The following is a 72,089-nucleotide window of genomic DNA, read 5'->3' as shown; positions in this document are numbered from 1 at the left end:
AAGAATGGAAATTTAAAAGGTGTCTAAAAGAGGTAAATATTAATTTTCTTCTTAGTTTGACTCCTGTGCTGTCAGTCAAAGAACAAGATCCAACAGGATCTCTGGAAGCTAAAAGCACACAGCACTTTTCTAGGTCAGATTTTGTGTCACCTTATAAATCTCTCCCATACTGTTCTCACAGGTAAGGCTGCACTCCATAGACAGGCCTCCTTTGCTAAAAGCTCTCTTTCTGTGCTCAAACTGAAGAATAAGAATGTACAAGATGGAAGATCAGCATGGGAGACATCCTTTGCAGTGCTGAATCAGAGGTAGGAGATGTACTTTACCTGAGAAAAGTTTCTATTACAGAGGAAAGAAGTGATGGTGAATGTTGGGTGTGTTTGAGATTTTAAAGGGGAGATAAGGTATCTGTTGCTGTGTCTAAAATTGGAGGAAGAAAATATGTCCCAGCTTGGACTATGCTCAATAGAGGGAGAGACCAGATCCCAGTTCCCAACTTGGTCCAGCCTTATCGCCGTGGGACTGCAAACAAGTGTGCAAAAATACAAGTCTGGAAACACGATGCTCAGATCTGGGATAGCCTTTGAATTAAATGTGCTATGTGAGTTGGCAGAATTATTTAGGCTGGTACCCAATGCAGGATACTTGAGAGCCGTTAAATCCTCTCAGACAGAGAGCCTCTGTAAAAGGCAATCTATAAAACCAAATCTTACATTTGCTCATCATTAATATGCTGGAAAATAAAGGAAGGTATAACTATGCTCTGCAAATTTTCTTTCTTTTAGGAAGACCATGCCACATGGCATACATGCTCTGTCTGTGCTGCACATGATGTGAGAAATGGTGGCACGAGGGCTTAGAATGGAAGAAGAAAGGCAAAGTCCACATTAATGCAAAACAGAAAATAATTTAGCTTTATTTTATGAACTCATACATTTCTTAGAGGTCTGTATGGAGCTTTCATAGAGATTAATTTAGAGATCAGGCCTGGTGGCAAGTCCCAGGTTAATTCTGTAGCAGCTGCCAAATCCCTCAGTAAGGCATACTGTACAACAATGGCTACTCTAGACTCCAAAGAAATATTTTAGTAGCGCTTCTGGAGTGGCTAGTGTAGTGTATGAAAATGCCCATGTACCTGCCCGTATAGATCCAAATGCAACTCACATAAGCCCGGGTTACCCTAGAACAGATCTTATGACCAAATTTCCAAATAAAATGCAGAATATCACCAATTCTTCCTTCCTTAATTTTTAAAAATGGAATGAAGTTTTTAGAAGAGAGAGGGGAAAATTACAAGTGAAGTGATAATGTTGCATGATCCCTTAGCTAGACATCTGGAAATGTCAGCCCTTGAGACAATCTTGGAAGAGATATGTGATTCCTTTATCTTCTTTATCCACTAGTCTAGTTTGTGTAAATAGAGATGAAAACACAAACTCTGTCTTCGAAGACCCAGAAATATATCCAAACATTTTCAGTTGTCTTTCTTGTTTGGCAAGAGATGATAATATTGCATAAAATTGTCTTTCCAATCTGTGCTATTTGCAATGGAACTGATTTGTTTTTCCTTTTATTTTTAAAGCAGGGATTATTGAGGAACATTTTGATTTAGATGGTAAAATATTGGGACCCATTTTGTTTCCTCCTTTTCACTCCATAGCCTATAATTCCATAAAATTGTCACCAAATGGCCAAACCATCCAAGTACTCTGTGGATACAACTCTCCAAAATGCTCACGATTGAGATAAAGGGTAGAATTTTCCATTTCAGCTCTGTATAATAGATTTTATCATAACTTAGGTTGTAGTACAGTAGGCTTTTCATACTTCTAAAGCTCAGGGTTTAACTAATGATCCTTACTATGCACAGCGAGGGCAAAAATTTTATTAAAGAACAGTATGCCTTTCATACCAAAATAATCTTTCTATGACATGAACTCAGAGAACAAAAATAAAATGCTACCAAATTATTTTACTAATTCACACTTCTATCCCTAGCTTGATACCTCAAGTGTTGCATGTCGTCTCGGATCAATAATTCTGTGTTATTTAACAGTAGGTGTCAAAGAGATATTAAATAATGGCAGTACTTTAATGCATAATGTGAGATAACACATCACAGTTATGGCTTAGTTTTTGTATAAAGAAAGTGTAAGGTCCTTTTGGTATAGTTATGAAATCCAAAACAAACAGTGTCCAAAGCTTAATTTTGTTTGTGCATGCAAATATCTTACCTTACCTGGCACTGGCTAAAATAAGGTCTCAAATGTGACTTCAGTAAGATCCATTTTTGATCAAATTTGCCAATGCAGGATTCAGCTCTATTCATATTCCCAGATTGTCTTCATTCAGCATTGTGATATGAAGGAGTAAGAATATATGCCACAGTTCATACCGGGTCCTAGCTCTTGTGTTCACCACACTAGAGACTTTTGCACCGTGTGCGGCAAGTTAGTTCTAGATCACTTCACTCAGGTTGTTGTGGAAAGAGACACAAAAGCAAGGGAAGGCTGGAGACTCACTGCTACCCCTAACCAGGAGAAGGAGGGAGCATGACTACGGTTAAAAAACTTTCTTTTATTGAAAGAACTTAAGAAATGGGTGAATTTCACAAAGGTCCCCTTCAAAATCAGTGGGGATGTACTCTATTCCTCTTAGGAAACACTGTTTTTTCTCCACTGAGCAGCAAGGGAAGCCAGAGGAAGGCATGTGACCAGATGATCCTACCTTATGTAAATCTTTTAATAAGCTTCTAGTAGAGATATGTAAAGTAAACATTAAAATTAGGTCATAATACTACCCCATGTTGACATATTCTATGATATTCTTTCCCACTTTTCCCTTCTTTAAGGTAAAACAATATTTAGATCACTGTGTTTTCAAGGTCAAATAAATGTATCATTCTCCTGACAGAATTTACTGTGATTTAAAAATAAATAAACAAACAAACAACAACAACAAAAAAAACAGTGATGATAATATTAGCCTCAGGGGGTGTTATTCTTCATGTTTTTGGACCAGTCCCCAGGAAAACACTGCATCCAGTGCAGATGACAAATAGTGAAAAAGTAATGGAGTTTAAATTAAAAGAATGTCTTTCTTTGAGTTTAAAAATGGCGTCTTAGTCACAGGTCTGGTTCCTGTATTTGCATTTTGAATCATTTCTACTTGGTTTATTGACAAAAATAATATTTTGCTACATTTTATTTTCTCCAAAATTGGAAAAATATGAAAGATAGAGTTGTACATAAATTCTAGCTTTCCTTCTCAAATTTGGGATCTCATGGATTCTATTTTGTGTCATTATAATAAACAATAGCTGTGGAATTTTTTAAAGAAAATATAAGATTTATTCCTTCCCTGATTTTTATTGCCTGCCACATGTACAAGTGAGTAGCAGAACAGCAACAAAATTCACTTGAGATGCAAGCTTTGACAGTGGTAGTAGCATCCAGTAGTTTTCACAAAACTGATGTTACTTCAGTGGGATGCTGCAATTTCTTTAACATTATAGTAAATAAATAACTGAAAAAAAAATAATCCATGAAACACGCATGGAAGTTGATATGAAATATCAATATGAAATATCATATGCTTGGCCTGCTTTTCAGAAGATTATTTAAAATAAAGAACTTCAGTATTATGAGATAAAATTAAATGTCATTTATATCTCAGTAATACTCAGCTTTGGAAATCTTCTCTGTGTTTAACTTTAGCCACTCAGTTTCTCATTGTGAATGGAGTCTTATCATAGGTACTATGTTTCTTCCAGTTGTTCCTTCATAATGATAATGTATACAATTTTCGTTTTAAATTCTGCTTATGCTGCTGCAATGTACATCTTAATATGGCCTCGAGTGCCAGCATTAGTATGTGACAACTGTTTTTTTTTCAGATCGCAGTAAATGCATGTGTTAAGCTCATTACGGAGTGCATTTGAACTACCTTCTGAAGTATTGTTTAGCTTTTGAAGCAGTAAAGTTTCAGTTAAGTGTCAAAACAACAGCAGAAGTATGTATTTCTTAGAGATGTTAATCTAGGTCTGTGAGTGACAGCCCTGAACTCCAATAAGGTAAACCTTGGTTAAGGGCTCAAATTTCACCCACTTCAAAGAGAGATGAAAACATGAAAGAACAGAAGAAAGAATTTTGAGAGCAAAATTTGCTATACAATAAAGGACATTTATTCCTTACTCAGCTTGATAATGATTTTTATTTTTTAAAATTACTTATTTAAAAACATTTTAGGATGAAATGACAAGTGATATTTCCAGTTAAAAGGTTGGTACTTCTCCTTAAGCCATTTCATGCGTCATCCTGCTTTCATTTGCCCAGCCGCTAATATAAATGATGATCTGCTGAAGTGCATCTCTCTTGGCAATATCTGAAGCTGGCAAGGATTTCTGGACATTTACTTTATGAACAAGTACATTATTCTGTGCACCAGCACTTACTGCATTGCATTAAACAGTATTGCAGTGGAGTGACCTTCGGAGAGATTTAAGTAACAAATCTTTTGTTTCAGGAATTTAAGATTTGCAGTGACTGTTGCTTTTGTTTCATCAGGCCTGATAAGGTTCTTTAAAAGGTTTGAGATGAATTAAACTGATTGGAGAATGAGCAAGGGAATGAACAGTCTTCTGTTTTCTTTGCCCTGCACCATATCCAGGTTTACTAAAAATATCTGGAATTAAACTACACTCTCACTTAACAACAGAAATCCTTTGTCTTCAGTGTATCCAAGACATCACCAACACAAACTTCTCTGTTTTTAGAGCAAAATTTCGCTACTACCAATGGCACCAAGATAGGAACAAATTTCAGAATAACATCTTGTAAGTATGGTAGGGGGTAGTATTTTATCTAGAAAGTCTTTTAGTGGATAATTTACTAATGATCAGCTCTATTGTGCAGGCAGATGGCATAGTCAGATCCTGACTGGATTAAACAAGAAAGACACTTTTTGTATGTAGGTTGGAAAACCATTTTTTCACTCTTAATATTTGTGTCAATTAAGGACTGTTCTGTGAGAATTGAACCTTTCTCATGTCTTGAAGGTTAGCTGCACCTTGAGTACTGTGTTCAGTTTTGGGCCCCTCACTACAAGAAAACAGTGAAGCACTGTTTACAACTTCCTGAAGGGAGGCTGTGATGAGGAGGGGTTTGGCCTCTTCTCCTAGGCCACAAACAGGACCTGAGGAACAAGTTGTGATGGGGAGATTTACATTAGACATAAGGAAAAACATTTTCTCTCAAAGAGTCGTCAGGTAAATTGAATGGCCTGCTCAGAGAGTTGGTGAAGTCATGAGGCATCCGGATGAGATCCTACGAGATATGGTTTATATAACTATTGGTTATAGGTGGATGTTTAGACTAGATGATCTTGTAGGTCCTTTCCAACTTTGTGATTCTATGATTCTATCATTCTATGTTAAGGTATATGCTGGAGCAGTCTGTGTTTGCACATAAACTATAAACAAAGGTAATACAAAGTATTGTTTTGAATTCTTTTTACAGGTTTCCCTAGCTGCAAGTCCATCCTGTTCTGCTCTTACGTGGTCACATGTTTATCCCTATAATCTCGCAGAATTCTACTGAAAATTTGGAAATTTATTTTTAAAATATGAACATTGCTTGAAGCATTGTTTTGGAATGGACAAGGCTGCAAGAAAGATGCCCATAAAGTCTCATTTTCTATGTCACTATTCTTCCAACACCACAATTCCCTGATGACACAGTACAGTGATTATAAACACAGCAGTCAGAGCTTAATCATTCCCATCAACAGTGATTTTAACCATCCACAGACTTCCTTAAATGTACCATCTTTGAGCTTACACAGTGCAACTGAAAAGTGTTATGAGTGTTTTTTGAGAGATAAGGTCTTTGTCTCTAAAACAGGTTGATCAGCAACTTGTACCCTAGGATTTTACTATAGGAACCTGCATAGTCACTTTATAACTTCTGGCGTAATGCTTTTTCACTGCTGGAGAAAGTGCACAGGCATTAAAATAACAGTTAAAAGTAGATTAAGTAGTACATGAGTTGGCAGCTTAGCTAGCTGTATTTATTCACGTAAGCCCACAATGAATTATTGACCTAGCTTCATTTTGGAGGATGATTTTCTTGTAGAAGTTGAAACAGAGTACAGTTATTAAAGATCATGCTGAGCTCTGCAGAAGAGTAGGGGTATTTTCATGAATATTTTGGCTGTATGTTAACTTGGATGCTTCTATTCTGCCTTCTTATATTTCTGCTGCTGATTGATAGGAAATGTTCTAGATTTTAATCTTTTTTTTTTTTTTCTTTCTTTTTTTTTTTTCTCTTCCTTTTATTTCTTTTATTTCTATTGTGTTCTGTTGAAAGTATTTTATGTTGGCATAGATACAGCTGGCTTTGGCACAAAAAGCTGAAAATCAGTTCACAGTAACAGCGGTGGATCGTCAGGTTTGTGTTTGAGGCAAGTGGTCTACAGAAAATAAAGTGCTCATCTTCCTATTTATATCTGGAATTTGGACCTTGAAATAACTACCAACTAATATCTGGCTTTTTGACAGATACTTCTGCTATGATTTCTATCAGAATTGCTCCAAAAGTAATGCCTCCTATGTTTTTGGTCCATGGTGCCAGAGGCAGATGCTGGTGATATGGCAGTAAAGGTTGAAGCCTCCCACCAATATTCTGTTACATTTTGTTGTTGTGCAACAGATGGCAGCAGAGGGGCAGTCAGACAGAATGGTTTCTGACATGGATTTGCATATAAAGCAGATGCATTTCACTAAATTCCTTCATGCAGAAAAAAAAATTGCACCCACTGACATTCATCAATGCTTGGTGAATATTTACGGAGACCAAATAGCAAGTGTGAGCACAGTGAGGTGGTGGCTGGTGTGTTTCAGCAGTAGTGATAGAAATGTAAAAGGCAAGTCATCTCCTGGATGGGATTGCAGGAATTTATGAGTGTGTTAAGCAAGTTGTTCATTGCTGGCAAAAATGCAAAGCTAATGGTTCATCTGTTGAAAAGTAGTGCTTTTACCTGAGAATTTGCTCTAACATATAATGTTACTGTGCACTTTGTATCAATTGTAATTTCCAAGGAAATAAATAGGGGGCCTTACTTTCAGAGGGACCTGCATACTAGTATCTGACTTATGTGATTTAGTCTCATTGATTTTCAGTGTGAAACAATTGATTTAGATGTTTATTGTCAGATAATTGAAATTGCAAACAAAACTGAAAAAAAAAAAAAAAAAAAAAGAATAAATGTTAAAATATTTGGAACACATATTGAGATTACTCTTTTAAGACTGAAAAAGATATATTACCCCTTTTCCTCTGGAAACTTTCCACCACTCCCGTTGCCCAGAACTGTTTTGCACTTTTATGGTAAGGCAACACAATTCTGTTAGAAATATCTGCTTTATTACTGAAAGTTCCTCTCAGTTGACGTATAGTATGAACTTTGCTTGAATAAAGTTTCTGTCTTTAGAGCTAGTATATTGATGCAGAATGTGATCCATCATTTTTGTACATGTTGAAGAACTGGCAAAGTTGTCGTTCCAAGATGTAAAACATTTTTAAGATCAAATTTTCTGATTGGAGGTTATCTTTCCTGAAGACATCCGTTGAAATAGTTTGTAGTTCTTTACAATCTGGGATAAATCATAGCAAACTGATTTCTGTGCTGCCTAGTCTAAAATATCTCCTTAAGTATAAACACGTGAGAGTACTTCTACATTTGCCAATGACATATGTTTTATAATGGCACAAAATGAGTTATCTATCTATCTAGCCTTGGAGCTATGTTACATTTGGGAAACATGAATGGCTTTATCTTTCTTCACAAGAACAAGATAAGCAAATGGTATCTCAGCAGGTTCACAGCATCACTGATTCTTTAATTTCATAAGCAATTATCTTTTCTTTTTTTAGATCCAGGAAATTCTTACTCTATTATTTTTTATCAGAACAGAAGAGATGTTCAGTAAGACATAAGAAATGTGAAGTAGTAGTTTTGACTGTTGTAATCAAGGAAAATCAAACGTAGCACCATGTACAAATTGAATCCATTGCTATGTGGGGATTAAACTACTTTGGTTGCTTAGTACGCCAATATAAGTCTACACTTTCAGACTTAGGACCCCACGTATTGTTTTGGTTTAACCCAAGCAGGCTACACTGCAGCTCACACTGCACAGATGCTCAGTCACTCTCTCCAGGTGGAATGAGTGAGAGAACTGGAAAAGTAAAAGCTAGAGAATGAACAGTTTGAGATGAAGACAGTTTACCAAGTAAAGCAAAAGGTATACAAGCAAGCAAAGCAAAACAATATGTTCATCCATTACTTTCCATTGGCTAGCAGATGTTTAGCCAGTTACAGGAAAACAGGATTCGTTGCATCTGTTTTGCAGGAAGATAAATATTGTCACCATGAATGTTTCCCCTTTCCTCCTTCTTTACCCCAGCTTTTATTGCTGAGCATTATGTCACACTGTATGGGATATACTTTTGGTTTTGGTTAGTCTGGCTCATCTGTTCTGGCTGTGTTCCCTCCCAGTTACTTGTGCAGCCCAGGTTCCTCACTGACAGAGCAGTGTCAGAAGCTGGAAAGTCTCACTGTCTAAGCAACAACTAAAACATCACAGTGCTATCAGTGTTATTTTCATAAAAAATTCAAAATGTGGCATTCTACACACCTCTGTAAAGAAAATAAACTCTAGCAGAGCCACAGTCCTGACAGATGTGCCCTTTCATGTTTCTTTACATCACTGTTTTCTTCCGCACATGCTGTTTAGGCTATTGGAAGCCTAGGGCTTCACAACCTGATTTCAGGGGCCAAAAATCCCAACAGGAGATGAAATAAGGCTAGGAGGTTTTCAGTGCAGAAAGAAGCTATTCTCCACTTAGATTAATAATCATCTTGGATTAGGGTCATTAAGCAGTGTAAAACAGGTATTAGAAAATTAATTAGAAGAATTCATACAGTAGCCTTGCAAACACAGATGCCAAATGAAACCCTGATGTAATCAGTAGAACACGACTGCTTTCATATGAGTTGTGCCTTACCTTTATTGCAGTTGAACTTATCCACTTAAGTGAGGGCTTAGAGTAATTTTGTGAAATCATTCTCATTAACACAAACTCAAATTTTGATAAAACAGTAGCTTTAATTTTACTAAATTAAATAAATTCAACACCTGAATTGGTTATATTTTGTGAACTTTAACTCTGATCAAGAAAGGAATGTCATTTTCTTACCAAAGATCAGCATTGCTGTATACACAACATGAAAAAACCATTGAGAAGGGCATCAAAGAATAATATTGTGCTCTGTCTCTTGTTAATACAGTATGTGGAATTCCAATTTGCATTTGCATCACTTGGCAAACCCACTGTAAAAACAAACTCAATACCACCATTCCCCTATTTTAAAATATTTTGTCTAGTTGTATTACCAGAGATCTTTGTTAGAGATCTTAGCTTGAGGTCAAAGAGGCCATTGTATTGCCTATATTCATAAGACTGCAAATAATCTAACAGGACATAGAAGACTGACATGAGTTGAAGGTATCTCCTTTAGTCTTTGCCAGTTTTTTTCTAAATTGAATGCAGATGTGTTTAGAGGAATACTACTCACGACAGGGAGATCTGAAAATAAAGCACTAAGAGTTACCTTTCCAGTGACTATTTTTAATGCAAAGAGTGAGATAAGCAATCAAAATGCATATCTCTTTAAACCTTTTGGCCTCAAGGAACAAATCATCATGCATCATACAGTATAATTTTCCCAGAGTCTTCCTAGCCAGTGATTTACTGATTTCTCAGAAGTGCCATTGATCCTTCTGTCCTAATGAATGTTCACATCAAGATGTTGTGAACTTTCTAAGAGCTGGTGCGCCTCACATGCCTTGTGTAAAGTGGAACTAGGTTGTTCCTATTTTCCAAGCTGATCATGAGCCTGAGTCTCATTTCTCCTATCACTTTTAATACAAAACATGGAAACAGATGTGAAAGGTCTTAAAGATGAAAGAACTCTTAGTTTGAAAGCACTATTACATGTTGCTTGCTTTCCATATGGTACTTTCTACTTTTCTGTTGAAAGTAAGGACTTTACTCTATTGTTTTAGAAAACACTTTGTGAACCACGTTTGGTCCACTGACTGCATGTTTCAGCTTATATAGAAAATATGAAACAAATGAAAAATGTTGATTTACCCCGGACCAAAAGCAATTGGGGTTTCTGCACCAAAAATATCAATACTTCAGAATGATTTCCTGTGAGGCGCAAAAATTCCAGATGTAACCAATATCAAAAGTAGGTGTGATGCTAATGGCCTTCTCCTTCTTTTCATACCACTAAGTTTCAACTTGCTTAAAATGCCTGTAACAGCATATTTTAGCAGCAGACAAGATATAACCATACACGAGAAGAAAAATATGAAACTTTTTGTTTCTTCTGATGTAAAACTTTTGCATTAATTAGTATTATTATTTTCTTTTTTAACTTCGGAATGGCTGTTGAACTGTAGGGAAGCAAATGAAAGGAAATTGGAAGAGTACATAGAGCACAAGCTGTAGATGGCTACCTTTCAAACATCCACCTAGTGGGATTTCTCTTCTGAAAGGCTTTTAATTTTTTATTTTATCCTTATGCAAGAATGACTGAAATAGGGACTGTATCTCCTTATAAATGGACAAAAAATTAAAACATTTCTTTACTACTTTACTTTCTTTCCTTGGAAATTGATCAGATTCACTTTCAGAGTGAAGGAAAAACACTCAATTTACTTGACTCTGTTCTTTACTGTTGTATAACGTATTCTGTGAAATGTTAACTTTTCACATTTTTCATCTTATTTGTTGCATGCACACCAGGCTAAATTATAGTCACTGGAATCAGATGAAACCTGCAGAGTTGCTTTTTCTTCTGTGCTGTGAAAGCTGATGGCAAACTCATCAATCATAATTGTAGCCAGCTATTTTCTCACTGCAACTAGCAAATGCTATTCGTGTTTTAAATTTAGAATAGTTCAAATAAATGGCTTTTAACATAATTTGTCTACTTACAAAGTAAACTGTACCACAGTATGAAGAAAGAATTTTCACCAGTCTCTACTATAGCACTTGAAACACTTCTGGGAACCTTCAAAAGTCCAAATTTTCTGGGGGCCAAAACATGAAATCATGTGAGAAATCAGAGTAGATTCAAACAAGTACAAAGAGTTGACAAGTTTTTCCTGAAATGGGAAGAAGCATTCTATAGATACATAAATCTTTCCACTGGGTTCTAGTGTTATATATCACAGGGTTGAGATGAAGTTCAAAGTCAGACAAAGTCAATGTCTCTGACCTTCTTTTATCAAAACAAACACTAATGGTGAGTGTTGGTAACAGCTCAATAACAATGAATGTTTTTCTTAGAGAAGAGCAGAGTTTGGGACCCTGCTCTCCCTTCTTTTCTGAGAGTGAGATTGTTTCATTTCTGGAAGAGTGCACTTAAAAGCATCTCAGAAACTCAAAGATGCTATTATGTTAGGATGGTGATAGTAGCTCTGTGGACAAAAAGGACAAAGAAAAAACGATCTGGATCTCATCAGTCTTGCAGTTACTGAACACAAAAAACAAATTCTTGACTTGTTCTTCTACATCATGATGAAGAACTACTAAGAAGCAATCATTTAAGAGTGATTCCCAATCTATATTTTCTTTACCATGTGTTAAAAAAATGTATTCCTTTATTGTGATATTTTTCTTCCAAGTTTGTATAAAATTTTAAAGAAAGAATGTCAAAGAGTTTATCTAGTCCAACCTTATGCTGAAAGCATGGTTAGTTCTAAGCTCAGACCAGGTCGCTCAGAGTATTGCCTACCTGGATCTTGAGAGCTTATAAGGACAAAGATTATCTAAAAACTTCCATGCCGATCTGTCCTGTTGTTGGAATGTCCACTTGGGGGAAATGCTTTTTCATACATCCAGACTGTGCCTCACAATGCCAACCTTCTGCCTGGGTCATGGATGTCCACATCCTATCTCCAGTGCTCTTGCCTGGGTTAAGACTTCTGCTGTGCCAGAGGTAACTGGCCTAAATGGTGCTGGGGACTATGCCCTGTGGCTTTTACCAGTGCCACAAAGTTTTCAGTAAACAACCTCCTTCTGCTCAGCTGTCTACAAAAACCACTGTTGTAGGAGATGCACCAGAGGATCTGACAGTTAGAACCAGCACTAGCTGAATGGCTGCTTGATGCTGTTGAATCAGGAAACATTTGAAGATGTGGACAACTTTTTGACCAGGTATAGCTGAGAGGTATTTAGAAACTGCTAGAGTTAACAGAAGGAAATCTGGATTTCCTTTTTTTCACCAGTTTTCACCAGAATTGCTACCCATTCCCAGCAACATGAGTCACTCCACTGTTCCCAGGAAACTTCACACAAGTCCCTAAAAATCTTAGAAAATTTCCAGAAGATCTAAAGAATGAACATAGAAAGTATCTTGCAAACCATCATGTCTGTTAGCCTGTTTGTCATTATTTAGTTTCTTTCTTTTAAGTTAAAGTCACATTCTCCTACTAATGTTATTCTCCATATTGGGTCTCTGATCCTTATTTCAATTCAGTCTTGAATTAGGGATTCTACAAAACCTCAAAATTACATGTTTAACATAATATTTGAAGTTTCATCCCGTCTCTGAATTTTCATAAGAAACTGGTATCTTTTAAAAGACCATTTCACTTTTATTGTCTCCTAAGTACTTCTCATGTCTTTGGTTCAACTCTTTTCAAAATACAAAAAGAAAAACTAAAGAAACAAAGCAACAAGAACACTAAAACACAACAAAAGCAACCACAAAATTAACCTACCACATAATCCAAACTAATAAAACCATATTTTCTGATTAACTTATTATTATTATTATTTTAATTTGAAAGTTAATTTGTTAATCCATATGAAGAGATGAAATTATGCTTAAATTTTCTGCTGTTTTCTAGGGATTTTTTACTGCATTTCTGGGGAGTTCTTACTGCACTGAAATACTTAGTTTATTATCTACTAGACACTTAATAACTCACTGCTTCATTTCATTTTTTGAGAAACATGTTCTTCCTTCATTTCCTTAGATGGTGGTCTGTGGGAAGCTCATGTTAGAATGTTTTCCCTGTAATACTGAACAAGTTAGCAACAGAGAAGGGTCATGTAGGTGAGAAGTACCCTGATCTAAGCAGATCGCTGTCAAAACAATCAGTTAAAAATCTCAGTATTCACAAAATGCAACATTATTGAATTAAAATGTTTTCTGTTTAGTAAAAATAAATGAGGAAAAAAAAAAAAAAAAAAAAAAAAAGAAGGGCATTCAAAGTAACAGATTTAGACTCCTGCTTGAAGCTACAAGAAGTAAATTACATTGCCAGGAGTCACAAAAGAGGTCAGTAACTGATCCAGAAATTGATGTTATATTTTCTTCTTCCAGTACAGTGACCTGGTCATTAGACCATATTTCCTTCAAAGTAAATATTTAGAAACTCTTTCAGGTTTAAATTTAATTTCCTTAAGCAAAGTTCATTTGGGGGTATTCAGGTCAAACATCACTTAGAAGGTTCTTTTACTCACAGAAATCTCACATGGAGATAGATGAATGTTCTAAATGTCAGAAAAAAAGACTGCAGGATGTACACAGCAGTAATGCAAAACTGGTGCCAAGTTACTACACATCTTTTATTTAAAAAGGAAATATGAACAGTTGATAATTACATGGTTCTAAGGTTAGAACTTGGTTTGCAGTTGACAGATCTTGAACACCTATCCAAAATTTTATTTTTCTGGCTTTCCTGTTCTTCAAAGTTCTAAAAAGGATCCTTGAGTCCAGAAGTGGAACATAAGCCTCTGCAGTTGGTGTGTGAATTTTTGCCTTTTTTAGTACTGGTATACACTGGAATTTTCAACTGAATTTTCAATTATAACAATGTTTAACTGACCATATAAAGGACTATATTGTCAAGAAGATGTAAGAGAACACACACAAAGAATGCTTTCATCTAATCACAATGAATCCATAAGGCAAGCATTGCAATCACTGCACTGATGGCTTGAGAGGTTTTGTTTTATAATTTATCTACTGAAACAACTAAATCACTGATACACTCATTTGTTTTCATTATGCTGGCTATGATAAGAAGAACACTATAGCAATGTCCAGAGTAGTGAAATGTGGCACAATAACCAGAAGAATTTCTGGAAAATGTATGCCTAATATGACAAGTACACATAGCCTAGTAAATTCTTAACCCCTTTGCTTCTTGTCTCTATAGACAGAAGTTCCTGCTGATGTGCTAGTGAGAATACTGATTTTATCAGTGCATCACTGTGCTAATTACCTCATTTCCAAGAAATGTTATATTATGCCTGGCACAGCACTTCATCATTCATTCTACTCAGCAGTAATTTCTTGGCAAAGCAAAGTTTGTGATACATGTAATAAACATTTCCTCCTATTACATGCAATTGCTCATCATTTTCTACTAATTATTTTCTAGACTGTTGACATATTTCACTAATTAGCAGACTAACCTGGGCTGTGTAAATTGTTTCATGATCCTTCCATGTACCATTTCTTTTAGTCTTTTGTGCCATAGACTCCAGAACATATTAAATATATTAATACTTGTGCTTGAAAGAAGATATATTTTAAACTTGTTTGGAAATTCAGGAAAAATGTTTAATGCATAGTATCATAGAATCATAGAATCACAAGGCTGGAAAGAACCAACAAAATCATCTGGTCTAACCATCCTCCCATTACTGTTGCTACCACAAGCCACTAAACCATATCTTGTAGCTCCTCATCCAGATGCTGAAGTCGTTTCCAGTCGTTTGTAGTACTGCAGAATTAACTTGTAAAATATATTTGGCCCCTTGAACGCTGCCAGGGACGGCAACTCCACCATCTCCATGGGCAGCCATGGCCTTGCTGAACCTCATCCCATACACCTCAGCCCAGCGATCTAGCTTATCTGGATCCTTCTGAAGGGCATACCCTCAATGACACCACCTCCCAGACTGATGTCATCAGCAAACTTACTGAGGGTTGTCCATAATGTCATCCATACTGTTGTTATTGTCTGTACAGTTGTCCATACTGTTTTTATTCTATATTCTTCCTCTAAAGCCTCTTTTTCTAGGTAGAATTTGGACCTAATAATTGTTGATATGTTGGATGGAATTCAGTTCAAGATGAAGGCAATAACATTAGTGCTTACAGAATATCTGAGTGTTTAACTTTCCAGTGTAGTCAAGAAGGATTTGGTCAATGCAGTCAGTAATGTTGACAGAGTTACTCGAGTAACCTGACAAGTTACTTGTCTGGTACAATATGAATGTCCTCATGTGTATTTCAGGAAGGCACAGCTAACCAGGGTGTCTGAAATGAAACTGGAAGTCTGTGTTTGCGCAACAGAATATCAGCCTTTGTATGCCAAGTAAGTTTCTAGGCTTCACAGACAGGCTATCATCATTTTTCTAGGAGCTTAGATAGTTCTCTGGATGCATATAGCTATTGTTAGAATCTTAAACTGAGAACTACTATATAGGCCTGACTGTCTTCTGATATCACAAGACAACTGGTCTCTCTGCCATCCTTATTTTATTTTATTTTATTTTATTTTATTTTATTTTATTTTATTTTATTTTATTTTATTTTATTTTATTTTATTTTATTTTATTTATTTTATTTTATTTTTTCCTTTTTAGTTTGAGAAACAGTATGAAACTTGCCTTCTTTCTCAGGATGATTCAGAGCTCAGATCAAAGTAAAACTGCAGAACAGCCATCGTTTCAGAGTCATTATTTTGTTGAGGAATAAGGATAAAGACAGCGTGTTTCATAAACTTGAATTTTGTTCCCTTTGACTCATGCTTCTATACAGCCTGTATCCCAGGTGAAATCCAGATCTTATCCTAATATTTTTGTATTATATTTTTATTTTAATACATATGGATCAGAATCAGTGAAAAAGAACATATTTCCTAGTCAGCGCTTAAAATCTAGTCCATTTCCCTGAACTGAAAGAAAACTTTAGAAATTGACTTTTTGTATGTTTTTCACTTTCTTCTAAATTCATTCACATCCTCTATGAGAATGAGAATTCTCTCATTAAGTACAAGAATATTTCCCTGTCTGTTACTCAGACTGTTCATTAACCCTGATGTGGCTGCTTCTGCTGGCACATTCTGTTCTCAATTACGTTTAGAGGTATTTTGATATGTTTCATGGTCTCAGTAATTCTGTCTGGACTATAATAATCCTTTATCACTTGTTTGATTGTTCTCTTTTTTTTTTTGTTTTTTTTTTTTGTTTGTTTGTTTTTTTGTTTGTTTTTGAGAACAAGGTATTAAAATAGGTCTTTTCACATATGTTGCAAATGGTTCCATCCACATTTCATTTTTCCTCTTACAAGCTTGCAGACAACTTAAATCCTTCTTCTTCCTTACTTTATCCATTTTTCTTCTTGCTGTGGAACTTCTTGAAGATTTGACTTAGTAAGGCTTCATTATTTTTTGCTTATTTTTGCTATATGATAGTTCATTGATTCATCTCCTTCACAGGAAACCTGAATGCACACACGTGTGGTTGTCTTAGTTATCATGTGTGAGAGTCACCATTGCTCTTGCTCTACTTGTCACTCTTTCTTATTTGAGATCTTGTTAATATGACAGGCTTGGGTTAATGCATTCTCACATACTTTCATATTTGCAACAGTTTTTTTTTTGTTTTTTTTTTTTTGCTACTGTGCTTGTTAGTACTGCTCATAACATTTCTACATTTACATAAGTAGTTGTACTGATTATCTGTTAGACATGGAAACAAATAATTAGGCAATAACCACAAGCAATGGAAATAAAAGAAATCTCATAAGCTGGCCTGCTTTTAGGGAAGTACAGCTCAGTTTTACATCTGTGAATGTTAGGGCTGTTTTACAACGTTTGCTGGCACATCCTAATTATTCTGTGGCTAACACTGTACAGCCCTGTGTCACAACAACCTTTAAATTCTGCCATGGGGTGAGTATGAGGAAATAATGATAGCAATCAAAAAAGGGACTAATTAGTAAAATTTACCCTCTGAGCTTTCTGAGGCGCTAACTTGAAGTCTTCCCTTTGATAATTGCAGCTCACTGAAATCAAAGGACCTGTGGCAATTCAAAGAAGATGAGAATTGTTCCCATTGTTCTCAAACAATGGGATGAGAGTTCTTGACACTAGCAAAAGCAAATATGCGCTTCATTTCAGAAGAAAGAAAATTGCATGAAGTTAGTTGTCCAACATCTACTCTTGCAAAGACAGAAAATGTGTTAAAACTTCTTGTATAATCATGTAAATCATGCTACAGAGTAAGCAGCAGTTTTGGACAGCCTAAGTATAGTATAGTAATATAACTAATGATGATACTTTGTACTGATTTAACGCCTTTCATCACAAAGTACATTACCAAACACTAGTTACTTGAGGCTTAAAACATGTCTGTAAAAGGCTGTTATACCATTGTACAGATTGCACACAGAGATTAAATGGCTTGGGTTAGGCCACACAGTGAGCAAGCAGCAGAGCCAAAAGGAGAGCGTGAGTGCTGGCTCCCAGCCCTGTGCTCCAACTACTGGACTCCACTTCCTTCATACTGAATTCCCATATTGCTTCTCTGAAAGAGCTACTGAAATTTTCAAGCACATGATAATTTTTTGTGTAATATTGAACCAGTTCTCTTTTTCTCTCCTAGTTCTTGTATGACACTGCATTAACAGTATGATTATATTTTTACCTGTCTAGAAGTTGCCTGGGTCTCCTGGCTCTGGTGGCAGGTGACATCATGGTGCTCCTATTCCCTGTCTCCAGTACAAAAATCACTGCTTCATTCTGCTAGCTTCCGTTGTGGCCTCAGCGTTACACCCTGAGCTCTGCTATGTGAGTGGCTATACTATTCCGTGCTTAAATAATTCCAGCTATATGCTAGATAATGTGAAACACATGTCTCCCAGGCAATGGAGGAAGCTGTCGGTCCTGCTGCTGCTGCTGGTTTCCCACAGGCAGGCGGTCAGGTAACAAGGCACAACCTCCCGATTGCTTTGTGCTGCCACGAGTGCACATGTGTGCTCAGCGATGGATGGATGCAGCTGCCCTGTTGCACGCTGCCACCGCCGGGCCCGGCTCAATAAGGGACAGGGCAGGACAGGCATTGGTGTGGCATTCGTTCCCTTCCCTGGAAGCGGGACAACAGCACACTCTGCGCTGCAGGCTGCTCCTCATTTGCTTACAGAGCAGTAGAAAACAGTGTCGGCCAAAGCAGCTTTATGTTCATAAAACGAGGAAAAACTGAGAGAATCAAATTATTATTTTTTAAAACAGTCAGAAGTGCCGGAAGAAAACGGAGCCTTGCAAGTTGCCTCTGTACTATAGAAACGGGGGTGTGACTGAATATCTAAACCACCTACACTAGGGAGATGCCACCCAATCACTCTGTGCATGCTCTGCAGAACTCCTCCCCTCTGCCTCTGGCTCAGCGCAGACCTTCAGAGGAGCTGCCTGTTGTGGAGCATGCACTGTAACATATAAAAGCTGTTAGCAGTTCCTGTGGCCAGAAAGCTTCACAACTAGTAGAGTTTTGTTCTTTGGGAGTTTGTAATAAGAGACACTCCTTCACAAAGGTCCATATCATCCCATAGGAGAGTGTTATATATACTGGGAGAACAATAGACTGTATTCATTGTGGTATTATCCAAAGGTAAGCCATTCAGTTCAGTAAGCTTGCTTTGCATGCAGTTTTATTAATGCTCACCACACTTTGCTGTAGTTAAGATATGAATGCTGTTTCAATGCTTTTTGTTTGTTCTTTTGCCTCCTGGTTTATCTGTGTGACACTATGTCAGAACAATCCATCAGTACAGTACAGGCACAACCTGGATGGATGTTTTATTTTCAGTGCATAACATTTGTTAAGTTTTCTTGTAGTCTCCCTATTAAGGATTTATACTGTGGTTTATGGACTGTCATGATTTCAGGAACTGATTAGCTCTGATCATGTAATTCAGGGTATAATAATGTTTAATTTGCTGTTTGTAGCAGGAGGATATTATCACTTAATGATAATATGTTAGTGAAATTTGCTCAGTAGCACATATTCTGACTGGATTGTTTTTATGGCTGAGCTGACAGACAGAATCTTCTGACCACAGCCTGCCAGTTTGCTTTGTCCCACTATCCAGATGTATAGAATCACATCTTTGACATCTTCTCTTCTACAGATCTGTTTTCTGCTGCCCTGACTTAAAGCAGAGTACATCTGTGGCCTATCTTTCCCCTTTGGCCCCAAGATGACAGTAATAGCTGCAATCAGTTGTGCTTTTTTATTTTCCATTCTCTGTGAAACAAGTGCATTAGTGTTACCCAACTCCACTGACCTACTCCTGTCAAACAATAATTTCACTGACATTGAGACGGCTTTGGCAGCTCATCTGGACTCAGCAAAAATTCCCAAAGCCAGACGGAAGCGCTACATTTCACAGAATGACATGATTGCTATTCTTGATTATCATAATCAAGTCAGAGGCAAAGTCTTCCCACCTGCTTCCAACATGGAATATATGGTAAGTGAACTTTGCTAACTTCAGAATAAAACCAACTCTAAGACAGCAATTTCATTTTATTAAATTAATTAGGGAGATTGAATTAGGCAGACTAATGATTTTTAACTCTTACTGCTTACTGAATTGTTCTTTCCTTGCATCTTTTGAAGTTGAACTTACTTCAGCATTTAGGAAAAGCTAAGTACTGAACTCTGAACCTCTCCCTAGCCCTGCTGAATTTTCATTTCCATAAGTAGTTTACTTGAAGCTTCTGAGACTTCAAGCAATGAAGTTGTGAATTAACTGCTTGTTAGCTTCAAGAGTGGTATATGTTCATAACATATACATGGTCCAACATTGTCATGATGTGACATCACATGTGTTAAAAGTGGTAATGATTATCTGCTCCACTGCTTTGGTAGAGCACACTGGAAGTCACTGCCCTGATGTATGTGTAAAGGTACCTAATGAACGCTCCTAGTTTCTATCACAAACAGTACTTTCAGACACAACATGGTGAAACTACTCTTGCAATGCAATTCATCTTATGCAGTGTTTTTATCATGCTCTTGTATTTTACCTACTACATGTTGTTTGCATGAACCCAAGACTGATATTTTTCCATCAGATATAATGCTTATTTTAAATGTGTTTCTTCCACGTAGAATTCAGTGTGTTTGAAATGTTATGTTTGTGACAGGCACCTTTTCCCCTTATTGGCAAATAATACATTATGTAAAATATCTGTTCCTTCAGTTATGCTGGAAGTTACTCATCCACTGTGATTTCATACATGGCAGTAATAACTGAAGCATCATGTTTGCCATTTCATTTTCCAGCATTCAATGTATGCATACTCTGGAGCTCTAATGTTAAACATAGGTTGGCTAAGCAAAAGGTATTTTGCCTTCTAAGGTATTCACGCTGTCTTGAAAGCACAGACAAGTTGTGTCAGCACCATATCTGCCTAAAGCCATAGAGCACCTCAGATGACAATAGATGGTTAACAGGTTTGAGAAAATATAACACTATTGGCATGACATAATGACAGAATAGTAATAATAACAACTTCTTTTTAGCAGCTACTGACTAACAGTTTGAGCATATGTCTATCACAAATGTTACCTAAATCTGAATTTGTTCATATAATCTTTGCACATAATCCAAACAGCACCTTAAAATGCTGAACACACTCAAAACACTGCAGGATGAAGTTCTGCAACCTTATCATACTCTGAGTTTGAAGTTTTTTAAGTAGAAAGATTAGAGACAGAAAAAGTAGAGAGGTCAGAAGTCAAGCTCAGTCATCATTTTTATTGCTGAGCCCTCAGTTGACATTTCCTTTGATTCTGCATAAATAAACTTTGTTGTAATGTCTGAGGGAATGGCAGCCTACCATACCCTTCCTTGGCTTGTGTGTCTGAGAAATCTGCTCCTTCAGTTTGCTTAAGTGAAGACAGCACCCTGTTATACTCCCAAGAGTTTTATAAGTTCAGTGTTCTTAGCACACACAGTGAAAAAGAAATTTAAGCAGAAAGAAAGCTTCCTTGATTAAATCTATAGTTAATGCACACAAATGCAGAAAACTGCCAAGGTTTCACCCATTTTGGTTGGGTATTCTGTTGCAGCTCTGCTATGGTACTGTGCAAAGTTAGATACAGAATTGAGACTGAGTTTGTGCCACTTAGGTATTATTCTTTTCCTTGCCCTTTTTACTATTGCTTTTGCTGGTACCAGATATCCATGGGACGTTCTTGTGTTCCTGACACCATCAGCCCCATTGATGGTCACAAAGGAAAATTCAAAGGCTTCCTTTCATCTTTGGTTTCCCAGTAGTAGTTTGTTACTTCATGGAGCATCCTTCAGAGAACACCATCAATTTACCTAGGTAACGATCTAGAATGCAATTCCAATGTGGATCCCCAGGTGGCAGATAATCTTGGCCAGATTCTCTTTCAGAATGTGATCAGTATTTGTCTGCATCTTGTTACTTTACAGATTAAAAAGCCCAGTGACTGATATTATATGTAAGTATCTCTGCCATCTGGTTTGTAATGACAGCAGCTTTTGGCTGCTGGCTTTGTGGCTGCAAAAAAGTTTTGGTGGGTAGATCTTGGAGATGAAATCACAGAATCACAGAATTGTAGGGGTTGGAAGGGACCTCTAGAGATCATCGAGTCCAACCCCCCTGCCAAAGCAGGCTCCCTACACCATGTCACACAGGTAGGCGTCCAGGCGGGTCTTAAATATCTCCAGAGAAGGAGACTCCACCACCTCCCTGGGCAGCCTGTTCCAGTGCTCCGTCACCCTCACTGTAAAGAAGTTCTTCCGCACATTCGTGCGGAACTTCCTATGCTGTACTTTCATCCCATTACCCCTAGTCCTATCCCCACACATGGCATTATAAGACTACCAAGCCTGGTGTGCCTTCTTAGTAAAGCCTGCTAGAACATGCTAACGTCATTCTCTAGTCTCCTATTTCAGTGTATGGCACAGTTTCTGTTAGGTCTTATGAGAACATAAGATTTGTTCTGTTCAATTAAAACAGACTGTGTAACTCGGTACTAATTTCTATAAGTAATAAGCATATTATCATTACGCAGACAACATGTGCTGTGCTGAATGATCGTCACAGTGTGTGTTCTTGTCCTGAACACTACAGAAAAGTGAAGTGACAGTGATGAAAGTGGCCCTTCCCATTCAACTAACAGTGATGAAAAAGGATGTCATGTTTTAGAGGGCTGAAAGTACCTGTAAATGCAGTAGATTCTGGAAACTTCTTTTAAGTATACTGAAGTTGAGATGGACTATGCAGTCCAGAAACACATACAGAGATGTTTTCTGTACTTTTCTTTGATCAAAGTCATAGCATATTTTGGTTTCTTCAGTTTTCTTAATTGTTAGGAACTCTTCTTTCCGATTGATTCACATTCCCACTTTTACATATCTCTGTTTTCTTTTTCTCTTCATTGATAAGAGCATAGGATTTAGCAGCATAGTTATAGATAGTTTGAAGTCCTTGGGCATTATTCTGTCTGCCCATATTGTGTTGAATGTTTGTGTGCTATGGGAAATTTGATGAGAGGCCACAAAAAGTGGCTTTAAGTGCACCCATTAGACAAGACAAGTTTGGGTGAACATGGCAGTAACAGAAGTGAGGGAGCGTTTCACCTCTCTGTGGGAGAGATGGATGTGAATGCTGTTCCAGCATGCTCCTGTATGCAGTTACTGACGTAAGTAACCAACTGGAGAGTCAAAAGTAATTATGGGAAACATTCTTCAATTGTTGGTCCCTAGTGAAAGAAGCAGGCGTGTTTTAAGTCTGGATGTTCAAGCAGCCTGGTCTAGTGGTTGGTGGCCCTGCCCCTGACAGGTGTGTTGAAACCAGATGATCTTTGAGGTCTTTTACAACCCAAGATGCCAAGATGTTGTATGATTCTATGGTTTTAGGCACTATGGGTCAATAAAATTTTGGGTAATATTTCTCTTGGGATGTTACCACTCATTGAGTCATATTTTTATGTAAGTCCTCCTTTTATTTCTGATACAGGTAGTGCTGTGTCTTCAGTTTGAAGTTTTTCAGCAAGAGCAAGACTAGGTGAATGGGGAAAATAAAGAAAGCAAAGAAGGAAACATGGACTTCCAAACCAATAATGTTAATTACATCTGATTTTTAGTATTATTCTTTCTATATTCTTCATTTCTCATCATCCTTAGTATGTAATTCCGCAGTCTTTTCTTGGGCTCTTAAGGCTGATGCCACACATGCAGAAAGAAGGCCAACACAATCCTTTTGATCAGGCATATGTCAGAGAACAGTCATCCACTCAGTTTTACATAGTTTTTCTGGAGGAAGAAGAAACATTCCATAAAAACCATGGTTCAGAAAAGCAAGGTATAGAATTGTCTCCAGTTCTTTTGTGTGAATGGTATGTCAATCATGAAATCCAGGGGAAGTCTGTGGACAAGCGATCACTTTCTCTGAATGCCGGCTCTATGGTATAGAGATCTGTGTTGCCTTCCTGGAACATTTCTGGTGCTTAGTAGGCCAGTGAAGATTTACAGTATGTTGTCAGATGAAATTTGAGTTTTATAAAATGTATCATTTAATATGCATTGCTACTATCTGTAGACTCTGTAGACATACAGTAAAGAAATATTTGTGCCTGTGAGAATCAAATAGTATTTGATTCTTTACATTCATTACCACTTGAGACCAGTATTTTGATGTAATCCAAGTCCCTGTATGCATACAAAACCAGCTGTGAATGGATACTTGTACATATGCATGCTTCTTTCGCATGCACCATGCAGGAGCAGTGATTCTGATAAAACTCCCCTTAAGATGGGAAAATCTAGTCTATGTAAGAGTAATTTAAGGTGAGCTGAAAGCCATACTGAAAGACAAGCTGAGAGTAGTTCACTGCTCACTTGGAGAGCCTTCATCTGAGATTCTGCAGGGATGAGTCCCAAGCCCAGTACTGATCAACACAGTCATTAACACACCACCAGTAGCATGCCAGAACTACAATAGATGGGGCCAGATAATACACTCACATACATGAAGATAGATGTTTGTGGAATGCTGTCTGAAGATTTTTAAGGATTAGAGAAATATTCTAGGTAAACTTGAGCCTGCTTCTGTCTAGAAGATGGTCTGGTAGGGTTTCGGATCGTATTTATTTGTTCAGTGAATGTTTTGGGGAAAAACATGCCCCTTAGTGAATGTGTCATTTTGTAGTACTTAAAGTAGTAACAGATTCCCAGACCAGCCAGAAACAAATCAGTTGTTTCATGGCAACATAAGACAGTTTCTCATGAACTGGTGGCAGAGGAGTTGGAAGGGAATGGAGAATCTGAGTTCATTCATGTTGTCGTCCATTTTATCACATTATTTCATATGGGATTTACAAAGGAAATTAGAAGTTCCAAAAGAAACTCCTACAGTCCTGTGGTCTAAGACAAAGTCACAGGGGAAATCTGATTACTCAGTAATGCTCAGGAGTGATTCTCTTTGTTGAATGATGAATTTGGAGACTTTGCTTCTTGTCCACAAAGATTTGCAAACAATACTCGAAAGTCACTTCTGAGAAGCAAGGAAATAGTCCACTTAATGGTCATCAACAGAAATAGCTTCATAGCTATTTCACTCTTAAATGTGAAAGTTTTCACAAAATTTTGTTGCTGTCACATTGATCTTAAAAAATGTTCCATCAGTTTTCTGTAGGTAATGGGTAAGACAAACAAAAGAAGTATTTTCTAACTACTTCACATTTTCCAAAGTTTTAATACCTGAACACATTTCATTTGGACTTAGAAAAAGCGAATTAATTTGTTTTCATCTGAAATTCAAATGCATTTCTGATAAATAAAGTTCTCAATTTGTTTGTCTATTTTTTATATTGTCAGTTCCTACAAACCATTCTAAGTCTTGAAGGACATTTTGTTCTTGAGTTGTTTGCCCTGGCTCAATTACATTGTCCCACTGAAACCATTCATGTCTATGAGGACTGCAGGACTAGTTCCTTCAAGATTTATGTCTATTGAGTTGGATAGAATCTCTTAATTCATATAGTTTATCCCCACCCCCTTGCAGGGCTTCCTTCTGCATTAAATACATATGGTTTTCATCTTGTCTACTCCTGAACACATATAGTGATGCTGTCTCAGTCACATCTCTTGGCAAATATTTTACCTTAGGAATAGAAATGATTTCCAAATGTCTAACCTAAGTACTTCCCTCTAAAATTCAGATAATTAATCTTTTACATTATATTTCTTTCCAGTATAATTTCTTTCCTTGCTTCATTTCAAACATTACTCTTTATAAATTTACTGCCAGTTTTCTTGGCATTAAGTTGTGTATATATATATATATATATATATATATGTTTACCTAATTCCATGTGCATATCTTACACTACTTTTGCATATAGGCACAAATTACTGTTGCACTCCAATTACGGCTCTCTTAGTATATCGCTGTCAAAGCAGGTTAGACATGTATTTGAGTACACATGTTTAAAGACACAAATGACATAATGCAATGAAGAATTAACCCTTCAAATAATTGTTCACTTATTCCCATGAATGCAGTAAAGGTTGAAACAATGAGTCAAGGTACAAAGATCTTAATTTGCCACCATCACCCCACAAAGTAAATCTAAGTACTAAGTCTGAAGATGCCATGAATATGATCCTTTACAGAAAATTAAAAGAAAGCAGAAAGCATTGAGGTGATCCACATGATTACAGTAAAGAGTTTTGGTCTGAATGACAACTTTGAAAGGACACAATCATTTTACACAATTCCCTAATTTTTCCCATGGCAGTTAAACATGATAACAGAAAATAGGCTGAAAGAATGCAAGAGTAAATGGAGTTTGAACTGTTATTAATTTTATTAAAATAGAGTAACCTAGCTTATTTTTACCTGTTTCTTACAGCACTGCTGTCAACAATGCGACACTGCTCAGTGCCTATCGGTGAGATACCGGATGCATTTTTCTAGCAGACTTCCAACCACAGAAGTTTGGGAGCCACAGTTTAGTCTCAGTAACTAAGCTAGTGTTCTTCTAGGATAAATAAAACCAAAACTGATTCTAGCTTTGACTTACAGAAGTGATAATCAAGTTGTATTCAGTGTGAATAACAGAAGACCTGCTTTAAGAGATGAAGAGAATTGATTTTTCCTGAAAAGCAATACTTGAAATATTTGAAGAACTTCCCAAAAATGATTTGCTGATAAATGCTGTAATAAGAAATGGCTGTGTTAAATTTGTTTTTCTTTGAGAGCTCCTTTCCAAAGTTTTATGTGTATTTTAAAGCACCAATCTCCTGTTGGTACTTTAAAACAGAATATTTACATTATTTAAATTTAGTATTAGCAGAAAGCCTTCTAGGAGTTTAAGCAAACAAAAAACAACCTAGTAATGACAGAAAAGCAGCCTGCCCAGTGCCCTCAGAATTAGACATTCCTTTATTATTAAATGTAGCACCTCTTGAACTTTTTGGCTAAAAAGAGAGACAGGGCATTTTTCACAAAAATCTTGATCCAGAATACACAGTGCTTTGTTTCATACATGAATGGAGAAGATAGTTGCCTTAAATCTCTCAACATTTTAATCCTCCTTCTGTGTCTGAAAAGAAGATCTGAAGAAGACCTTATGCTATTCGGACCTATGGAAATGTGTATCATAAAGTCAGGAAAAGATGGAAACTCTGGGATAACCACTTTTGGGCAGAGAGAAAGGTCTTCACCACAGGTATCTGCATCCGCAAATGCATTTACAGGTGCCGTGAGGTCTATATTAACTCAAGTGAGACAGAACTGTATTTCCATCTCTGCCTGTATGGCTTTATCTATTAGTCTGTTTAAGTGAAGATTTTTAAATTGAGTCTTCTTATTAGAATAAAGAACTATTGTTCTTTATCCTGAAGAAAGAAGAAGCTATCTGGTTTCCATTGTGTCACACTGCCATATCTTTCAGTTACAGCTACTGAGACAACGAGTATTAACTTTGAAAACTTATGAAAAAATTAAGGAACATTTTTTTTAATATAAATGAAAAAATCCAATGCTTACTAATACTTTTGTAACAAAAAGTAGAAAATGCAGATATGTTTCGTAGAGAAGAGAATAAACACACTCTATAACACATTTTGTATTTACATTTTGTGGTTTTGAGAAAAGGTGATCTACACTGACCATAAAAGTCAGACACCTTCCTCTTCAGACTTATGAAATATTGTCAGGGTGACATGGAACTGGACACAGCTTGGCTCTTTTTGTTACCAATTCTGAGATAAGCTCTTGCCAACTAAAATGTGCCTTGCAGTAGGTTAGGAAAGCACTAAATATTTTAAGATATGTAGTTATGATATTTAACTTTTCCAAAAGCTAAACAAATAATAGCATATCAGGGAAGCTTAATGTTATTAAATTTGACAACCTACCAATTTTCTTTGTTTCTTATTGTTTAAAGGCCATGTGCCAAACATGAAAAGAAATGTGGGCAACATTTAGGAGAAACAAATTGGCTATTAGAAATGGTTGAGCCTCAAATAATAGGAGCTTGAATTTAGACCAAATAGACACCCAGAAATACAAACTTCTATGTAAAATACAGACTTGGATTTTCATATGAAAAGAATTTCTGGCAGTGAGTTTTCTTGGATCTCTGTCTAGTGATGCCCTCGGCACTGTAAGTCAGACTTTCTAATACTGAGCCCTTCAGAAGTGTGAATCAGATGTTTGGAGGTTTGTTTACATGAGAGCAAATTGACTATGAAACACTGCATAATTTTACTTTGAGATGCAGTGGAGTATTGGACAAGCAGCTTAATGTATTAACCCTGTATGTGTTTGCAAAAGAAGTAAGTACGGAACTGCAGTTTCCATTGAGATTTTTTTTCTCTAGAGAATAGACTTTGGGAATTTTCTGTGTAAATTTTCTGTGTAAACTTTCTAGTTAGTATCTAATCTATTTGGGAAAAGATTTGCACGTGTTGTAAGCACCAATTACAGTATGCACAGTAAAATACGTAACAGGTGGCAGCTGACAGCAAGAAGTATTCATATTCTTAGAGAGAGTGCCTAGAGTCCAAATGATCTCAGAGCCCAAATAAATACATAAAGTTTGCCAGATCTGTCTATAAATTCCAGCGAGCTCATGTTTTCATCACCCAGTATGTATTGAAAAAAGCAAAAAGACAAGGCTCTTTCAGCCACTTTGCTGAAAATGCAAGCAGGCAGAGGGGCTAGTGGTTTTTCTATTAAGCTTTATGCCAGACTAAGGGTAGTGAATGTGGTAGTAGGTCCTACAGAAAGTCTCTGGACCTTAAAAAGCATCAGGTTCAGCTATACAACAGAGAAGGGAAAAAGCTGTGCTAGGGAAGCATCCTGCGTGCCCTGTACTCTGTTGTGGGACTTCTGAGAAATGGGTACCGCATGTGTAAGCAGTACAGTCAGTGCAAGGCTGTATGGCTGAATGACCCATGAGGACAAGATCTGTGTATCTGGAGAGGTAGCAGCCTACATCTGTTAATCCTCTCTGGGATTTGCACTAGCAGCTGTGAAGTGCAGCTGCACAGATGGACTGGATATGTCAGATTTCATCCTTCAGTTTACCAAAGTTGTTTTCTTTTTTCTTTTTTTCTTTCTCTCTCTCTCTCTCTCTCTCTTTTTTTTTTTTTTTATTTTTTTTTATTTTTTTTTCCCATAGGAATAAATAATTTTAATTGAGGTTTTCTTTCCTAACTTTTCCCATTCTGGAAGTAAGTGCTGCTGATCATCAGTGGGAGAAAATAACAAAAGGCATAGGGATAATGAAGAATAAAATCAGAACTCTGAACTAGAAAGGTTATTTTTTTGACTGATTGCTTCTAGAAGAAGGTCCTACTGGCCACCTTTCCAAGGTGCATAGGAACTGCTATGGATTTATTTCTATTATTAGTACCAAATAGCAATCTGAAGAACTAGTATGAGTCCACAGTAAGCACATAATTGTGACAAATAAGATGACAAAAATGACCCCCCCAAAAAACCCCACTTTCTAGTATTGTTATTATTGCTAAACATAAACTACTATCACCATGCAGTTGTATTGAGATTGCATATCCCAACTTTTCATCTGCAATCTTATCATGCAACTGCTGTCAAGTACAAAATAATTTGCATAGGAGAGTGTTTAAAAAATTTGACCTGTTCAGTCTGGATTTGCACTAGATCTTGAATCTGGAGCTTGTCACTAACTGGGCAGCTGGTGGCAGCAGTCTTGACATGCCACAGCTGACTTGTCAGTAGAACTAGCTGCCCTTGCCTGATGGGTATTCTGGGGGATTCTTAGGACTGGGAGTTACTGGGTTATACATGCTTTGCATAAAGAACTTTCTTTGCCACTGAGAAATATGTAGACTGTTGTCCTAGTTGATATGTTATATGAAAAAAAGCCAACGCAAAATACCAACATGACAAAGTCCACAGTAAACTACTGAGAGCTGCTGGTATTTAACATTAAGAGCAAGTCTGAGGAACTTCTTTGCTACCAGCTATAAATCTAATTCAGGGTATTTTAAAGATTATGATGACAGTAATGGAATGGAAACACAGTTCTGTTCTGCTTGAATGCATTAAAATGATCATGAACAGAACCCAGGCTCCCAGGTTAAAAACTTATCATCGTGAATTCCTCAGCTAACCCATCTCCTCTAGCTGTGCAGTATGTTTGCTGGCAAATCATAATGTTCCTACTTGTCATGTTTTTTCTATGTTTTATTTGTGACAGTGAAGGCTGTAAACTAGATTTCTTCAAAAATAAAGTAATAAATACAGTTTATGCACAGATACCCCAAAGAAATGAGAAAAATAGGACAGCATATCAGTAAATATTCTTCTCAATTGCTTTCTGGATCACAAATTCTTGTGACCCATCGCCGTGAGTAACAATTTCAAAAAATTAGCACAGAAGAGGGGATTTTATTAATGTTTATTTTGGTAATGGTGTCTTACATACAACTAGATGTAGAAGTATTACCATAGTAACATATTTCTCCTGATATCAGTGGAAATCTGCACTGTAAACTACAGAGGAGGTATCCTTTTACCTTGGAAAGAAAACCTTAGTGCTTAGCTTTGGAATTTAAGAAATCAGGAAAAGTTAAAACTATTTCTGCTTTCTCATGGAAGTAATCTTTTGCTAACTGGTCATCCCCATCCCAATAATTTTTGCATAAAGAATAACCAGACTATTAAATGATAGGTTTATTTTTTTCTCACTCTCTGTATTCACCAGGAATAATGAATTCTAAATTTCTCTTCTCTCTCATTTTTAACTTCAAGAACTTATAAATGAATATGATATGACTGGTGCTTAAGGTGCTTACAGTGAGAGTGGGGCAAGTCTCTTCTCACTGGTGACAAGTGACAGGACAAGGGGAAACAGCCTCAAGTTGCACCAGGGCAAGTTTAGGTTGGATATTAGGAAACACTTCTTTACAGAAAAGGTGGTTAAGTACTGGAATAGGCTCCCCAAGGAGGCAGTTGAATTGCCATCCGTGGATGTGTTTAAGAGCCGTTTTGATGTGGTGCTCAGGGATATGATTTAGCCGAGGGTTGTTATAGTTAGAGCACTATGGTTAGTCTGCGGTTGGACTTGATGATCTTCAAGGTCTTTTCCAACCTGGGCAATTCTATGATTCTATGATTACAGAATGATAACAGAAGTTATATGTAGAAAACAGAACTGATTTTTAACTTTGCAAAGGTAGAAGTTCATTTATTTTAATACAAGTATCCATCAAGGGTCAATGAGATATTTTATCATTTATCATTTCCTTTCTTGACTTAGCTAATTATACTATGGGTGACTTAGATCATCCTGTCATGGTTTAATAATTTTGTAATTTTGCTATCAGTATTCCACATCATAACATCATATAAAGCATGAATAATTTTACTGAATCTGCAACTTATAGAAGAAGACTACATCTCCCCGATAGGTCACGGGACCTGGACTCTATATTAACTTGATCGCAGAACAGACTGACGTTCTTTTGAGTTCTGGCATTCAGGGGAGTGTGTGGGAGCCTTCAGCCGTTCGCCTAGATTTCACAGTAGGCCTCTCGGTTACGGGACTCATTCTCTCTCCTATTTTGCTTGATTCGTTAACTCAATTTTCAATTATAATGTATTATATAGTGTTATCCTGTATTTCGATATAGTATTTAGTAAATAAGTGTGCCTCCTTAGATCGTTGCCGCTGTTTTCTTTTCCTAATTAACTTTTTCCTTTCGGCCTAGGGCCCCTCCGGGGCCCACGGCCCCCTGTCACGGACGCAGGTGGATTTTTCATAGAAACCGTGACAGATTTTGGTGGAGAATGCGGGCACGGTTCTGTCACGGTATATATCTATCATATCTCTGACCTATCGTGTTGTTCTCTGGGAGATGTAGTCTTCTTCTATAAGTTGCAGATTCAGTAAAATTATTCATGCTTTATATGATGTTATGATGTGGAATACTGATAGCAAAATTACAAAATTATTAAACCATGACACATCCTAGAACTCATTAGCATCATTCAAAATACAAGAGAGAACCCTGGCAGAATAAGGAAACCACCATTCTCCTTGAAAGAAAATGTTTAAAAAATTCTCTCTGATACAATTTGAAACCTCGAGACATGATCAAGAAACTAAAGTAACAGTCACACATGGAAACTTGTTTGATTGAACTGCTCTACAATATTCAGATAATTATGATCTTTTATTAAATGCACCTACATAATGTATTATGTTTTTGATTTTTCCAGCTATGGAAAAATCTCTCAGGATATCACCTGACATTTTTTTTTTTTTTTTCCAAGTACTGGCAATCCTGTGGATGGCCAAACTGAGCTCTGGGAGAGGTGGACTAAGTCCTTGAGCTCTATGATATGCAAGCTGACATCTTGCAAAGGAAACTTGGAGCCCAATGTTTTAATATCAATTTCTGTCAGAAATGTTGCATAGCTTATGTTCAGATCATCGTATTAAGCTTACTTAAATAAAATACGCAACCCAGTACTGAGCTGTACAGTTATAGAAATCCTGAATCAGACCTTATACAAGATAATATTTTAATTTACTAGCTTGCATAGAACTGCACAACACAATATGTGAAGCCACACTGCAAGGACTCAGACCTTCCTTACAGAAGAACTAGGTGGTGCTCCAGACAAAAATACAGTCCTTTGGATGATCTGATATTAATCTTTTTGCCCATAGGTAGTCATATCTACAGTGGAGGTAACACCACCATCCCACCTTCCCTTCCCTCATTTAAATAAGCATACAGATCCAAAATTCCATGATCCCTTAATACCACAAAAATCCTGAGACTTCATTTTGCTGTCTCTGAAAGTGAGCTCAAGACAATGGTAATGCTGCTTTGAGCCGCTGCTCTCTTTTTGCTAGTATTAGTTAACCATGACTTTATATATCCATCCCTTACAAATGTTCTTTGGTTTGCTAATATAAGTTCCTATACTGTCCTTACAACTATGAATCTTTTTTACTTTTCAAATAAAACTATAGTAATCAATCAATCAAGATGATTGAAGTTTATTCTTGAAAAATTACTTCAGAATTAAAGCTTTCAGAGCAGCAATATATTTACAGTGATTCAACAGTCCATCAGGAAGTTCGCAATAAGAACAAATGATACTGATTAACAGAGCTTCATATAACCTGTTTTACACATACATTGTCATGTGTTCTCTTTACAAATAACATAGTGAAGTTCCTGCCTGAAGTACCCTGATGCTTGCCATTTTAGATCCCATTCTGCTGCAAAAATTGCTCCCCTAACACATATATCAAACAGAGTCAAAAGAGAAAGCTTCTTCATTTGAACTGCAGACATTGTTTTAAAGTTCTGTTCAGTTAGGTATTAGTTATGTACACCTTCCCGCAAATAAAAGCATAGCCAGGTATTTGTCTTCAAATGTGGAAAGATCTTTGTAATACTGTAGTTTCCTTTCTTTTTTTCTTCACCATAATGTTTCTTCAGTTTCATCATAATTTTATTCCTAAGAGGACAGTGGTGATCAGAACCTTATGGTATTAAAAAATATTCCAAGTAGGAATAGAAGAGCAAATATATCCCCTTTATTTATATAGTATGTAAGGATCACACAGAATCACAGAATGACCCGGGTTGGAAAGGACCTCAAGGATCATGTAGTTCCAACCCCCTTGCCTGGCAGGGCCACCAGACTTCCACGTTTACTAAATCAGGTTGCCCAGGGCCCCATCCAACCTGGCCTTGAACACCTCCAGGGACGGGGCATCCACAACCTCCCTGGGCAGCCTGTTCCAGGACCTCACCACTCTCCTAGAAAAGAACTTCCTCCTAACATCCAACCTAAATCTACCCTCTTTCAACTTAAAGCCATTTCCCCTTGTCCTACTTGTATCAGCTCTTTCAAAGAATTCACTCCCCTGACAAAAACAGCTACAGAGCAGGAAAAGGCAGGAAGGTATGACCCACAACATTACAGGGTTTCCTCTAAGGAAAGAAGCTCCTGTGGTCTTGCAAGAAATTCTACAAGAATTTATTTTACTATTTGTTTATAGAATGGGCAGGAACCATCTGAGATGAAACTCTGGCAAAATTCCCCCTAGCTTAATTAAAGCTTAGATTTTATTCCTGACACTCAATGAGCATGTGCTGTTTGAGTGCACAGAAACCCCACAGCAACATTACAGAGTCATGGAAAGTGTACTCGGGTATTGAAATGCCCCAAATCCTAGCATTGGCCTCTCACCTATGTTCAGTCTGTCGGAAAAAATTAAAGTAAGCGTAATTCTTAAGAGTTGTTTAGCAGGGAGTTGTGTATGGAACATAGTCAGACAGCTTTCTAGGAAAATAATCTTTGGCTGAAGAAAGAAAAATAATTTGGTCAAAGGATGTTGACTTCAGGTTGCCAGTGGAAGTGTGGTGAGTTGCTTTTAACTCCTTAAGCTCAGTTAAACCCACGTCTTTATGTTTGATCACAGGAAGGTAAATGCTTCCCCTAGTGCTAAGGACCTAGCATACAAAAGTTTGCTATCCCCATGGGAGTGAATGAGCAAAGTCTGGCCCTGTGTATCTGCATGATTAGTTTATGAGGATGAGTCACCTCTTCAGATCTTGACTCACTGTGTATGCAGATATATTTTTCTTTTGCAATTTTCCTTTCATGTTAGGCACGTTTCTCTGCCATGTTTAATAGAAAGGCTGGATTGACCATCATTACACAGTTCACAGTTTTGTTTATCACAATTTTAAACTTCTTTGTTAATTGCTTTGAATTTTTCATTTACTCTTCATTTAGAAACTACCCCTCATGTTACTTCATTTTCTACTTTTATGATATTTTTCTAGTTCTGTGCATCTTTTTTTTTTGTTTTATCTTTTTTTTCTTTGTGTGTGTGTACATCACTGAAGCCTTATGGGTTCATAAAGCTTTAAATCAGCTTGCCATGGTCTCCTGCATAGCTAAAACAGGGAACTGATCTGAGATAAAACAAGTTTTGACTCAGAATCAAACTTCTTTGGAAAGACTGCAGTCACAGTACAGCCTCTTGCAGTTTAGAACATTTAAGGTCATTCTGAGATAATAATTTTTTCTGCATCAGCCTATAATTAATTATTTTCCTTCTCTTGTGAAGAGGAACTAGAGCTAATCCTAGATGTATTGAGACCATCACTTCTAGAAAAGAAAAGATCTTGGGGAAGTGCACTTCCCTCCCTCATGAAATACAAACAATTACTTAGCAGGAGGGGACTCTATACAAGGGTATTTCACCAACCTGTTAATGAAGTAGTGGAAGGAATTAAATGATACTGCAGATGTTCGCTTTCCCTCTCATTTCTCATGCAGAGGTTATGTGCTCGTTCTTGTTCTCCCTCTTCTCTGCCAAGAATTTAGTATGTCCAGAGAGTGGTCAAGAGTGAGTAAATAATGGCAAGCAGAGTGAACTATATACCCAGTAATGTTTACCTGCCAACACATTTCAACTGAGTTTGAAATAATCCCCTAAAACTTTCCCAATCTAATGATGCTAATGATTCCAGAGAAACACAAAATGAAGCTAAAGAAAGTGGACTAGCAATGTTCTCACTGTCCAAGAAACATGCCCAGTTTATAAAGCGCATTAATGGTGAAAACTCAATCCAGTCTTCACAGTTCTTTGTACCAAGTAATACACTACTTTGTAAGGCAGTTTAGTATGCAAAAAAATATGCTGAGTGAAAATCGGGAGCTCGATGCTATTTGTGCAAATATAGTACACATTCAAATTACTGTGGGACTGCAGCCAGGTCACTTGGGAGCAAGTACGCAAGCCTCATGTTCAGCCTCCTGGCAGAGAGCACTCATGCCAGGAGCGTGATTAATCCCAGCAAAGGAGGGTGTTTATGGGGTGTCACAATACTGGCTGAGCTGGCCCTTATGGATGCACACCAGGAAGCTGTGCTTGGACCCACACACTGGTTCATGTGCTTCTCCATTCCCCCAGGGCAGGTTCCAAGCACTATCTGTGGCCCTGGCCTCTCAGGTGTGATTCCCACGCCCAGTTTTATGATGGTATCTGCTAGTGCCTCCTCTTTCAGCTATCTTTTTGGTACCACTGATAAACTGCAGAGATTATAAAGGGTTATTTATGTACTGGATGCATTCAGATGATTGGCTTAATAACAGAGATAGAAATCAGAACAAATATCTGTACACAGTTTTCTTCTTCTTGGACCCTGAAGCATTTTTTTAGGTTTTGACAGTGCTGAAGCAACTCCAGGTCCCTCCTCATGTATGGTAGTGCTCCAGCTTAGCCTTCTTTTCCTGAGTTATAGGCTTATCTCTATCTCCTCCAAGAAACTCCCTTCATTTTTCAGAGATGAAGTCAAAGCACTGTCTGGCTTAAGACTGTTCCTTTTTAGTATGCTTCTTGCTAACTCTCCTCTGTTTTGTCTGTTTTTGCATTGACTTCATTCTGGCACCTTTGATGAACAGGTGTATAGTTATCCTTCTCTGCTTTAAACACCATCCATCTTACTTTCACTGAAGTGATTAAACTTGAATGGAGGATCATTTGCATTAAGTGTTTATATTGATATCTGTTGTACTTCAGCTTTAATCCAGGAAATACCTCAACCACTCTATGGTAGGAAAGGTTTATTACTTTTTGCTTGGAGAAATTTCACAAATTACGAGCAGCTGGGGGCATGAATTACTGTCCTAGTCAATGATCTGTGGTCAGTCCTTTCACTCTGCAGTCTTGGGAACTGAAAACTATGAGTTCATTGTTTTGGAAATCTGTATTAGCTCATAGTACAGAAAATATTTGTATTGTGGGACACCTGATCCTTTGATAAGTTTATTGCTGATTTTGTTTCTTATTTCATACCTTACAGAGCGTAGTCTTTATTTTGTAGCTGCTTAAGATTTAAGAGTTCATCTTTGTGTTTAAAAAGATGCAGTGTGTTTAGAAATGTTGCTACATTTTGTTCCTTTCTTTCTATGTGCAATTCACTAAAACTGTTCAGTAGCAAAACAGTTCATATGGGGTTTTCAAAATTCATGTCTAATTTTAGGATCTAAGGCCTACTTGGACATCACTTAAACAGACAGATACCTTAGGATTTGTGTAACATAACAGTAGGCTATTGTTCATCTGTAGTTCCAGCAGTGCATCAAGTTATAACTAAGCATGGGAGTGAGCAAACATCAGTGTATAAGAAGAGAGTGTTTAAGTTCACTCGTCATGTTCTTACCATTGGAGTAGAACTTGAGAAGCTGAATCAGCTCTTAAAAACCTGTGATCTTTTTAACCCAGTCATAGAGCAATGTCAGCTCCTATGTCGAAGATGGTGGTGAAACTGATTCTACACCTGGAAACTATTCATTCTTTGTTTTTGTGGAATCCCTTTTCTTGACTTTGTGGCCTCAGATACAAAAACCTGCCACACACATACTCTCTGGCTACTCCTGAAATGTTATTTCAAAAATATTGGGGTTCTGCGAGGTATGTAATACCTGTGGTAAATGTTCTTCTTTTGCTTTAGCCTTTCATTTGAGCTTCATCCAGTGTTTTATTCCTCTCCACACATGGATCTCATTAACAAAGTAGGAGAATGCCTGTTCAAGGGCTTTTCCAGGTACATAGAAGGGACATTAATATAGGCCTTCCTTTGATGATGCGGGCAGGGATTCTGCCCAGATTAGGGGCAGATGTTGCTGCCCGTATGTGCTGATTGCTAATCCACAGTTGTCTGTATTTGGGAGGTCTTTGCCTTGGTTATAAACCTTTTGTTTGCGTTCAAATATTTGTGACTTAAGATATTCTCACAGTGTAATGATTGCTCTTCTTCTTTTTTTTTTTTTAATAATTATTTTATTTTTATTTTTTTATTTTTCCTTTCCCCTTTGCTGCTGCTAATGGTGCTTTATTTTGTCAGGTTTGGGATGAAACTCTTGCCAAATCTGCAGAGGCTTGGGCTGCTACATGCATTTGGGACCATGGACCTTCCTACTTACTGAGATTCTTAGGCCAGAACCTGTCTGTGAGAACTGGAAGGTAGGCGGATATCCTCCAGAAGAGTTATTTTGTCAGCGTTTGTATGGCCTTTGAGATTCAAATCTTAGGCTCACACAAGAGACATTTAGTGTTCTAGTAATAATTGATATCCATCTATTGTTTACAAAGATTTTTGTTTGACCTGAGTAGTTTCTTATAATAGAATCATAAATTCATAGAATCATTAAGGTTGGAAAAGAGCTCTAAGATCATCTAATCCTACTTACCACCAATACTGTCCACTAAACCACATTCCTTAGTATCACATCTGCACGTTTCTTAAACACATCCAGGGACAGTGACTAAGCCACCTCTCTGGGCAGCTCATCCCATCCCAGTGCCTTACCACTCTTTTGGAGAAGTTTTACCCAATATACAACCTTAATGCTATGACCATAGTGATGTATTGAGAAATGTACTTTTAGGTGACTTGTATCACAGCAATTATCAGCAGAAAATTCAAAAATATCTAAATCTGAAATGATATATTCCTTTTCTGTCTTTGAACAAACATAGGTATCGATCTATTCTCCAGTTGGTAAAGCCATGGTACGATGAAGTGAAGGATTATGCTTTTCCTTATCCTCAGGACTGCAACCCCAGGTGCCCTATGCGATGCTATGGACCCATGTGCACCCATTACACACAGGTTATATACATTGCATTCTTCTTTTCAAAATCTGCTGTACAAAGCTGGGCTTTTCTATGATTTATTTATAGCTCTTTTTCATATAAATGTGTATATATAAATATATTTCTTTTCAATTTGGACTTCACCAATAATGAATATTTATTCAGATGGTTTGGGCCACTTCCAATCGTATAGGCTGCGCAATCCACACATGCCAAAATATGAACGTCTGGGGATCTGTTTGGCGACGAGCTGTTTACTTGGTATGCAACTATGCCCCAAAGTGAGTTACTTTCTTTTAATATTGTTTATTTTTATACTGCTTGCATGTTTGGATCCTCTCTTATGCTTACACCTTTTTCTGCATCTTGACCTTTATTTGTGCTTTTTCTGCATGCTGCTCATTCACGCTAACATCGTATCTGAATATGTTGCACATGCTTGACTTTAGTATACAGAAGAAAAAAGAAGTCCCTTGCTCTGTATGGAGCAAAAGGCAAAATATATTTTCTACTGTTATTTCTTTGTCCTCTTCCTATGTGTTGGCTCTGCTCTAGTTTTAGCTCCTTATTACTTCAATCTATTATGTATACTCATGGTGAACTAGACTTCCTCAGGTAAGTTACTACACTGTAGGTAAGACTGAACCCACAGTATTGCCCACAGATGACTTTTTCTTATCACCACACTGCTTAAGGGCAGCCCTAGCATAGATTTCTTATACAGTGCTTTTACCTAAGCTCAGTGTAGTCCTTTTACCTTAATTCAGTTTCTACAAATTTAATCTTGCCTTCCAAATTTGAGTCCATCAGAGTATGTGTCATAGACACCAATGGATAGCCCTTATATCAAACACCTGTGCAGTGACCTGTGTAAAACTGAAATATAGAAATGATCTTTCACCCAACGTTCCCTAGGCAACAACTTAAACTCATGTCTAGGTGCAAAATAAACCAATCAGTTGTGAATCCGAGAGAGCTTTGACTTGCTCTGCTTCAGACCAGATCTTCAAAAGCATTATATACAGTGTAAATGGCTGGTTTCTCTGATCGTTTAATATTAGGTAGAGCCATAGTTCTGTATAGAAAGCCAAATATAATTAATTGAGTACATTTTCTATAAAACTTAGGTTCAGACACAGGTCTTTTTGTGGTAAAGTTTATGCCTAAGTATATTGCCATTCTAGCTGTTACATGTGTAAAAGATTTATTTTAAGATTTTAAAGATTTCTCAATTTGAATAAAGATTTAGTAAGAAAAATGACAAAAAACAAACAAACAAAAAAAAAAACACCTTATCTTTTGGAAATTAATATTTCTTCATACTTTTATACTTAATATCTACTAGTAAGGACTGATAAGAAATGAATGTGAGGGGTATCAGGCAAAAAAACCCTGACCCTGACATCTAGCTCTATAACCTAGAAATATGAAATCAGAGTTTATAAAAGAAAGCCAAATACTATTTATAACTTCTCAGCCTAAAAATCCCAATATATTTCTCAAAAGGCAAACCAAAGCCAGGAGTTACAAGCTTTTTCTCTGGAGGAAATTTTTAGTGGACTTTTGTTAGTTAGTAGAATCAGGATTTTCATACCTACCTAAAAAAAAATTGTCTAATTTAAGGTTATATTCTTAAGAGTTAATAAATATTAGTTTGAGGACAGTGGACTTGATGTCCTTGAGAACACATGCAGAAGTCTCTGTCAGTCAGTAGAGGTTGTGTCTCTCAGAAAGGACAGATCAGAAGCTCCTCTAAAGCAGAAAAGGCCGAATATTACAGTCTCCTTAGTTACTAGAATTGGAATTTGGCAGATTTGGGCTTTAGAACTCCAATAATTTTCTCTAATACTAAGTCATAACGCTGAAAAATATATATGCTTCTGAAATTAGAAAAAAAAAAAAAAAGGGTTTAGGAGGATAATTACACAATTTACAAAGGCTCTGCACCTAGTTAACTAATATGAACTCAGAAAAATCAGGTGTGCATCGTACAGAAAATGAATTAGAAATCAGTTTTCAGAAAACCCCCTTCTGGATTTCCATATCTGTTATCAAACTAAATATATTTCCTGAGCACTCAGTCTGCTGTACCCATTTGGAACAGAAGTAGAAATAAGCAAATTATATGAGATTCCTGCTTTCTTCCAAGGTACAAACCAGACCAGGGCTTTTGATCCATTGTTATTGGCTGGGATGTGGAGAATGAGAAAATCTTTTATAAATAATTTCATTCCTCAGCGCTATACCACATCACATGCAAACTAGAGGAAAGATCTCTGTTGAGTGAGATGTAACAGTTAAACAGAAACTTTATTTTAGCTTTCTGCTGACATCACAGTCATTGCATGTAACTCTTAAAAGTCTGGAGATTTAAACAAGCACTTAAAAGTCTGGATAGGATTTTCAGACATACCTAGATTTTTCAGTTACCATTTTTACCCTTTCTTCCCTATGGCTCTCTCACAAATTGTACGTTTCAGTTCACCAAATGAGAGCCCTTAACATCCCATTAATACCTGAAATCCCTGTAAATGCCCACATAAAGTTATTTCTATTACACTGCAGTAGTTAATACTTTTCATTTTCTTTTTGTCTCCAACTGTGAATTCAACCTCAGATCAATGTGGATCCAGGGCAGTGAAACCTGATACTGATTCACTCAGTTCATCTTTCCGCCTTTGAACAATAAACTTTTAAGATAACTGCCAGACAAAATATTCTCTAAGAAAACATTGCCATCTGTGCTTATGTTGCTTATTTCCCTTGAAGTCTTCTGGTTGAATGGTTGGAATATCCCCATCCTGGGTATTCAAAAGTCACTTGTTTGTCATGAATCCACTGCAGACATATAAAGGATATGGGATAGACTACTGGTCAGGGACAACATGGTCACAATCCTCTTGTCTTTTTTAAATCAGTAGAATGATGTTTGCCAATAACCTCCAGAAATATATTAATGCATGTTTTCAGTAGTAGTACATTTACGAGATATCACTAAAAACATTCACTTTACCACCCAGAAGGTACCATTAATGAATATTTTTTCCACCATTCTCAAAATGCTAATTATTCTGTTTTTGTTTTTATTTACTTTCAGGGGGAATTGGATTGGAGAGGCACCATATAAAGTAGGAGTCCCATGTTCTGCTTGCCCTCCAAGCTACGGAGGTTCTTGTACTGACAATCTTTGTTTTCCAGGAGTAACATCAAACTACTTATATTGGTTTAAATAAGTTAATGTTTACATTATTTTTAAAAAACTTGGATGAGTAACAAGAAGCTTGTATATTGAATTTTGCACATATTTTATATAGAGAGATATTGTAATAATACTCTGATGTTTTCTTTTTGTATGCTTTTGTATAATTAGCAATCAAAGTATAGTGTAATTAGTTGTTAACTCTTTGGGATTTATGACTCACATTAGCCCTTTAAGATTAACACTTTGTAAAGGAGAGCAAACTCATTTCCATTTTAGCAAGTGTAGGTTCCTGAAAATAAGATTCTATTAAAAGCACATTAAAAGGTACTGTCAACTTATACCTAAAATATGCTGAGCTTTTAAAAATAATAGGTTTTGAAAGAGAAGGATCATTATTTAGTACTGTGCTTTAAAAATTGACTGTCAAGCAATAATTCTTCCTCACACTGCCAGTGGTTCCTCCCATTTATACCTGTGCTTTCATCTGCAGTGTCAGTGGGACTGTGCAGAGGAAAACATATCTGCAAGAGAAACTGCAGGATATTACCTACCTCATGCACAATGTTAATTCATGTATGGTGTTTCAAGAATTCAGCACACGGCTGCTGCTATCATCAATGATGCCTGTGTGCAGACAGAAAAATTAAACAGAATAAGAAACCATATGGGCCAAGATGCAGTGGCTGTCAATCATGTGCCTAAAACCTTATGATGACAGAAAGCTACATCACTTTGGATGTATCGGTGTAATCAGCACAGACAAACTTTGTATTACTGTGTTTCTGAACACAGTCATAGAAGTATGAATGTGATGTGTCACACTAGATTTTTCCTGTTCTGGAAGTGAAAAAATATATTGCTACAAAGCAGTGAATATCAGTACATGATCTACATACTACATCTTTCAATCTATTATCTTCCCACTATACATGCTGTTCCGCTGACTGAATCTCATCCATTTGACATTTTCAAGAACAGTCTGGACCTAAAAATAGGTAAAAGGATTTCCAAGTAAAATATTAAAAATTCATCAGGCAACTTTAACACTTTATTTCTTCATTCAGATTAGCGGTGAAGATTCCAAATTTCTAAAGCAATTGACAATGTCCTTTAAAATATATTTTACTACTTTGTAAAAGTATTTATGAATTTTTAAAAGACAAATTATTTTTATCTTTTCTATCAAAATCTGAACGGAATGCATAGTATGTACTCACAGAAAGAGAGTACATTTCAAGCTAGAATTTTGCACAATTAGTTTTCTTCAAAAACAGATTATAAAAAGAAAGAAATTCAGAAACAACTATTGAACTACTGAAATAGATTAGACTTTTGTCTTTATATGACAGTCCTTTTGAGGGTGTCTGTTTGAGACAGTCCATCATCCAATGACGTACAATGGTGATACTATATAAAAAGTTGGAACTGTTCACATTAGCTTTGCTTTTTCTGCATGTAGACACGTGTGGAGGGACTGAACTGTACAGCTTGCTAAATAAAACAGCTCCTCTACATTACTCTGATTTTTCAGAGAATATCAGCAACTGATCTGTGACTGTTCAGATATTTCTGGTCAATGACGCTTCTCAGTGTGACCAGAAAATAATTAGAGAAGTACATTGCCTTAAAAGGTGTCCATGTTCTAGAGGAACAACTCTAATAATATTCTACCTGTATTCACATGATTAGAATACATATGGTTTTCCTTCTGGTTTCAAGGGATCCTGGGTTCAGAAGTTCTGAGATCAGTTAAATTCTTTGAGCAAACTTCTGTTTTGGGAGTGAAGTATAACCATGTACACATGTACTTATTTATACTTATGTACACACAGAAAGGACTTTATAACTACTAGATGGGCCACCAGCCCTCAACTAGCACAGTATTTGACAAAGATGCATGGAACAGATACATTTTTATTTTTTTTTTTCCACATAAGATATCTTCTCAAGGAGTAAAGATAGCACAGCTAAAACAGTGCGCTTTGACATTTTCATGTGAAAAATACAAGAAAGGAAGCAAAGCATAAGCAAAATTCAAGTTACACCATGGAACCTATAGCAAAAGGTCTATTGACAAATGACTATGCACTTTGGAACTTGCAACTTGTATGTTATATGGTACACTTTCCAAACAGGACTAGACATTGTAAATTAATTTATAATTCTGTAATTCAGCTGAAATTATTACAACGGGTATATATGTTATTGTATCTGTTACTTTTTAAGTTGCTACAAATACCTTAATTTTGTGAAATATTTTGTTTTCTGTGGATATAGAAAACTTTGCTTTTAACAAACAGGTATTCCTGTTAGGTTTTCCACAACATCCCATAATGGTGCTAGGAATTAACTACTCACACTGTAATTGATAGCAGCAAAAAATGACCTGGATATAAGCTATTTCATACGAGCAGCTCCTGATAAAACCAGCCATAGGCACTCAAGCATTAGCTGAATATTTTCATTGAATGTAGATGATGGCAGTGAATCAGGCATTTGATTATGATGCAAAATTTGTTCTTCCACTTTATTTCATAAGTAGTTTATGGAAAGCCTTTCTGTATTGCCTAGCTGAACCTCCCCTATTTCTATCATATCTTTGTCTTGGGTTGGATAATGACAGCGTCAGAAAATATTTACTTTGTTTGCGAGTATCGAGGTTGCCTGATTGATTACCTGGCACAAAGTTGTGCTGGAAAAAACAACAACATTGAAATGTGCTAAGACTTCAGATGTCTTCAGCAGTGCATCTGCTACAATATGAACTGAGGAAAGCTCTTGATGAGTTCAAGGTTCTACTGAGGCAAACTAATCCCATTTGCTATTATCACAGCCTTAAATATTTGTGCTTCTTTCAAGCAGAGTAATGTGCTTTTAAAAACAGTTTGGCTGTTGGAGAAATTAGCTCAGACTTTTGTTCTGTTCTAAATACAAAATCATGAAAGCATACACAAACTAGAATAAGGTTAAAATATTTGTTCTCAAAATAATGTGAGAGTTAGAAGATTAAAAATGGAGTAGTTGATATCATGAACTACTGAGTGTGGCCTTTTACATGATATTGTGATATTTTTTGCCTCATTTAAACATCTGAGATGATAGGGAGCAATTGATACCTTTTGGTGCTAACCTGCATATTCTGGTGCTGAAGTAATACATTATTTTTGTGGAAGAATAGATTTTCTTCTAATATTACCATATACACTCCAGTGTTTTTGAGATTTTTTCCCATTAAGCATATAATTAACCACTGGGAAGGATTTGCTTTCCAAGTTCCTTTCTATGGTTCTTTCAGGTTCTAGTGAGCATTTTATAAGCATCAGAGAGGGAAATATATTCCTGTTCAAAACCAAAACAAACAGCATCCTCTTCTGATCACAATGAGGTTCCTGAGGGAAAAAATATGGAGAGAGTAAGACCTCTAACATCCGTGATTTCAGAATGACACTGAGCAGATTTGAGTGATCCCAACTCCTCTCTCTGGGGTAATTAATGACTTCAGAAAATTCAAGCTTGACCTTGCACACTTAGTCTTGAGAAGTTGTGTGTTCCTCTTCTCTGAGATCAGATTGTTCCCCTCTGAATTTGAGATGAGCTGGATCAAGACTCAGTGAAGACACAGGAGGCTTGATATAACTTCTGTAAGAGTGAGAAAATCTAATTCCATCTGCAAATAGCAAAATGAGACTTCAAGAGCTATCCATTACCAACACAGGGAAAAACCACAGCAATCTGAAAGAGGAAACTTCTCCAGAGAAAAAGTGCCCTATACCACAATTAGGATCTAATGGAAATCATAAATATGTCTATATCCATGTATGTAGTTAGAGGGATAGATAGGTAAATATATGTATTTATATATTACCTTCAAGGATCCAGTTACAAGCATGAATGCCCTCTTGTGGTTTAGAATGCTAATATATATTTTTTGTTTGATTTTGTCTAACTCCAAAAAGGTTTAGGTTTTTTTAAAAAACAAACATATACATTTTGTTTGATTGTTGGTTTCTTTTTTAAGTTTATGCCCTTGATTTTAAAGATGCATGACTTTGTCCATTTGTTTTGAAAAAAGAGGTCCATCACATAAATCCTCCAGTTCTTAGCTTTATGTCATTTGTAAATACATTAGTGAATCCAAATTGCATTGGCTGTTGCTTACCTACCATACAATGTTCTAAGAGTATGAGGTAAGATAGAGCTATTCAGATGTCCGATTAATTTTTAGCTGCAGTACTACAAACAGTTCAGAAAATGTAGAGGGTGGGAAGCAGTCTTACTCAGATACTAAATTCTAGTGATTCTAGTAATAAAAGCTCCAAAGTACAGTTGAAATTTGTCCTTTGTTGTTACATTTGCGAGAAAAAAACACACACACACACAATTTTTTCTTCAAGAGTGAAATGATCTCACAGAATTTGAGCACACTAATGTGCTTTTTAGAATGGTGCAAAAATAGAGAATTCTTGTGCTCTTTTTGTTAGACCGCAATTGGTCTGACACAAATTTTTTCATTTGGATTGATAAGGGGAACATTAAATCTCTGTCAGTAGTGATCTGAAATAACCACAGACGTCTCAAACTGCTTTGTTTCACTAGAAAATAAAGCAAGAAAACATAAGAATAGCCCATATAGTTAATTCAAGACAGAGGAATCATTACTAATGATAATTTCAAGATTTTCTTGCTGAGTGACATTCAGTTACTGAGTTTGTCTCAGATATACTTATTTTCTGTTAGAGAAGGAGCTTCTGTTCATATTACAAGGGAATGTATTTTAAAATTAGGCATAAAATTTCATAGTTACCCCATTCTACTGAGCTCACCTGACTGTGAAGTGTGAGAATACCAGGCTGAAATTGTTGCGTTTCAGTATTTTCTTCTGCCAAGAGAGAAAATTCAGAGTGAAAAAGATTTTACTATATTTTTAGAATTTGTAATCTTACCATTTGACTATCAGGCAGAAAATTCTTTTTAAAATCCCTTGTACTGAAAATCTATGTAAAGTATTCTTGGGGTATTTTGGCCGGCAGGAGAAGAGAGGGAATATCCCTCATGTTATATGTGTAGCTCAAAGCAGGAATCCTTCAAAACACTCAGCTGCAAACTCATTATAGCTTCAGGACGTCATCATGTAAGCCAGTAAAAAACCTGTTCCTTAAGAGTGAATGGTAATATTGGAATCTAATAACTCTGAGGAGTTAAACATCTTGTTTCATGTAGGGTGCTCTTGAGTAATCAAAATGGTGCTTAAAGGCAGGGTTCATTTAACAAACAAACCATTTACAGTTGCTTTTCTACTTCTATCTGCAATAAGGACTGAAGATTTTTCTGAGGACTGGAAATGCTGAGGATTGGAAAATGATGACATTTCTATGCTTTCTATGTGAACCCAAGCCAAAAACATGTTAAGTATTTATACAGTAAAATGTCCTTTTCTCCCTCTAATTATAGATTGTCATCATTTCTTGTTTAGATTTTATTATTATTATTATTGAGTGGGTGGGATTGCATCTGGTTTTTCAGAGAAGAAAGCTTGCTTTATTACACATCTTACAGTGACCGTATCAATATAATATTTTTTTTTCATATTGTCATAAGATGCTATATACATGTTATATCTGAGATATAAATTTGTATCCCTGTTTCAATTTTTGATGCTCTGAAACAATACAGAAATGTACATCATTTTGTTCTATTTTGTAACATCTATTCATTTAAATAAATGAGTAAAATGATCAGTATTTACACTTGATGTTCTTTGGAGACATCTTTTGTTGTTTCTTTTGTTGATTTCCTCCCCAGAGAAGATAAGTTTTCAAGGAGCTGGTAAAAGGCATATCTGAACTGTATTTAAATTCAGTTAAAGTACACCTATATGTGTGTATGCACACATACACTTGAACTCTGACACATACTTTAAATCTATCTTTTAGTCTCCAAAATGTTGACATTTTATAGGCAGCATTGAAAGTCTGAACTACCCAGTAGAGTTTGTGGTCAGGGGATGATTTCTTATGTGCTTCTGGCTAGGATGACAAATCAGAACCCAGTTCAAAGGCACTGTCCAACTTTTGGTTTGGATACAGTAAATTTTCTTCATAGTAGCTGGTATGGCAAAGTATTTTGGATTTATGATGAGGATAGCCAAGATAGCACACTGATGATTTAGTTGTTACAGTATAGTGCTTGCACAGACTCAAGGACTTTTCTATTTCTGGTAATTACCCTGCCAGAAAAGAGCTGGGGGTGCACAAGGAGCTGAGAGAGGACAGAACCAGAGCAGCTGGCCCAAACTGGTGAAAGGAATATTCCATGCCATGTGGTGTCTTGCTCAGCAATAAAAGCTGGAATAAAGAGGGAGAAGGGAGAGGATGTTCAGAGTGATGACATTTGTATTCCCAAGAAACTGCTAGGTGTGATAAGCTCCAGTTACCTGAGAGTGGCTGAACATCTGCCTGCCCATGGGATGTAATAAATCCTGATTTTGCTTTACTCATACAGACAGCTTTTGCTTTAACTCTCTAGGCAATTATAATGGGATTATGTCAAATGTATGTAGATGGCCAATAGCATTCATTGTTGTTTCTCATCTTCCTCATCTGAGCCCAGTACAATTTCAATTACTACTACTACTAGTACTACTACTAAAAACAAACAAACAAACAAACAAACAAAAAACAGATTCTTTTGCAGAACTGCTTACATTTAGATAGACTTGATTTGATTTCTTGTTCTCTCCTCCTTTCTTGCTTCTCTTTCATCTTTCTCTTGAACTATGAATTGTTCTGCAGTTTTTGGAAAGAACGTTATAAGGCAAATCAATCCATTTCAATTTTTTCATTTTCTCTAGTTGGCCTTTTTCCTGTGTCCGAGACTGAAACAGAATTGACCACTAGGTATCCTACAGGTCCCAAGTCTGGGAATCATAGTTTTCTAATCAAGGTTTCCATCAATTTCACACCTCCATTTTCACACCTACAGGAACCAGGATGTGGAGGAGCAGATTTGTATTTGACTCCCCCATATTATGGAAGCTGGTTGTAGCTGGGATGTGTGATCTCAGATTTGGGGAATTAAAAATCAGTTGCAGAGTCTACAGTTCAGATACATGACCAGGTGCTCTAAACTTTTACTTGACAGGAGGAATGGGCATCACAGATAGTAACAGTTCTACATGTTGTAATTGCCCTGAGTTTGGGTTGTCTTTGTATCATTCATTGTGCAGTAGTTATTGTCAGTCTAAGATCCACTCATGTAAATTAATGGATTTAGTTTTGTTTATTTTTTTTTCTGGAGAAAATATCTGTCATGTCAAGACAATATGTATTTACAGAGTGGGAACTCCATATTCCCACAGATAATTCATGTGGCATCTCAGCCACATGAATTGACCCAAGTTTTGAAGAGGCAGCTTCTTTATGAAAGCATGCAGATATTTGTTTTATATATATATATATATATTGTTGATGTTAAGCTTATTTTCTTTCAAGTTGGCAACCCAAACAACTGATTATTTATTTATTTATTTATTTATTGTATGTCCAAAACTCTGCCTCCTTGCTTATTTTGCAGTCCATACACTTTTGGTCCTAGAGTGCTGTTTTATAGTTTTCTGTAGACTTTGTCAAAAGTGAGTGACAGTAATTTCAACAAACATGAACCTTATGCAGGGATAGGAGGTTTTTCCAATGTAGATTACATTCAGAGTCTCCTATGTAGCTGAGTGCACTGAAAGTTATCTTTATTAGACACCATGGTGGATGAATTTACAGATCTTATTTTATCATTTTACAAACATGTTGAACAGAGTACAGAGAGGGGTGGGTTAATATCCAAGTAGGAGTAAATGTATTTATGTTGTTTAAATACTGTTTTTTCTACTCTAAACTTTGAATATCCTTGTGGTCATGCAGGCACTGTAGAACTCCTGGCCTGATGCTTTGTTTAAGTTTGGCATGTTTGGTTTTTTTTTTTTTTTTTTTTTTTTTTCCCTGCGGCATTCTCTAAGGAGTCTCTGAATCTTTGTTATTTTGGATCAGTTATGTTGATAAATTCTTCATACTTAACGGAATCTAACTGATGATCTTGCCATATAAAATTATCTTATGTTTGCTGCTTTTATCACAAGGAACTGTTTTTTGTTTGTTTGTTTTTACCTTTTCTCAAAATCTCCAGCTTTTTCCATAGCTTCATACAGTTCTAGCTACCTTCTCCAATCCTTCCCAATAGAAAGTGTGAATTCTGGTTCTTACACTATACACAAATTTTCCATTTCCAGTGAAAAAAATCTTATGTGCCAAACATAACTGAGATGGAAGTCTACAAAGAAATGGCCTCCTTAAGGGTGTGTTGATTGTGCACAGACATGTCGTCTATTTTCCTATGGGTGATGCCAGAATCTTGCTGATATATCAGACATGGAAAAACATTTGGCATTATCAAACTCCTGAAGGATTTTTCCTCTGGCAGGTAGTGGAAAGTATTCTTCGTTCATATATCCATTTGATTATTTTAGGAATGATCAAAGCAAAAGTAAGCACATTGTTTTCTACAATGACCAGTGTTTGTCTATTTTATCTGTCCTTTTAACATCCCTGCAGTCAATGAGAACTGTTTACCATAATGTAGGTACAGCATATAGCTCAGTAAGCTGTAAGAATGGGATGCTCCAAGAGTGGCTTAAAAACAAATATCTTTGGAAACTCCAGGGTACCATTATTTCCTTGCTGGACAAGACCAAATGGGCCTTGCAGCTAGATCTTGTAATGATGTAGAAACCTCTGCTTCTTTGGTTTCTGTTTCACCTGCTTCCACAACTATATCATGAAACTTTCACAGCAATATGGCCTTGACAGTGGTATGACAAAGCTTACAGAGAAATTCCTGAATGTAACACCTTTCAAACTGCATTACAACTGAAGAGCCTCAGGAAGGACAAATCTTTCCCACTGCTGTAATCCTAAGAGATACCTTTGGAAACTCAGCTCAAGGTGAAGGCACTTGCCATGGGTATCTAAATGTGACATAACCTGTCTGGATGATGCACAACAGTGAACGGTCCTCTGCACCTCGAAAACGGGGTCAAATTCCATACCTGTTTTGATTCTCTTTTTCCAAACACAAACTTTCTTCTTAAGACCAATGGACTGACATGCTTTTAATACGAATATAGATGTTCTTTACTGATATTCTATTAGTTTCTATCATTTTCATTATTCACCTCTGCATGTAATTTGTGTACTCTTTCATAGAGATAATGAATGAGAACTGGAAATTAACCCAAACATTTTAAAGTAACATGTATGTTCTCTTGGGTGTTTTGAAATTTAAAATGAAGAAATATCTCATCAGAGAAGCATGGACCTTATTCTAGATAGGTGGGGGAAGAAGTGAAGTGAGCTCCCTATTGAAGGCCAGATTTTGTCACTTTTATTTCAGTTGTGTAGTTGAAAGGGTTACTGGCTGAATTTAATGGAATTAAGGGCAGAGTAAGATAATACAGTGGTAATGAAAGTCATGGTGGCAAATCACAGACGGCGCTATTTATCTGTGCGTGTAAAAGTATATGCAGATCAGCACATATTCCTAAGCTTTCACATTCCTTATCCATGAAAAGTCTGGCAAATCTTAACATTGCTACAGAGAGTATATTTCAATCCATAGAATTTACATCGTAACTTTTTTCCCCTGTGCCTTAGCCAAGCCTCACCATGTGTGTGTGTTAGAAACCCTTGACAAAAGCCAGCTGAGGGCTGAAATGTTGGGAATTTGCCCTCTTCACCCTTATGAATAAATCTTTCTTTAAAAGCAAGGAAAAAATCCTCTTGGCTTGGAATATCTCAGCATGCTGACTGTGCACAAACCAGGGTTGGAATAATTATGCATTACTGTGATTTGTTTTTGTATTGACTCCTTGTCATGTTTTTAAAAAAGAATGCAAGAAGTAAAATTTCTTATTGCTGTGCACCCCATGCTTGCCACACAGTTAAGGAGGGAAAGCTGCTAGCTTTCAGGAGATGCCAGGCAGATTTTTTTTTACCAATGCATTCAAAAACTTGTAACATTCCTGCAGGTCGCCCAGATTGGCTGTGGTGTCTCTTTCCATGGAGATATTCAAGACTTGTCTGGATGCCCACCTGTGCAATCTATTGTAGGGTACCTGCTTTAGTAGAGGGGTTGGACTTGAGATCTTCTGAGGTCCCTTCCATCCCCTGCGATTCTGTGTGGTTCTGTGATTTGCTTGACTTGAGAAGGAGCACTAGGAAAGCACTCAAAGCAATTTTAGCTGCCTGGCTCTTCATGAATCACAAGTGAACACTCTGCAAGCTACTTTTGAAGAACTGTTTCTGTAAGTGATGTCACATGGATGCATCTGGAAAAACTTTCTTTTTTTTTTTCATTCTGAACCTACCTAAGTATAACCTATGCAGTGAAAGAACTAATACTTGTTCCTCTGCAACTGCTGTCACCTATGGAGCCAGGATAGCTGCAGGCCTATGAAGAAAGCTCAGAGGGGAGAAAAAAAACTTCCATAATATCTAAGTTAAAATGTTATCGCTGTTGTTGCTCAAGCCATTAGTACAACAAGACAACCTTAGTTTTCCTGCAGTTTAAAGATGAATTCTCATTCCTTGTGACTAATATAAGCTTTCTCTTGTTCATGCAGTTATTATTATAACCAGAGATGTTATTTCATGTTCCGTCCTATCCCTTAAATTAAAGAGCTTTCAGTGAGGCACAGCTCCATTGATCTGATTTGGCACCTGCCCAGACAGCAAAGTCTGCCAGTGACTGTGATGGGAGGTGGTTCAGTTCTGCCTAGCCATGTAGATTCTGGAAGCAGCACTGCACATTGCTCTCTTTCTTGCCATACTACACCACAGCTAGGGTCTGTGAGAGCTGATCAGAGGGGTGAACACAGATGGATAAGACCACAACTTTAAAGAAGCACTCTAAAATATGAGGAAATCCAGAGCATGCTTCTACTGTGTACATATTTGGTAGGTTTTCCACAATATCCCTCTAACACTTTGAGTCTACTATATAAATCTTGTTGAAAATGTGGTAGGTGTGCTTCACAAAGCAGCATTGCAAGACTTGTGCTTCTTATGTCTTCTTAAAATTGTACTGTCCCTGCAACAAGAGAAGCTACAGCTACAAGAAATCAGAGACTAAACCCTGAGGAACCAGTTTTGTTAAGGGAGGTATAGAAGAAAGAAACAGTTGTTCTCTGTACCATGGAGCCTGAGATGTGCTGGAAGAAATGGGCTCCAAACTCATCTGTCGTGTGTTCCTTCTCTCTGTTAATTCTAGACATAGACATGAGATGGTAAATTTGTTCCACTTAAAAGTCAAGTCTGTATCCGTCATTTCACTTTCACCTAGGAGGCAAGTATAATAAAAAGTTTAATGGCAATATTAGCAGCTCAAACACTTAGACAAGCTGCATGTCCATAAAGAAAAGAATTGCTTAAATACAGCTGGATAAATAGCATACATAGATGAAAAGAGATGACACATCTTAGCATCTGGCCAGTCTCATTCTTGTCAAGGTCCACTGAAAATAAATATACAAATCTATACCAAATAGCCTACGGGCCCACATTTTCCTGAATAGTTTCATTCTCCTTCAGCTTGATAGAAATGTCTTTTTTGAGGCATTTTTGAGAAGAGAAATTACCTCAGTTATTAGAAGGAATATATTTTCTTGAATTTGTTCTCAGAGTGCACATGCTCAGGTGATTAAAAATACATCTACCACTTCCTTCAAGAAGTAGCTTCTTCTTATATTTTGAAAGCTAAAACATGCATACATCCAAACTGTGCACCTTGAACCTTTACATCCTAAAAAGTTGAAAGTGTGATCCTACTGTATGTATTTATTATTTATTTATTTTCTGAGTTTTCTATCACTGGCTGCCCAAATCAGAAGATGCCGTTAAACACAAATGAAATGCATAAATGTGAATGCAACTAGAGATCAGAATTTGTGGAAGAACTCAACATTAAGGTTTGGGAATTGTTTGCATGTAGGTACACTTGATGAAAGTTTTTGCATAAAAAATGAATCTGGTAGATCAGTAAGAATAAGGAAGAACAAGAAGTAAAGATAGAGCTGAAGGATTGTCTCAACAAAGCAGGATGATTTCAAAGCAGGCATAGAGATTAGAAGCCAAGAGAAGGCAGAAATCGGAGAAATTGAGAGAAAAAGGAATTGCATAAAAGGTAGCAGGCAGAATAAAGATGATAGAGACATGCCTATTAGGTTTAACTGAAGTTAAAAGAATTCTCTAGTTCAGATTGTCTACTGGCAATGATAATCTATTTTTGGTAAAATCATTTTTAATCCCTGAAACTTATAATTCTACAGTCTCTTTTTTACATACCAAAATAACCTTTCTCCCACATTCAGTATCACTATATCATTAGCACTGTTATTTCAACTTTTCATTTTGAAAAGCATTCAGCCCTCTAATAGCCAGTCAGGGCCAGAAGATTTATTTTATCCCTGTTTTAAAAGAAAATGATATTAGAAGCCAAAGTTTATAGAAGAAGAGTGCAAAGGAGTAGTTCCAAAACACATCATTTTTTTCTAAATGCAGCAAGGGTACAAGAGAAGTCAGCCATATGAAGCACAAGACAGCGCTGAACTGAAGAAAGAAGTGATACATTGGTGAGACCATTCCTGCTTTGGTAGGGAGACAGTTTAATGATGTAATGGATATCTTCTGACAGTAATTCTGACTGAGCAAGTTAAGAAAAAATAAGGATACAAATGAAGCCAGTGCTACACTGAAATATCCACCTCCTTAAAAGGGTCAAAGGATAAGGCATGGTTTCTTCTTCCTTCAGTGTTCGTGAAGGATCACAGGCACTGCTGCCTAATTTCATATTTAAGACATCTCACCGCTTTCCTGAGGAGTTGGCTTTCTTCCTTCCCCTAAAGCTAGTTCCTGTTAAAATGCATTTTGGGGAATTTTAGAGTTCTCTTTTAAGGTTTTTGTTTTAGTTAGAGACATGCTTGGTTGGCTGCTTTCCATTCTCACATAAGTTTTATACCACTGAGTTCCGCTTCTTTCCTTTTTCCTGGGGGTTCTGGTTTCCATACGTGTAGGGGAGAAAAAAAAAAAAAAAAAAAAAAAAAAAAAAAAGAGGTCTAGATATTTTGCCCACCTCTCTGCTTCCTCATCTTCTCATTGCCCTACTGCAGAATGTGGAGTCACGACCTGTTTCTGGTACTTAAGGATACTCATTAACTCAGTGAAGCCTCAGGGGCTGGCAATCAGCCTGGAAGGGGCTTTGTACCACTGGTTTCAGTGGGAAAAAGCCCTGTTATGTTCAGTCTTCAGAAAATGTGAATGGCAGACACAAACAGTTTCCAGATTGTATTCATTATTGGTTACGAATCACAGCATTTGTTGCTTGTGGAGATTGACTGAAAGATTAATTAACTCACTCAGGTGCTAATTTGATCAATCAATTCCTATTTTGGAAAGCAAAATATGGGCCACACTTAAGTTTTTGCATTTTTATCCTATCCAGGGACATTTAAAGCACAGGTAAGAATTTGACTGTGTTGCCATTGGTGCTAGAGTAACACCCAACTACAGTCTGCCATTGTACAGACTTCCCTCCACTGTCTATTCCTGTGAAAACACAATGAAAATGAAATGGTGAATTTCATATAGACAGAAGGAATTGTTTTTAGAAAAGGAAGAGATTGTTGAGAACTGTAATCTGAATTGTCAGTTAATACAAACACAAGATTCAAATATTTTGGGGAACTGTAGTGATAAGAAAGAAGGAGACATCACATTTCAAATGAACACATTTGAAACAAGTGTAATTAAAGTCTGTGTAGCTCAAGATAACATCTTATATTCTACATATCTTGCTTCCAAGCAAATGACTTCTTTATTAATGCTCTCATGCTAACATCAGTCCAACTGTGGAGCTTTAAGCAGGGGGAGATATGAGTTGAAAGATTTGAAATGGGAAGAAAAAAAATCTACAAAGGGTAAAGGGTCTGAACCATGGTTTCACTATAATAAACCTCCTTGTTGTCTGTCTACTTAGTGAGGTGCAAGTAAGAAAATATCTTGAAGATCACGTGAAAACAAACATGACTCACCTAAGATAATTTCACCACCCACTATTCTTCCTTTAAACAATGTGTGTCAAGAGAACTGTGTGTAAATTCATGAGACACAGTACTGCAGCTGTCATCACAGCAAGTAGACAATATAAGAATCTTTTCTTCAGAAGCTGTATTAGCCAAAATATATATGTTTTTATTGCTGTTTAATTGTGTAATATTTGTGTTGGACTAACAGCATAAAGTGCCGGGGCTGTGCAATGTAGCTCATTTTATGCTGCTCCTGGAGCGATAATGATTGTATTTCTTCCAGTTTTGTCATTCTTGTTGTGTAACCTACAATTTTCACCAGTGTATATTTCCTCTCATTATTTATTAATGTATCTTATAATCAGATATTACAAAATCCTATAAAAGAACAGTTTGTACAAAATCTGTAAGTGGAATGTCTGTAGGTAGAATGCCTCCCAAATAAAACCTAGGAATTGTTTTAATATGGCAGAATACTAAAGAGCTGTGATAGGAACCTTAAGACTCCAGCTGGCTCTTTCCTGTCAGTGTTTTATTAAGAATTTGCCTGATGGTCCTCTGTAGGATCTCAGGTGATTCTTCTGGCAGATGCTGTGAGAATAAGGAGTTCAAAAGCTAGAGCCCAAAAAGTCAAACAATTTGCATTCTTATTCACAAATTTGTTATTGATGTGAATAAATTATATTGTAATATCTTTTTGTTTGTTTGTATGTTTGTTTCCTTCCTTTAGGAGAACACAAATATTTTGGGGAATTTAAGCATAAGGTTTTTCATATGGTGTTATTGTATAATAAATTTACATGTAGACATAAAAAATATACAGCCAGAAGCAGAAAAAAGAAAACATTTTGATTCATTCAATGGTAATTAATTTTTGAAAACAGCTAAAACAGTGATAGTTACTACGTTAGCTAACACCTGCCGAGTGCCATCTGTTAGGGAAGAAAAAAATCATGGTCCTCTCAATGAGTATGATACTGCCTTCTTGAAGAAGCTCAGCCATGCATCCATCTTGCTTCTGCAGCATAGAAGGAAATAATTGAGGCTGGGGAGAATAACATTTAACGTTCACAGATTTTTCAAATTTCTGCTGGTTCTTAGGCATTTGCTGAGAAACCCTTACAATCAGCTGAACAAAAGGACATATGTATATATATATATGTATATATATTTATATATATATATAAAGTTCAGCGCTTGTAAGAGGCCATGATTTTGCACTACTGCCTCAAAGTTTGCTGAGGATGAACAAGTCCAAGCAAGTCCTGGGCAAGGTTTGAGAAATCCCTTGTCTGAGGGACACAGATGGACAAGGCCAGGGGCAATGAGAGATAGAGAAGCTACAGATGAATGGCCATGAAGCAGTCTTTTGTGTGAGCTTATCTCAAGGAAGATAGCCATCTCAGGGGGTGCTGCACATGGCTCTTACCCAGGCACCTGAATGTCACATAGGCAGGAAAAAGGAGGATAAAATAGGTATCAGCAACCACAAAGTCAGGTTTTCTGACATCAGATTCCTCATGACCTGACACCTGCATGCTGAAGAAGATGCCTGCACGCTGAAGAGAACAAGAAAGTATCTGGCTTCAGATCCCTCGTTGCTGCTCTACTGCTGCCAAGGACACTCCTGGGCCTTCTCCGTGAGACCCTGATGATTCTTCTACCACCTGCTCTGTGCTGCACTGGCTTTCTGCTTGTGGCCAGACACTCTGCTGCTGCTCATTTCTGCTGCTTCTCCCTTCTGCTGCTGCTCTCCTCTGCACTTTTGCCTTGGACCAGTGGAATGCCAAGTGATGGGACGCTGCTGCATCCAGGTGCTGACTATCTCCGCTTTAAGCAATTCTTGCTTTCTTCCCTTCCTGTCGCTCGGTTTCCCCTCCCCATCACCCTAATTCTCAGTAGTCACCGCTCTCCCTTCCCCATCTTCTCGGTTAATTATTATTTGTAATAAATTGTTCAGACCAACTTTTGAGCCATTGTTTCTTAATCTCACACCGGGTATAATATATCAAAGAACCTCGCCTCTCTCCTATAAACTGGAGCTAGACAGCACTCTAGTGTTTTTAACATTCTGCATAGATGAACTTGTGGACTTTGTTTCAGTCTGTTGAGGGAGATCTTCATAAAATCACAGAATGTCCCAGGCTGGAAAGGACCTCAAGGATCATGAATGTCAAACCCCCAAGCCACAGGCAGAGCCACCAACCTCCACATTTAATACTAGACCAGGCTACCCAGGGCCCCATCCAATATGGCCTTTAACACCTCCAGGGATGGGGCTGCCTGTTCCAGCATGTCACCACTCTCAATGTAAAGAACTTCCACCAGACATCCAACCTAAATCTTCCCTGCTTCAACTTAAAACCTTTTCCCCTTGTCCTGCTGCTATTTACCCTTTGTAAAGAGTTGAATTCCTTCCTGTTTATAGGTTCCCTTTAGGTAATGAAAAGCTGCAATGAGGTCACCCTGCAGCCTTCTTTTCTCCAGGCTGAACAAGCTCAGCTCCCTCAGCCAATTGCACTGCAACACGATTTATTCATGGGTTCGTTGAAACAAAATGAAAATAAGGATATTTCTATGTGGGGCATTAGTATTCTGTGCTAAGCTTTATCAAGGAGATGTGATCCTATAGTTGCTCATTAATTGGGTGGCTTAATTAAGTCACAAGTGGCAGAAGTAGGAAATAATAGTAAGAACACAATAGAGACACTTAACATTAGATTAGTTCTATTAGAAGGTTGCTACATCTAAGTATGTCCAGATTTATATAGAAAATATACTGCACTATACATCTACGGGGCTACAGTAGGTGTTCAAATCTCCATGCTTTCAGTATTGTTTCTAAAGAGACACCATATATATGTATATATTTTTTTTTTCCTGTGCACTATCTGCAAGGAAACAAGCTTGGACCTGAGCTGCTGTGAAGGAATATCTTGAAATCCATGAGCAAGTTCAAAGCAAGTCCCCTACAGAGAAATGCAAAAAGATGTTTATTTTCAAAGGAAAATAACAGTTGGTTTCAAAACAATCTTGTATTTCCAACAGAGTTATTCATAGGAAAAAAAAAGTATGAAAATATTGGAATGAAGTGCAATCACAAGAATGTAGGGTGAAGTTAACATTTTTACAGCAGCAAAGTTGTCATCATGAAAAATTCTGAGATTCAGTCCACCTTGCCAAAACATACACATATATAGTACTGTTAATTAGACATATACCTCTAACACCAAGCAATATAATTACATGCAAGCATTATGATAAAAGCTAAGTGGGTGTTAATTGAACATTTCCTTCTTTTATTTTTTTATTATATTTTTTTTTTCTGGCCCCTCCCCTTGTCTCCAAGATCATTAACTTCTTGGCAATTGCCAAGGCCCCTCACCACAAGTCTGGAGGGAACTGAAGACAGTCAAGAGATGGAAATGACCCAGCAATTCCACTGTGATTCCATCTGTAGTATTGACTAGAAGGCAGCCTCTTTTAATAATATTCCAGTACCTCTGTTCAAGATCCTGCTATTAATATGTAACTGTTACATTCCCTTGGAGCTGGCAAGAGGTCATCATATACACACTGTTCACTGATGGCAAAAACCCCCAAACACCCCTCCAATCAAATGAAAAAAACTCTATCCTTCACACAGAGACAGGAAAGCATCAGTGGATTCGAACATGCCATGGCATTGAGCTAGCTGCACATTATTATAGAGGCCTTAGTGACGAACTATAGCCATGTTACTACAATTTAACAGGTAGGAAAGCAGCATTTAATTCAATCAGTTGCCTCTCAGGAAGAGACAATGACCATTCTTGATTGTCAAACAATTTTTATCTGAGATTTATATTACTATCTTCTTGTGCAGAATACTGATTGTGTTTGATAGGAAATTCCTGGAGCCTCTCAGGTATCATCCAAAACTTCCAAAGGAATGTATTTTTTCTGTTATTTTCCCTACTAAACAAGAAACAAAGAATGACCCAAACTATTTCACTACAAAAACTTTCATGTTGCTTCGCAAAAATAATCCTGCTTTTGCTCCTGAGACCAGTATTTTAGGGGACTATTTTATTACAGTATAAACACGCATATATATTACCCTATGTTTACAAAATATTACTACTTTTCAATTGATGATTTAGAGACTTATTCAGAATAAAATCCAAAAGAGATGAACATATTAACTATTTTTATAAAGGTATAAATCAGTAAAACTAGGCTTTTTTTAACTTCATAAGCCAGAAAAAATAAATATTATTACTGGAATAAATAACTTGACTGCTAAATATAAAGTGGAGGCAAAATTATAAACTCTCAAGACCTTTCTGGTTGATATTCAATCTGAATGAATAATCAGAGAAAATCGCTGCTAAAATGCTGTCCCCACTCTGGATTATTAAGGAGAGCAGAGGAGCTGAAGCACACATTTTAATACTGAAACATCAGGACTAAAGGCATTGTCAAGGTCCTAACCAACACTAGGATTATGATGAGTAAGACAGTGTACAGATAGATATTTCGAAGCTGCCTGAGGAACTTACCATTCAGGTTTATTAAAAATATGAGGACAATGACAAACAAGCAGAGGTGAGAGATCCAAGTGACTGGTTTTTGCATAACGAACTGCACTCAACAGGTTTCACATAAATTTATATTTTTAGTTATCTGTTTATCTGTAAGTGAAAGAAAATGAGCAATCAGAAGTCCCAGCTATGTTAATGAAACAACATTGCTGCTCTTAAGTGTAAGGAAACTGACTTTAACAAGTATATATATTGTGCTTAGGAAACTAGACATAGCTGTTGTGATCAGGCTGCGAGCTTCTGACATCTGATTCTCAGAAGGAATTTCCCAAGATCCTCAAAGGTGGACAGGATACACTAGGGAGAACTCTAGCAGAACACTAACTTTGTCCTTTGGGACTCCATAGCAGATCATTGAGATGTGTTTTGGTTTCCTCCAAAATAGAAAAAAAGAGCTAAGGATCCAAGAATGAAGTTTTCTGCTTGTCAGGAAGAAGTGTTCAAAAGAGAAGCATTAGATTCCTCAGTATTTTCTTTCTTTCTTTTTTTTTTTTTTTTTCCAAACCTGTAATGGCGATCAGTCCTTTCCAAAACACGAGATCAAGATACAGACTTAGAAATAGGTATCTACGTGTGTCATGTGTTACCTAGATTTACCTATGCCTGTGACAGGGGGGAGTCACCCTGTAGGGCCCCCCCGGGCCCGGAAAGGAAGGGAAAAATGGGTAATGGGATAAAAACAGCAGCAATCTAAGGAGGAAAACTTATTTTACTAAATATGATATCGGAATACAAGATAACACAATATAATATAATATAATTGAGTCTAATAAATTGAACGAAACAGAGAGAGAGAGTCCCTGAAAACCGAGAGGCCTACTGTGAACTCTAGGCGACATGGCTGGAATGCTTCCCACTCCCCGAGAATTTCGAGAGAGAGAGAACTCCAGCCTGCGAACGTGATTATATAGTGTCCTCATCCTGTGACTTATCCCTGACCGTGATGTTCTCTGGGATATGTAGTCTTCCTCTGTGAACTGCACATTCAGCAAAATCATCCATGCTTTATCCAATCCAACTGCTCCACTTTACAGAAAGTTTGCATATCACTGTCTACCCTTTCAAGGAGTCTCTTAATTCATGGACAATCATTTACACTTCCTCACTTGTTTTCTGCTTCAACATAAAATTAGATATTCACTGTGAACTCCAAATGAAGTGACACAGACACTGTCCTGAAATATGGCACAGCCTGGCTGTTTATATTGTCTTCTCGTAGTGGGAAAAAACTGGTGAAAGATGGATTGAAAATATTAAAAGCACACACAGCTTTAATCACTGGCTTATTCAGTAAAATAGGAATTTTACTTTAACCTAGCTCAGGAATTTGTGTGTGGGAAGTGGGCAGTGCATGGAGGTGCTGATAGGCATGATTATCTACCAAATCAAACCATGTTTTGAGAAGAGTGGAGGAATGCATGTTTCATGAGCCCTAGAGGAGTTGAGTGATGGGAAAGGAACTCTGCAGTTCACTGCTGTCAGATTACAGACAGATATGTACATAGCTACTAAGAAAACTTTGGTGCCATAGCAATATTAATAAATGAAATATAGGCTCTGGAAGACTCAGTTTTGATAGTGTTTTTGTGACTTCTAGCATTGTATATAAACAAAGTTTCACTGGATTTTAGAAACCTGAGTAATCCTTATAGGTATAATAATCAAATAAAAACTGAAAAAGTGGTCAAAAGACAGGGACAGGAGAAGGAAACAAACATGAGAGCTGTTCTTATCAATTTTCATGTATTTCCATCTGATCCAGAATGACAGAATCAACAGAACTGTAATATTTTATACCCAGTAGACATCTGACTTTTATTTGCTAATTTTATAATTATACATATAATCATTCTATATTTAAGTATTACTAATTTTATACATATATGTATATGTATGTGTGTTTTCTTTTTAATCCAGTAATTTCCAGCTATTCCATTTCTGCAACATGATCATAAAACTTGACTTTAAAAAATGTGTCAACTGCGGATAAAAATGATTATAACAGAGAGAATCCTAACTCCTATATAGATTTCATTAGATTAAGTTTTTAAGCAATTTAAGGCCAGTTTGCAAAAATCCATTTAGCCAGTGTGAATCTCATAATTCTTCAGTTTTCACTGAAGATAATTGTTTTGCATCTTCCTCCCGATTTCATTTTTAACCAGTATCTTGAAGACTTGTAAATATTTTATCATAATAATGTTACAAGTGAATAGAGAAATGTGACAAAGTCTCCCCTGAAGAAGACTGACCAGATGAAGCATTTTGTTATCTTCAATTTTAATACGTTTTTAAAAACATATTTTCTTTGGAATGGATGATGTTGAGTGGTATTTCTGGATTTATGTAAATTGTACCTTCTTTCCTTTTTCTTTTATTTTTTTTTTCTCAGATGAAAGTTATAATTTTAGCAACTTTTCTTTGCTTTTTGTATCTTTAATTTTTTTCCAGTGAGCTAATTATTTTCTTATTTATTTGGCTCTATCACAGTATTCCACCTCTAGTTATGAAGGCAGAAAATACTGAATCACTGTGAATTAGGCAGGATTGAGAAGAGGCTCCAAAGGGAAAACTAGCCAAGGAGAAGGCTGGTCTATTTAAAAAGGAACCGTTCGTGTTCCAAAGCTGCTGTCAAATATAGATTTCCCTCTGTACAGCCTCTGTCTGTTTTTATTTTGCTTAACCTTCTGGTACCTGCTAATGATGTGATCAGTGAAGTACACGTGTGCTGCCATAAAAACATGATGCACCTCCTGTGTTTGTTCATCACTTCTATTAGCTGATCTTGTAGAGTTGCTGTTTTAGGTCAGTGGGTGGAGGTTTGTGGTTTTGGAAGCCACATTTAAATCCCAGTGCTGTGTTTGTGGTTGGCTGATGATGCTGGGGTCAGTATGTCTGTGGTCACAGATCATTACTCCCTGCAGACAGCAACTCTCATAGCACGTCACCAAAAATTATACCCTGTGAACAGAGTCTTGTCTTCTGGACATTCTGAATATTTTCAATTACTAATCTTTTGAAGATTATGCACAACAATTGGCTTGGAAAAGACTCTTTTAAATAAATGTTATCTTTTTATATGTTTTAAGATTTTATTATTATTATTTTGGTATTTTGTTTCTACATACATTAATTGTCTCAAATTTGGTGATGAACAGTACATAAAGTTATTTTTTCATTACACATAAAAAATAAAATAATGTAAGCGCATCTATGGAAAAAGAGCACAATGCTTCCACTGACTCCAGAAGGTGTTGGATCAGTCTGTGAGTACAAGTCTATGTCTAATTCAGACCAGGCACAAAAATAGCAGACCGTTTCTTGCTGTTTTGTTTTTTTTTTTTTCATATTGAATATTAGAAAAATTAAGTATATTCTTAACTATGTAATGTTAAAAATGTCTCCATAAACATTTCTTATATCTCTACCTAAAAGAAATACAGAATCGAGACACAGAGCTTCTACTGTAGCAGCAAAGCAAAAGAACCATGAAGCAGACTCCTGTAGCTGGTAAACATGGGCTGGATGTGTGTTACCGGCTTAGAGACTGAAGTGTAACCTGAAGTTACAGCATTTGTGACTCACAGCTCACAGATCTGAGTAAATATTTGTTTGTTGGTGTTCAGTTCTGCTTTACCAGAAGAGGCTTTCTTACGAGTTTCTTCTGGATGTCCTTCAACTTTCTGTAATTACTGGCTCTATATGTACAAATGTTGGTTAAAATGACCTGTAACTGTCTTTTTATGGATAAGGAAATAAGACAAAATAGGGATTCCATATTCCACTATTTATTTATTTATTTTTAAAACAGGTGCTACTAAAATATAGATTTTATTTTATTTTATTTTTAGTGTTTTTAATAACCAGGTACAAATAAAAGAATTGGAGCTCAAAACAATCAGAATTTGATTTTGTTAAACTTCTGCTTATGTGAATTCCTGAAACAGTAAAAGAAATGAGATAAAAAGCTATAAACAAGTTGATTCATTTTGAGATATATCAGGATTCTCTAGAGTGCCATTTTCTACTTTCTGGAAGAGAAACCAGTAACAATACTCAAAACTAATTTTATTAGTCAGTGAAACTCACTCCAGCTATGATCTTGAAAGAGTCATATGCTCATATGGTATGGATCTATTAATAAAGTAACCACAGGAAAAGAGCCAACCAACCAAGCAGGCAACCAACCAAAAAATCCAGGTACTTCAATGGTAACATATTTTGGACTGTGTAATACTCTAGTGTTTGCAGACTATTATACACTGTAAAAACATGTCTCAATTGCCAAAAGCAAAACCTGAACAATTTTAATTATTTCATTATTAAGTGCCTTATTGACACACATATATCATTATTTATTTTATAAACCTAACTAACTGCTTTCTAATAAACAATGCAAATACATGAAGTCTCTAGACTTCTCTGGAATAGAGGAAACCTCGTTTGAAAGTTAACATATTCACTTCAATGTTAAGTATTCGTGTTAAAAGCTGTGTTTGTAACTTCTCTGTTTGTTGTACTTCTGGACAGGAACTATCAGCTGTAGCAGCATTGAACTCCATGCTCTGAAGAGCCCTAGGATTTGCATCTTTCTATTTTTGTACATGGGTTTTAGCAAAGACCTCTCATTGCTGCTTGGTGTGAAGATCATTTTCTACTTAATATATGTGTTTCCTTAGCAAGTCTCAGAGGCAAATAGATCATTTTTTCAGTATTTGAATGCATGATAAATCCTCACTTGTTGCTTTTTATAGACACTGCTGCTGCTGAATATATATAGTTGTTATTCCCTATTGTCTACTGTCTTGATCGTTCTTGTTTAGATGCGTGCCTATCTCAAGCTCTCCTCAATGTTTCCTTCATCATGCAGCCTTGACCAGGTCTGACAACAGTAGCAGACAATTTTGAGCATATAACCCATATCTAGAAAACAGTACAGCATTTTAAGGCTTTTTTGGCTGAAATTTCCTAATGGCCATAGTGATATTTTGGCTGTGACCATGATTAAACAAAGCAATGACTATATCCGCAAAGTTACTGAGTTTTGGGTTGCTGTGTGGTTCGGGCCCATGTCTTTCATGCACAGCTCTTTAGAGGTTGCAAAGAGGACACTTGTTACATTAAGAGCATCCCATATTGAATAGGGTGTTTATATCAAACTTATGGTAATCAAAATTTTTCACCATTTGATGGTAAGCAATCTTGCAGTAATAGAGTCAGTCCACTTCTTCATAATTTAGACAGCGGAAGCTCCATAAATCTTACCTTTTTGAAGCACTTACTCTGTAGTATAAGAGTGCTTTCATACTTTCAGTTCTCAAAATATTACTGAACATGAACCAGGGTAACTCAGAGCTGGTAGAGGAACACCACAATCAAGGCCAGGTTGGATGGGACTCTGAGCAAACTGATCTAGAAGGAGGTGAGCCTGCCTATAGCAAGGGGTTGGAACTAGCTGCCTTAAAGGTCCCTTCCAACCCAAACCATTCTAGGATTCTATGATTCTTAGATTCCAGGATTCTAGAAGTCTATGATCCTGGAGCCTGTTCTTTGTCCACTGAACAGTCCACCCATAAAATCCATATATTTCTAATTTGGAGAGTAGAATGATGTTGGGTACTATGTCAAGGGCCTTACTAAAGTCCAGATAGGTGATATCAGTGGCTCTTCCTTAATGCACTGATGCAGTGACACCATCATAAAAACCCATTAGATTAGTCAAACAGAATTTTCCTTTGGTAAATCCATGCTGGTTCTCCCATATCACCTTTCCGCCTTCCATGTGCTTTAGCATAGCTTCCAGGAGGATCTGCTCCATGATCTTTCCCAGCACAAAGTTGAGGACAATAGGCCAGTAGTTCCTGTGGTCATCCTTCTTACCCTTCTTAAAACTGGGAGGGATGTTGCCTGTTTTTCTAGTCATCAGGGACTTCATTGCAACGACTTCTTAAATACAATAGAGAATGGCTTGATGACTACATGGGCTATTTCTTTCAGGAATTTATTTATTTATTTCTATGGAAAGTGTGACAGTGAAAAGGGACACAATACAACTATTGGATAGAGCAAATTCTCAGCTGCAAAGTACTGTTTTTCAACATAGTTGCCACCATTAGCCATACTTTTTCACCAGCAATTAACAAGAGTCTTCATGCAGCACTTGTAAAAATTTGCACCAGCGGAGGTGATCCACTGTCATTGTTGCCACTCCTGAAATGCACGACTCACCACCTCACTGTGCTCACATCCTTTGTTTGGTTTCCATAAATGTTCAGCAAGTGTCAACAAATGTCAGTGAATGCATTTTTTTCCACATGGAGGAATTAAATTCCATACATCAGTTGCCAATTTGTTAAACTGCCCCTCTGCTGCAATCTGTCATGTGGCAACAAAATGTAATGGAATATTGGCAGGAAGGTTCAGCCTCTACTGCCATATCACCAGCATCCACCTCTAGCATTGTGTGCCAACATAACATAATATAGTAGGATACATTACTTGCAGAGCAGCCCCCATACACTTGCTAGGTTCTCACATAGCAACTTAAACCATCACATGTATAGAGTTCCACATTCATTTTGCAACCTCAAAATCAATCACAAACTCATAACTATTCGCTTATCATTCGAAAAGCTATTTTTCAGATGAAACACTGGAAAATATTTCACCCTTGCAAAGGAATCTTCCATGACAGCAGAGGATAGAAATGTCAAAACTGGAAGGAAGCAAATAAGAATTTTCACAGAAAATGAACATTTCCACTGATTGCTGTCATGGCTAGACGTCCTACATTTGTACAACTGACCTGGCGCACTATTCACTGATAGCAGTTTATGTCCAGGAAAATATTTCTATTGATAAAGTTGGTTCAGATATGCTGTATTTCGTATTCCCATTCCTTTTCCTTCTCCATTTGCCTTCTTAGAATAACATCAAAAGTCCATGGAACAGCAAAGGCAAATGCACTGCTTAAAGAAAAGATACAACATAATTGCCCTAGTTTTATCCAAAAAAAAAAAAAAAAAAAAAGTGGTTATTTCAGAGAGTCAAGTTTTATACTTAAATGAACAGATCTACTATGGAGGCATTCATAAAATATTGAAGGGTAAAACCAGAAGAAAACAGTCAGGTGTATTCAAAAGTTATGGAACATGAGCATCTTTGGATTAAAAAAAAAGGAAGCAAGTTTATACTTTGGTCTCATGTCATTGAATAGATTTCTGTTTAATGTTAATCTTTTGCTGGAATAGAGTAGAATTTTCTTGCATAACAGTGAACTCAGATTTGTCCATAGCAAAGAATCTCATTGCTTTAATATTCTAATTAATGTCCTCATGGAAGGTGCTTATTATTATTGGCTCTACCTTGTCTGTGATTCTGACAAACTAACAGATTGAGGGAGACTGTGTTGATGTTGCCTATAGCTGTTTGTGGCTTTCCCATTTGAAAGAGTATATTAAAGTTGGTTCCAGATTACAAATGTTTAATCTGGCAAAGACATTTGGTGGCCTCTAAAACAAACATTGTGTCATTAATATAGCAGTATCCATAAATGGGACTGGCGACATATAATGCTGTGTCTGTAGATATTTTCATACTCTGTTTAGGATCCTTAACTAACCCCATTCTGTGTAGGTATTGCAGTTTCACCTCTTCAATACCTAAACACAACAAAATTAGTTAAGGCTGTATTTTTAGCCTTAACTCTAAATTCTCAGGACTTTGTGGTTTTTAAATGAGAGCTTTAGCATTATCTGGACCTAAACTTCTTTTGTGGTTCAATAGAAAATATACAGTATTCAGTTTTTCACTTTTGGTACATTCTTACAGTGGCATTAGAAATAGTGAAACCTTTCAAGTTTATTCAAGTTGACATGATGAACCATAATTACATTGTTTAACACAGTTTATTGTATAAATACAAGTTTAGTCTTTTTTCAAGTGAATTTTGATCCAATGCCAGAACAGTTCTTTGAACTATTTATGCTGATCTTTGTTTGACATGATACTCAAAGATGTATTATCTCCATCCAAACCACTAAGCTATTATAATGTTGTTACAGGAAAATGGCAAGGGCCAAAAAGATATGAGTACTGAAGTTAGGAAAAAATGACTGTGTAGTAACTGATGTTCAAACAAAAGCATGGTCAATTTTATTAATTTTTTTTTACTACCAAAGCAAAAAAGCTGATTCTGTCTTCTGAACTGTAATCTTTAAAGACTTTGTGGGATAGCTACTGCGTGGAGGGGACCACAAAATAGCAGGCCTGTATTCTAGTCCATTGCTGCTAGAAAGGCAGCAGTTGTATATGCCACTAGTAGCATGTCCCTTACATCTTTGTCTTCAAATGCCTTTAAAGTACTCTGTATTTCAAGACACATATTAAACTGAATCCTTACGTAAACAGCTGAGATCAACCAGTGAAAGCAATAAGTGAAAATCTTATCTTGAAGAAAGTTTCAGCATGTGACATCTATAGCCACTATTTATGAATCTTCCCTACTTCAGTTTTCGTCTTCACTTTGCTTCTCATATTCTTTCATACTGGTATTTTTGTCAGTGGCTCTGTCATGGTTTAATGATTTTTTTGTTAACAGTATTCCACATCATAACATCATGCACTGTTGGTATTTCCAGGTACCTGGTTCTCAGAAATGAAGAAGAACTACATCGCCCAGAAGACTTCACTGTTCTCGTTCTATCTTCCATTTAGAGGAAAAGATAAAATTGCTCATGAATCACAAGACTGCCCCTTCTTTTACTGCCCATCTCTGCAGTGTGAGGACTTTGGTTTTGGATGCTCTCTCTCTTATTTATTTGATTTATTAGCTTCAATCCCAATTAACTTGTATTATTTCTACTATTACAATCAGTAAGTTAACTTTCTTTCTTGGATCATTGCTACTGTTTTTTTTGGTTTTTTTGTTTGTTTTCCCCTTCCCTCTTTTATTGCCTTTCCCTTTCCTCCTCCCATCCCCTTTTTTTGGGCTAATGGGCCTGTGGACCTGCTGTCTCCCTGTCACAGACACAAATAGTTCTAGAGATAACATTGTGACAGGCTCTTATTATTATTGAAACAATTTGATAAAGTTAGTCAACCATCAGTAAAATGTGAGAATAAAACCTCATTTTTTAATTTTTTTTTTTCCCAAGAAAAGTTGCATGCTTCTTCAAGCAGCCATAAAGGAAATCTTTTAGTAACTATAGTAACTTAGGCATCATACATAGAAGTTCCTTGTTAGATATGTATATGTTCCCCATGATGGGAAAAGGGAAATTTGTGTTGTGTGGCAAAAATCATAAGCATGCTCATAAAATGTGTTTGCCTTTTTTTTGACTATCAGATGTCACATCAGTTCTCCTCTGGAAACATTTCACACTTTCTACCCTTTCAGGTACATATTAAATAGTAAACATTGCCTTAATTGCACTTTTCTTCAAAGAGCTTGCTAGACTGGAGACACAACAATAAAAATAGGACATTAGTTTTTGTAGCTTACTCTTTTCTGAAGTGCAAATAAATTATCAGTTTTACTATGAAGACTTACAGTGAAAGGCATCACCAATATCCTTGGAAACAATCATTCAACAACATGCATAATGGTTGTTTAAAGATTTTATGAAAGCTCCTACCAAATAAAATTTGGCATATTACATACAGTGGAAAAGAACCTTCCTCCTCCAAACTCCAAACTTCTACATTTCTGAGAAGGGCCAGCACAGAATAGCTTTCTGTATATAGATCTCACCATTCTGTAGACATGGAAGAAATTAATGCAACATGGATAAAGAAATAAGCACTAGAATGAACTGATCTTCCAAGGAAATTGACTCAGTCACTAGTGGGGTTCCCCAGGGTTCCATTTTAGGGCCAGTTCTCTTTAATGTTTTCATAAATTACTGAGATCACGGTATCATGGAATGGCTTGGGTTGGAAGAGACCTCAAGGATCATTAAGTTCCAACCTTCTTGCCATAGGTAGGGTTACCAGATCAAGTACTAGATCAGATTGCCCAAGGTCTCATTCAGCCTGGCCTTGTAAACCTCCAGGGACAGGGCATCCACAGCTTCTCTGAGCAACCTGTTTCAGCACCTCACCATTCTCCCAGTAATAATCTTCCCCATTACATGTAATCTAAATCTGCCTTCCTTTAGTTTATAATCACTCCTTCTTGTCCTATCACTATCATCTATCCACGTAAGAAGTAGATTTCCCTCATGTTTATAAGCTCCCTTAAAATATTGGAAGGCTGAAATGAGGTCTCCCACAGCTTTCCCTTTTCCAGACTGAATAAAAAACAATTCATTCAGCCTGTCTTCACAGGAGAGGTACTCCAGTTCCTGGATCATCTTCATAGCCCTCCTCTGGACCCTCTCCAAAAGCTTCACATCCTTCCTGTGTCGGGGTCCCCAGACTTGGATACAGTACTCCAGTTGGAGCCTCACAATAGAATAGAGGGGGACAATCACTTCCCTTGCTCTACTGGCCACCCCTCTTCCAATGGAACCTGAGTTGTCATTGGCTTTCTGAGCATGAATGTTGGATGTAGGCCTAGAAGGTTTTCTGAGCAAATTTGCTGGCTCTGTCAAAGGAACAGAGGCCTTGCAAAAAGTTCTGGACAAATAAGAGAGCTGAGCAATCACCAACTGCATGAGGTTTAACAAGTGCCAGATTTTTCACCTGGGACAGCCCCAAGCTGATAGAGTTTGAGAAGTGTTTAGACAATGCCCTCAGTCACATGGTCTGATTATTTGGGTGGTCTTGTGTGGAGTCAGGAGTTGGACTCAGTGATCCTTCCTTATCCTAAAGAATATCCCATGATTCTTTATGGTAACTTATTAACAGTGATCAACATCTAATCATACAACAGGCAGAGAATTTGGGGAGAGACAAAATTTAAGAAAGGGGTCAAGAAAAACAGAGAAAACAGTCACCCTAACAAATCAAGGTAAAGGGTATCTTCTGATGCAAATCTAATTGTCAGTTTCCAATGAAACAGCATCTCAGAGTGTGGGGGGAGGTTTAAACTCGCTGTCTGTTGAGGGGGAATATTGGGAAGTGGATGGCTGTATTCACTGAAGAAGACATTAATAAAAAATAAAAATAAAAATAAAAATATAAAAATAAAAATAAAAATAAAAATAAAAATAAAATAAAAAGTTGATAGTTTTTCAGTGCTTCAGTGCTTCAGTGCCATCTGCTGGGCATAAAGTATATCGAATGTTTTTACAATTAGAACACGAGTAAAATAGCTTAAAGCCAATGGTCTACTAAATCGTTCCGTAAAAGAACGTGAATTCTCCATAAAAAGAAGGGTAGTTTTATTTCATAATCTTATATCAAATATAAGTGAAAGCTCATGAAGCTTTGTATTCAGTAATTTAAAGTATCAAGTCGGGAAGTTCTGCTTCCTATTGGAGCTGATGGAGCCCCAGGAGAATGTGAAACTTGAATATTCCTGAATAGCCTCTCTTCCCCTAACGACAGGTAACACAAGGATTTCTTGTCCACTAAGACAAGGAAACCCAGTAATAGTAGTGTAGTATGTTTGATATTTTATTGCACTGCGTATAGGAAAAGCAGGATTAAAGCAAACCAGTAAACAGATCCAACACATACTGCTTTTCACAGGCTTTCTTCATGGAAAATAGTTTCTCTTTTTTTTGTTTTCTTTCTGAAGTGTAAAATTATAAAAATATTTTTAGACATATAAGGAGCCTTACTCCTCAGTTAGATTTGATATCCACACAGCTTGCGGAAAGTCACATTTCTGCAATATACAATGTCATATGGAATTTATATATTTCCATAGATAAACCTGTAGGAAATCACTAAATCCATTT

At 36.8% G+C, this 72,089-nt stretch overlaps 1 protein-coding gene across 1 annotated transcript; it reads left to right on the top strand.

The window, feature by feature from the left end:
- The first annotated feature begins 18,567 nt into the window (after positions 1–18,567).
- Positions 18,568–47,287, top strand: PI15 (peptidase inhibitor 15). The gene is made up of 6 exons (XM_015855800.3): positions 18,568–18,764; positions 19,285–19,626; positions 37,582–37,700; positions 38,217–38,349; positions 38,499–38,614; positions 41,431–47,287. The coding sequence occupies exons 2-6, from the start codon at positions 19,354–19,356 to the stop codon at positions 41,564–41,566; spliced, it is 777 nt and encodes a 258-aa protein (XP_015711286.1). The 5' UTR covers positions 18,568–18,764; positions 19,285–19,353; the 3' UTR covers positions 41,567–47,287.
- The last annotated feature ends 24,802 nt before the right edge of the window (positions 47,288–72,089 follow it).

This window comes from Coturnix japonica, chromosome 2, assembly GCF_054131305.1.
Source record: "Coturnix japonica strain WE chromosome 2, WE-NBRP24, whole genome shotgun sequence".
Taxonomy (NCBI): Eukaryota; Metazoa; Chordata; class Aves; order Galliformes; family Phasianidae; genus Coturnix; species Coturnix japonica.
The sequence above is the reverse complement of the archived record's forward strand: the minus strand, read 5'-3'. Positions and strand labels throughout refer to the sequence as shown.

Bases quoted from the DNA above. Each gene is read 5' to 3' on its own strand.
- PI15 (XM_015855800.3), top strand. From the start codon at position 19,354: ATGACAGTAATAGCTGCAATCAGTTGTGCTTTTTTATTTTCCATTCTC. The intron at 37,701-38,216 runs GTAGGCGGATAT...GAACAAACATAG, and splicing joins CTGTCTGTGAGAACTGGAAG to GTATCGATCTATTCTCCAGT. The intron at 38,350-38,498 runs GTTATATACATT...ATATTTATTCAG, and splicing joins TGTGCACCCATTACACACAG to ATGGTTTGGGCCACTTCCAA.